The sequence below is a fragment of the Myodes glareolus genome, chromosome 10 (genome assembly GCF_982192425.1).
Source record: "Myodes glareolus chromosome 10, mMyoGla1.1, whole genome shotgun sequence".
Taxonomy (NCBI): Eukaryota; Metazoa; Chordata; class Mammalia; order Rodentia; family Cricetidae; genus Myodes; species Myodes glareolus.
The window spans coordinates 5,670,097-5,740,660 of record NC_142035.1 but is presented as its reverse complement, the minus strand read 5'-3'; the positions used below and the strand labels follow the sequence as shown (position 1 = coordinate 5,740,660).

Genomic DNA, 70,564 nt, shown 5'->3' with positions numbered 1-70,564 from the left:
CCCTCATGCTGGGTGACACAGACGGGGTCGCTGGGGCTTACTGGCTGCAAGGCTGGCTCCAGGTTCTGTGTGGCACCTCTCTGGGGGGAGTAAGGTTGGGAGTGACAGAACAGGACACCTGCTGTCCTTCTCTGATTCTGAGTAGACTTCAGTAAACACACACACACACACACACACACGCACAGAGAGAGAGAGAGAGAGAGAGAGAGAGAGAGAGAGAGAGAGAGAGGAAGCCAGCGAGTGCACAAGGATCCCATCTTTTCATGGCAGCTATTTGAGAGAGAGAATGGCAGTTCCCCTCCCACCCCGTCCTGCTGAGAGCGAGGGAGGGGGGAGCTGGATTGTTCTCTCTCACACACAGAAGGAAAACAAAGGGATTCCAGGTGAGGTGTGCTCCAGGCTTCTGAGAAGAGCCAGGCCTGAGGCCCTGTACTCCTTCCTCACTTTCTTCCCTGTCTTGGACACAACAGGTGCCCCAGCCAGACCCCTCCTCTTACCTCTCTGAGTACAGGCTATCTGCCGCAGCATGGTGTTCCCATGCCCGATCTGGATGGCTTCTGACTCAGAGATGGAGATATGGTTGTTGGCTCCTTGTTGGCAGATCATGTTGATGGGATTCTGCTGGTAAATGATCGCAGCGCGCTCTTGTCTCATTCCAGAATCAACTAGAGAATGATATTCCATTGAGTTCCTTTGTTTCAAGGATATAGGGGCTCTTGTATCAACAGCACTAACCTTCGAGTCCAGACCCCATCCTGGGGGCCCAAGAAAGAGGGTGCAACGTAAGACTCAGGAGCTACCTGGAGCTGGCCACAGCCTTCCTTCCCTGTGCTTGATGGACACCGTGGTACCTCAGACGGACCCTCTCCTGAAATCGCTGAAACTGGTGCCTTACCTGTGTGTCCTAGCCACAGTGGCTCACTGGGAGGACGATGGATACTCCCATTCTCTCCCTGTCCTGCCCCTGCTACCAGAGCCCTCCAGAGCCCTCGGTGCTGAGCCCCAGGCTCCACTCAATTCAGCAATGGCCGGAAGCGGCCTCATGTGACTTGTTGGGTTCTGGTGACATTATTAAAGACTTAGATATGTCCCTGTGTTTAAAATCCGGCTGCCACCTATGCTTCACTCTTCTTCCAATAGCTGAGAACCAGATAAGAGAGAGAGACAGGCCCACACCAGTCAAGCCCAGCCAGAGTCCAGTTCTGTGTGCTCCGCATGTCTGCTCAGGTGGGAGGATTGTGAGCCTCTCCGAATTCCTCCCTTCATAAATGAAAGTAGCCAAGCATGGTGACAGACACCTGTAACCCCAGCACTTGGGAGATGGAAGCAGGAAGGTCAGGAGCTCAAGGGCATTTCAGGTGCACGGAATTGTCTCATCAAAGAAAGAAAAAAAATAAACTATATTCTCTATCCATGTTTATGTAAAGACAAGCACACTTGGGACATTTTAGATATGCATTTCTTCATCTGGCTTTAAAAGACATTTTGCCATTTAATCCCAGAATTTGGTAAGCATACCTCTGTGGGTCTGAGGCCAGCTTAGTCTACATGGTGAGTTCCAGGATAGCCTGGGTTACATAGTAAGACTATCTTCTCAAGAAAAAAAAAACATTTAAAAAGAACATTCTGGGGGTCCCTGAGAGCAGTAGGGCTCAGAATCATCACCACTCTACCTACGGAAGGGTTGCTGGGGGCCTCCAGGCTTCCACCAGCCCAGCCCAGCCCAGTTCAGCCCAGCCCAGCAAACACTAACCACTTTATTCACTTAGTTATCAATTGGGTTTTGTATGGTTTTATTCTTATTTATTTATTGTAGCTCAGACTAGCCTTGAACTCATAACTCTCTTCCCTCTGCCTCCTTAGTGCTGGGCTAAGAGCCATGCATTGTCATACCTGGGTGAAGAGCCCACAGAGAGTCGTTCCCAAATCCAGGCTGACCCTGTGTCCCTCCCTCTAGACTTTCTGCATCTGCACCCTTCAGAACCCCGCAGAGCCATCTCCACTGAACTCCAGGCTCCTATCCCCTCAGCAGTGACTAGAAGAAACCTCATATGTTTTGGGTCCCGTTGACTTTATTAACCAGGTGTCCCCGTGCTTTAAATCCAGGTGCCATCCTCGCTGTCACTCTTCCCCCAGTAGCCGGAAGCCCTATGGGTACCGGGAGTGAGGCAGGCAGGCCTACGCCTGCCAAGGCCAACAGCTGGGTGGCCTTCCCTCCTTAAGCCTGCAACCATCTCTGCCTCCTGAAACACCTCCCAAAAGAGTATCAATAAAATCTGACCCTAAGGGAGAGATTGCCAAGTGGTTAGAGCATTGGCTGCTCTCCCAGAGGGTGCAGCACTCCGTACCCACATGGCAGCTCACAACCATCTGCCACTCCAAATCCAGCCAGGAGATCCAGTTTCCTCTTCTGGCCTCTGCAGGCACTTCATGCATGTGGTGAGTATACGTACATGCAGGCAAACACTCATAACACGTAAAATAAAAGACATACATCTAAAAGCAAAACGAAACAATCTGACCCTAAACCATCTAATCCTTACCCTTGACATTTTCAACCTGACCCCAGATGATCCGGTCTTGATCCTTAACCTTTCTGACCTGAACTTTGAACTCTCCAACCTGTCCCTAGACCATCCACCCGTGACCCCTGACCCCCCCCAACCAAGTTTGACCTCTTATACCTAGCCGTTGACCTTTCTGACTGGAGTCATAGATCATCCATGCCTGCCCGTTATAGCTCAGAAGGTGCCTGCTTCTCATCTTGTACAGGTCTGGGTTCACCTCTTTGGCCGTATTCATGCCCAGAGCCTTGGCGATATGCAGGGCCCTGCAAGGTCCATTGGCCTCCAGGAATCTGAAGATTCTATCCTCTGCAAAGGTAATAGGCAGGCGTTAGTAGGGCGAGGGCCCTGGGCTTGCAAGGGTCCACCACCCGTTGGCTGTAGTCTGGGACACGTATGAAGCCCAGGGGCATAGTCCTGTTTTGTCAGAGGCACATGGTGATACAGTGGTCATCTGGAGACCAGATACGTGAATGAGGCTCTCACCCTAGTGGCTGGCTCAGGCATATCAGCACCTGGAGGAGAAACCACTTCTTGGCCATTTAGAGCCTTTGGCTTCTAACAGTGAGTCTGGCCTCTGAGATGCTTGTGGAGCCGCTGTGGTGGATGTGACCCCAAATTCCCCTTGTGCCCCTTAGAATGGTTTGGGGAGGCCTATGGTGTACACTGAGCTGAAGGCCAGGACTCTCTGGAGCTGTGCCTACATCTTGGGGCTGGACGACGAAAGATGTGTCCATTGGGGGCAGGAGACACTCTGCTCCACTGAGTCCCGGGAATACTTCCACCGGAAAACTAGGGGACAGTACTTTAGGGGTCCCAGGGTTGCCCGTCTGCTTGGGTCACAGCCGCTGGCTGCCGAAGGGTGGGGTCTTGAGGCTGCTTCCTTTTGTCTCCAGCTGTGGGAGTTACTGAAGGCAAGGTGGCCTTGGGTACAGTATCAGCATTTGGAACTGTGGGCCCTCTGCTCAGTGACTGTCAAAGTCACCCGAGGACTCTGAGTGAATCCCTACCTCCCTACTCACTGTCGCTGTGACTTTTGCCTGGACTGTGTCTTTACTGTCTCTGCTGTCTATTGTACACCTACTGTGTGCAGGCCCTAGGCTCTGCATTAGCTCCACTGACCAGAAGGAATCAAGAGACAGAGGAGGGCAGAGCTCAGATTTGAAACCAAGCCTGAACCTGAACTTGCCCATTGCCAAGATGGCTCTTGAGGGTGTCCACTCTGCCCCTAAATGACAGATTACCGAGGCTTGGCTGAGCGGTGGGGTCCTCGGGGACTGCGGGAACCTCATCTGCAGAAGCGCTCCCACCTAAGCACCAGGTTGCAGCAGCTGTGGAGGATACTTTGCCCTCCTTCTTCAGGCGGTAAAGGATCGAGTTGAGTATTTTCTTGGGCGCTTGGCACTTCTTTACCAGCTGGCCAATCTTCACAGAGCCACCAACTTCACTTAGTACTTCTAGGATCCTTTGCTCCAGATTGTCTCAGGAAGGAACAGAGAGAAGAGCTGAGGGAAGCCCGGTCCCCATGGGAGGCTAGCATCTAAGCTCCAGAGGAAGGAATATCTGAGAGCCCAGAGCAGAGGAGGCACCCATGACCTGAGCCAAGCAGACAGCATTGAGGACATCACTCAGATGCAAGCGTGTTAGTCAGAGTGGGCCCTAGCCCCACAGCTGGATGGTCGGATGATCATAGGGTAGAGGTGGTGCAGGTTTTCCTGTGTGCTGGTGTGGTACCCCCGGAGGGAAGGAACCCTCAGCTCCGGATGATGGAGCAAGAGAGAGAGGTCTGGAGCCAAGCCTGGCCCAGAAGCCCCTCCATGGTGTCTAATGCCTGTCCCAGATTGCCTAGAGAGCCCCTTTCTCTCCAGTTTAGTACCCACATAGATGATATGGGAATTCCCAGGCCAGGAGCCCAGTAGACATGAGAAACGGGTCTCCCTTCCCATGCCTGGTGGATCAGGAGCCCTGAAAATCTAAATCCAGCTCAGATATCAACCACTTTCTTTTTTCTCCCCGACCCCAGCCTCAATGCCATCTTCCTGATGGCATTATTAATCTCCCAGGTGACCACCAACTCCAGAAGGGTTCCCTCCAGTACCCTCTACCTAACCTCCTCTGCTAGCCTCCTCCGTGTTAGCCACCTCTGTGCCCCACCCCGAGGGCTACCCAAGTTCCTCATGTTCCTCTGGCCCCTTCTGTTTGCCTGCTTACCCATGTGCCTGCTTTTACCTTTCTTTTTCCCTCTTGAGACAAGGTCTACCCTAAAATTTCAGGCTGGCCTGGAACTCACAGCAATCCTCCTGCCTCAGCTGCCTCCCCCTCCAACCCTGATGAGATTATTGGGCTGAGCTTCCACTCCTAGCTTGACTTTGCCTTGTCTTGGCAAAACCTTTTCTCTGCTGGGGCCTGTGCCCTGCAGTGGGCTCTCCTGCCTTCCTCTCACCACTGGCCCCTAAGGGCATGCAGGCAGAGCTTTTTCCAAAGAGCAAGCTGGAAGGACTGGGTGGAGCTGACTGGCTGGCAAGGATAGCATTAGGAAGTCACAGGCTCCAGGTAAGAGTAAGTTCCTGGTCTTCTCTGCCTGGCCCTGATTCTGCCACCTGGCCCAGTCTCTCCCATAACAACTTTGAGCATAGTGTGAGGGATTGAAAGAGGTAATTTTGGGGTCTGGAGAGATGGCTCAGGGTTTAAAGAGCACTGACTGCTCTTCCAGAGGTTCTGAGTTCAATTCTCAGCAACCACATGGTGATTCACAACCACCTAGATGAGATCTGGTGGTGTTCTCTTCTGGAATGCAGGCAGAACACTGTATATATAGTAAATAAACAAATTTTTAAAAAGGTTTAAAAACAATGAAGAAAAGTAGCAAAGTAAATCCTGTCCACAGTCTCACAGCCTTGCCTCGCACAGTCCTGCACCATAGCCTGGTCTAGCACAGCCCCATAGCCTGGTCTAGCACAGCCCCATAGCCTGGTCTAGCACAGCCCCATAGCCTGGTCTAGCACAGCCCCATAGCCTGGTCTAGCACAGCCCCATAGCCTGGTCTAGCACAGCCCCATAGCCTGGTCTAGCATAGCCCCATAGCCTGGTCTAGCACAGCCCTGCACCCAGGAGAAGAGCATGAACACAGAATCAATGCCAAATCTTATCAAAATGAAGTCCCCTCTCACAGCTCAGAGCCTGAGGCCTGTCACAGGCCTTAGTGACCTCATCTATGAGGTGAGAGCGTCCACTTTTGCCTAAGGGCTGTTATGAACCAGGTCAAGGGCCAAAGCATAAGATAAAGGATCTGGGACACAGGATCCCTGAGGCAAGCTGGCTCCCTGTGATGCCCCTCTTCCTGCGCTCTGATGTCCTCAGAGGACTGCTGCTGTCTGGGCCAAGGAAAGAACTAGAAGGAGTCATAGAAACCCCACCCAGGGCCACCGCGGCTGGTGGGAAGAAAGATGCCTGGCTTACCTCCTGTGCTCAGGTTAGCAGCAGCTTCTGCCATGATCACAGCAACCTCAGGGCACCTTTAGGGTTGGGGTGACCGGCTCCCGTACTGTGGCCAAGTCTGTGACGGAGTTCACAGGAGAAGAATGGCTTCTCAGACCTGCAGGACACCGTCTGTTTCCACCCCGGAAACAAGTACCCATCTGGCTCCATCCACCCAGCTTTCTGAAGAAAGAGAAAATGAAACTTTGGTGTGGCTCTCGAAAGTCATGTCGAAATCAGGGTGGATGAGCAAGTTGAAGCTGAACTGTGTGACATGGGAGAGAGGAGCCTTGGCCTCTGGGGTGGGAACTGCCCACCTAGGCCCTCTGGGAGCCCCGTAAGGATGAGGATGGTGACCCAGGAAAAGGCGCCGACTGTAAGTCGCCTACTTACCCACAGGGCAGGGCTAGTAATACCTACCCACACACTGTCTAGAAAGAGCCCCTCACTTTTATAACTTCTCAGAGAGGTTAGTGATCTTCGAACAGCCCAGACGTCACGGTTCCAATTACAGACGAAGAGATCGAACTAACAGAGACGGCCTCATGCTCACAACTCAACCAACAATATCCCTGCATTTGGGTCCCAGCTGCAGGTGGGGGCTGGGGTGCACAGGGCAGGACAAGAGCAATAAATAGAGACCAGAAGGAGGTATGGGTGTGCCTACAAAATGTTTGCAAAGCAAGCAGCAGGTGGCAAGTCCCCAGCCAGCCTCGCTGAACGGATGGAGCCTGAAAGTCACTGGACAGGGCAGGACCAGGCCACTTCCACACAGCCAATTCCATGGGCCTGCGCCTGGGGAAACTTTAAAATTTCCAAGTATTTTTATGACTTCCAGGGGAAAACCAGAGCCTTCGGAAGCTGCCAAGGAAAACAGCAAACTGTGCTGCCCGTTGCGGGCCCAAAATAAATTGGTCTCCTTTTTAACCGCTCTCAGCTGAGCCCGTTCAGGGACTTTTTTCAGGCTCCCGAGAGGGGCTATTCGGAGACCGGCCACCAGGTGGCGCTACGCACAAACTGGCTCTTGCCTGGGGGTCTCGCTTGGTCCCTGGACAAAGTGACTCTGGGCTTCAGGACTTGCCTGTCCTGCTGGCCTCTTTCGTCAGCATGCTTTATTTCCCTACCCTCCTCTCCTTACGTTAGCTGTCCTAAAAGGAGTCGGAGTCTAATGGTTCTCAAGCTTCCTACGGCTGGTACCCTATAATACAGTTCCTCATGCTGTGGTGACCCCAACCATAAAATTATTTTCATTGTTACTGCATAACTGTAATTCCGCTACTGTTATGAATTATAATATAAATATCTGTGTTTTCTACTGGTCTTAGGCAACCTTGTGAGAGGGTCAGTCTACCCCAAGGAGTCGTAACCCACATGTTGAGAAATGTTGGCCTAGCTGGTTTTTTGTCCAGCCCTAGGAGTCAGTTTTCCACTGGGCCTCATTCTCTCAGCTCTGCCCTTGTTTGGTGATGGACTCTGCGTGCTGACACCCCATCATGTAGCAGGCCCGGCAGGGACTTAGGGTTACCTGTTTCGTCCAGGACTCATATATGCTGACAACGTGTGGATGGCCCCTTCCCATCTCTGAGGTCCCCATCGTGAAGCCCCACCATGCCTCATTTGGTTTCTCTGACACGTTGCTGGGGAACAGCAGCAGTTCCACAGTGGGGTAGGGTGGGGGCCCAGGAAGAGGATGGGCGAGGAGTGGGCTCGCCTCCTTCCAAAGCTGGCTGGAGCGGGGACCTGCTCCTCTGTGGCTGTGGGAAGCTGAGCCCGTTTCCTCAACTAGAAAAACAGATAACGAGAAAGAAAAGGCATTCTAACCCACACCCTGCATGTGCTCGCAAAATTCGCATGGGTAGAGATTATATCTGGTGCCTCTCCACAGCTGGACTGCAGGCTCCAGACTAGGCAAACGCTCTCGCACCGGAAACAGGGGCGGATGAAGCTTAGGTTCTCAAGTACCCGGCCTTCCTGGCTTCCACCAAGTTAGAACCCGACCCTGGGGCTCTGCCGTGAACATCCAGCATTCGCTGCTCTTTTCTCCTTTTCATTTTTGAGATGGGGACCCACTCTGTAGTCAAACCTGGCTTCGAATTCCTGATTCTTCTATGGTCACCTCTCGGGTCTCAAGACTGAATCATAATGCCTACTGGGTGTTCTTCTCCTTTCTCCTCCTCCTTCTTCTTTTGTTTTATCTATCTATCTATCTATTTATCTATTTATCTATCTATCTATCTACCTACCTACATTTGTCTGTCTGTCTGTCTGTCTATCTATCTATCTATCTACCTACACCTATCTATCTATCTACCTACATCTATCTATCTGTCTGTCTGTCTGTCTGTCTGTCTATCTATCTATCGAGACAGGGTTTCTCTGTGCAGCTCTGGCTGTCCTGGAACTTGTTCTGTAGACCAGGCTTGCCTTGAATTCAGAGATCCACCTGCCTCTGTCTCCCAAGAGCTGGGACTAAAGGTGTGTGCAGCTACCGCCTGGCCAAAATTCTTACTTCTAAAGGTCTGGATTATTTTATATGCTTCCTCTTTGTTTAAGAAAACTTTCAAGCTAATTTTCAATACTGGAGTTACCCTTAGCTTCCAAAGCAGTAGACTAGGCAGATGCACCTTTCTTTCTCATGCATGGAACAGGTGGCAGGAACCCCAGATTTGGTGCAATCACCCAGCTTCTTTTCAAACTGTTGCTCCGTCATTTGTAGCCTGTGTGCCTGGGCTTGCCTTGTTTCAGAAGGGTTGCTGGAGTTCTGCCTATCACACATGCATTCCTTCTCACAGGAAGGAGTAAAGGATAGGTATCCTTGGCAGCTTCAGCTGTCAGCTGAATACAGAGTTCTCTGAGGGAGCATCCATTGGGGAATTGCCCAGATCTGATTCCTGATGATTGATGTGGGAGGACCCAGACCGCTGTGGGAGGCGTCATTCCCAGGCTGCCTGTCCTGGGCTGTCTATGAGAAGCTGATTGAGCATGAGCCAGGAAGCAGCACCCTCTCTGGTCTCTGCTCCAGGTTTTCACATCACATCTCTCTGGGATGGACTGGGACTTACACGCTGAAATAAACCTTTCCCTCTCCAGCTGCTTGTTTGTTAGTTTTTAAATATCTATCACAGCAGCAGAGCCAAACAAATGCAGTAGGTAGCCCCTTTTAGAGAACACATCTTGCAGGCCCCACATACTTTCCACTTACATTCTAACCAACAGAACTATGATCCTGACACCCAAGGAATTCTGAGAAAGGTGGTCTGTATTCTGGACCACTCTGTGCCCAGATAAAATTGGGGTCACAGTACTCCAGATCACAATAATATCTATCACAATAGATATCGGTCGGCAGAGACCTGGGTGTCTTTGCCAATTCAAGGCTCTTCCTCAAAGACAGAACAAGGACATGCCCCTTTGTGTCTGCCCTGAGGTCATCCCCTGCCTCACTCAGCAGTGCCCAGCCTCTTTCTCTAGCAGATGCTAAGCTGAGTCCAACGAAGCTGCCTTCGCAGCTCTGTGGACTCAGAGCCTCTGGTGGGGTTCAAGGCCAATGGGGAAGAAAGGAAGGGGCTTCCTCCTCCAGGCTAGAAAGGGCCCTGAGATACAAGGTGACATGCCAAGTTGGTCTCTTTTTTTTCCTGGAGAGCACATTCCTTCCAAATGGCTCCTGTTTTTCTAGAAACTATTAGAACTCTCCGCCCAAAGCTGGGGATAATTACATGTTACTGATCTCAAGTCTTTAGGTTTTGTGATCTCTCTTTTAAAAGAGATATATTTTTACCACATACTGTGTGATATGGCAAACCCATCTCCTTCCTCCCCATAACCAGACTCTGGAAAAGAAGGAAGGCTGTGAGCTAGGTTTGGTTGGAGGTCAGACATGGCTGAGGACAGAGAGCAGACTGCCAGGTGTCTCTGGGCCCTGCCTAGAGCAACGAAAAAAGATCTTTTATGACATGTGGGTTGGGATGACACCCTCTTCAAGTTCCTGGGGGTGCAGCTCCTGCAAGACAGAGCAATCAGTGGGGCCTCAGTGTCCCCCTCTGTCCACTGGAGTCGGGCATGCTTGGGCATCTCCACTTGTTAGCCCTGGGCTCTGAACAAGGCCCTACTCTTTATGGGTCTCGGTTTCCCTTTGACAGTGGGATCCCACAGTTCTTACCCTGGGACTGGTTGCACCAGGAGGTCTCTTCAGGGAGCTAAGGACGTGGTATAGGCCGCTTGCCTTTCTGTCACCGTCCCCAGCTGTCTCTCAGTGGAACAAAGCCCTATTTGTCTGGTCATGTACCAGGTTAGACCGCAAACTGGCTATCTGCCAGTTTAGACACCTGGTTTGTGTCAGCAGTGTGTGACACCTGGGGTTGGAAGGCCAGGCACCCATCCAGCCTTTCAGAGAAGCCATTTCCCAGGGAGTCATACAAGGCTAGAGAAGGCCTCTTCCTCGTGAGCTGGGAATCGGAAAGGGTGGCCTAGCTTGACTGGAGGGATAGCCATCTGCAGGATGTGGGCCAGAGGACAGGGAAGGTGGCCACTGGTCAGCCGTCGTGTCTGAGGAAAGCTTTATTCCTTTCCTCACCGCTGATCAATGTGTTTCAGAATCTCTTTTCCACATTTCCCATACCCAGGCAACTGCCCCGGGCACGATTCAAACCTGACTTTGAATTTTATAGCTGCAACACTGTGTTTTACTTATTTTTATTTTTTGTGTTGTTTTGAGATGAGGTCTCTCTCTCTTCTGGCTTCAGATTTGCAGCAAATCTTCCGCCTCAGCCTTCAGAGCATAGGGATCACAGGGATACACAGCTGGATGTCTCTGAGTACGTGTGTGTGTGTGTGTGTGTGTGTGTGTGTGTGTGTACAGAATATCAGGTGTCTTCTAGAATTCTCCACTTGATTTTTGAGACATGATCTGTCACGGACCGCAAAGCCCACTAATTTGGTCAGACTAGCTGACCAGCAAGCCCCAGGATCTCCAGATTTTGCCAGTCCCAAACACTGGAGCGCTGGAGCTGCAGGTGTGAGTTGCCACACCTGGCTTTTATGTGGGTTCTGGGGATTTGAACTCAGGTCCTTATGCTTGTATGGCAGGCACTTTACTACTGAGTCATCTCCAGGCCCCAGATAGACTGTTTAAAAAAATATTTTATTTTACAGATTATCTGCTCACAAAAAATTCACTTCGTCAAAGGTGGCCATGGTCTCCTCGCCAAGTACCACTCCTGGGAATGCTTACTGGGTGAGACTATTTCACTATAAATTCTCTTCAACTATAGCAAAGTATCATGAAATTTTCATGACAACTAAATGGAACGGTTTATGAATTTGACATGATGCTCGTGTTTCCAGACGGTTAATTAAACATTTACTGTGTTTTTTTTTTCCTCTCCATAGTTTGAGGCCCAAACTCCTCCCTCTCTTTCTCTATTACCGGTGGGTGCCGTAGGCTTGGGGGCACTCAATCCTAAGTCACTAAGTTGGGCACCTACTAGGTACACAACCAGCACTGGCTGTCCTCGGCTGGACTAGCTCCTGGCTCTGCCTTAGTGTTTGTGGCTCTCTGTGAGTGATCCAGAGGCTGAAGGGGCACCTGGTTATGATAGGGTGGCTGACCTGGGGACATTGGGGCGCCATGAGCAGTGGCGGACCAAGTGCTTTAGGTTCCTCCCAGATTCTCTATGAGGAAACTTGCACTGAAGGTGGGCGGCCTCGTGCCCTGGTCCAGCAGTTCTCAAAGAACTGAGACGTTCACACAAGCTTAGGTAGCCCTGAGCAGAGTTCAAACGACAGCCACTCCTGGGGCTTCCACCTCCATATTGACTGACTGATGGCTTTAAAAACCCGGGGCCTTAAAGAGGGTGCCACATAAAAGTAAACCATTTCTGTACTGGGTACTGTATGTGTGGGGGTGACAAAATCCCCTTGCAGTTTTTAGGGGTTCTGTGTGCCCTGCCCCAGCATCCAAGAGCCTTGTGTTGAGCCTAGCAGTCAGAGGTGGGGTACCCATGTGCTACTAGGACTTTGGGGCACTGAGGGCCAGAAGGGCTCTGTGTCAAGCGCTCCTGGGAGCCGCTTACCCTACAGGCCACACTGACATCAGCCTGAGGTTGGGCTTCACCTGCTAACAGCTGCTCTTCCCCGCCACTGGCGTCAGGGGCAACACTAGACCTCTCCCACACAGCCTGCGTCTCAGGCTTTGAGACCTTACCTGAGCTTTTCTCAGGTAGTAAGTGGTCATTTCCCAGGACAGTAGAAATGTTAATTTTTGGACAACTCTTTCAACCCCACCAGTCACCCCCCCCCTTTTACTGGAGCCATTTGTGGGAGCAAGGGTTTCTTCTGCTACCGCCCCCCGCAGCACCACCAGATCTGAAATAGAGACTGAACAAACTGTTAAGGGTCCCCAGCAGCTACTGTGGCCGTCTTCACTCCACATATCCTGGGCTTTGCAGAGGATGGGAGTGGGCGCGGAGAGCTACACGGCCAAACCAAAAATAAATAGATAAATAAATAAAATTAAAAAAGGGAGAAAATTTACTCTCCAAAGAATTGTAAAATTTATTTCGTATTGTGGCTTTTCAGAACGCCATCATTGGCACCAGAGATTACAGATACATAAAGAACAGCTTCTTCAGGCCTGGGTACAGTCTCCTGCAGTGGTGTGCTTGAGGCATGGAGGAGAAATCCCAGGTGTTGACCAGGAACAGAAGGGTGGGTGGGGTGGGGACAGCTGCATTCCAAAGCCAAACAGTAGTGCAGCAGGACAACAGGACAACGTGCCGGGGGAGGGCTGTCAGGGGACATAGGTGGTGTGGCCCACCACACTCTCGTGCAGTGGCATTTCCGGTTCTGAAGTCCAGAGCACAGATAACATTCTCTCACCGTTGCAATAGTCTACAGTTCTGGAAACTGAGGCGCACATGGAAGTCTGTCACGCAGGTCACAGCAAGGACCAACAGAGAAGGGGTCTGGCTTCTGCCCGGCCCTAATTCCTGCTACATGTTGGGTATGGGGTCATGTCTTAACTTTTTGCTGAAACAACAGAGTTCTGTAAAAGCTCCTTTTGTAGCAGGCAAAGTCATGCTGACCAAAGTCCTGCAAAGCTACCCCACAGACCCGGGCCCTGCGAAGCTGTCACACAGGCGTGAGCACTGCCAAGCCATCCTGCAGTCCTGGGCTCTGCAGGGCCAAGGATGGCTGCTCTGGAGCAAACACTTGACATGGGAACCTGGGACAGAAGGAGTTAGAGTTGTCACTTTCTCAGAACCCCTTCTCCTAAGCCACCAGCTCCGTCTCTAACCAGCCACTTCCCAGGACCTGCCTAACTTACCATGGAAGTCCAGCACCTAGAGGAGAGTTCCCAGAGCCCAGGGTCCCACAGACAGCAGCCTGCATGTTAGCTCAGGACACAACGTGTCCTGACTTTGACAAGCCCCTTCCCCTTCAAGCTCCTACAACCCACATCCAAGGGACCCCACTGCTATCAGAGAACCTGCCCCTAGGCCAGATTGGTCCAGCAAGCTTCCCCAACAACCTATACAAAGAAGCACGAACAGTCAGTTTTGCCCCAGGGGACAGTGGGCACATTTTAGCCAAAGCCACATACACAAAGGACGTTCACTTGTCTAGATTTCCCACCTGGACGGAACCACATGCAATATTCCACAAGAAGGCTGGAGGGCCAAGCAGGGCACATCCATGGTGCAGAAGGGACGGGAATGATGGGGACAATTAAGGTCCAGCAGTAGCCCTTGGTGAACTGGCCCTGTGAATGAGACACTGGACAGGAGCGCCCCCACCCTGAGCCCAGAAGGAGGGCACTTCCTCCATAAGGCATCAGACATTATGCAGGGAAACACGGGGACACCTTGGGGAACAGCAAACTCTGGTATCTCTATGTGACATTTCAAAGAATCCTCTTTGAGAGAGGAGCCAATTTTAGGTCAACCCCTCCTGGAGAAGCTGCTCTCAACACTGACAGACATGGGGATTTTCTGTCAGGCAGGTCTGCAGAGTTCCGGGCTCAGGCGGGTACCCTATACTTAAAAAAATGTGTATAAACAGGCATGGTGGTCTGAACTCCAAAAGATTTTCAAGTAATAAAAAGTGCTGTATCTAAGTTATCGGCCCTCATCTCTTGTTCACACCTCTGTGGATGGGAAGGGGTGGTGGGGTCACCCCATGAACTGCAGAGACTCTTGAGGCATGCCTCTGCCCTTGCTGAACCCCAGGGGACCTCACTACACACACCCCATTTTCTCTCGTATTCACGTAGGACCGGACAGCTATTCTTATTGCACCTCATGCACGAATTAAGCTCTGGGAAATGAGACCCCAACCCCACTTAGAAGTGGCAGAGCAGACAAACGCTCCCCTCAGAAACAACCGTTTCCGGGTAGAAGGGAATGGCGCCAGTGAGAGAAGGCAAGGCATTCTAGAGCCTGAGGGATGGGCTGGTGTTGGTGGTGGTCTTTCCTAACCCCTTTGGGCTTCCTGGGGGGACGTGGGCGACTGTCCCTCCCCATCTTGGGTTGACTATTAATTGGCTTCTTGAAGTGAGAAATCAATAAGGTGGAAATAGATTGTCTGAGGTCAAGCAGCTAACACCCTGGGCCTTTCCTACACACCGGCCTTGGAACGCTGGTGCCCAAGCCCCTTCGGCAGGAAGTTAGCCGCTGGATTCCCCTACCCCCACCACCACCCGGTACAAAATGCACGAAGTAGTTCTGGTCTTGGGGCACACCTTACCCCTTCCACTGAACCTTCACAGTTTTTATGTTATAAGAGGAGGAAGAAAAAAAAACTAAGATTCCTTCAGTAACAGTTTATTTTCATATTGGGGAAGGCATCTGAAATCAGGTGCCTCTGTGGGGGCAGTCCTGACTCAGCTGTAACCCAGAGGGACGATGTGGGCCCCCCTTCGGCAGGAATGTGTAACTGCTCACAGCCAATCTGGACAGAAGCATTGCAGGCGCAGGACTCTGGGAAGCCTGCCTTTCTTGCACAGGGGGCCCCTCTGAGACCCGGAGGGGAACCTCCACTGGCTCTGTTCAGACCGAACTCAACATTTCTCCTTCAAGTCTCAACACACTCTAGAAGTTTCCATCAAACAAGCACTGATATATTATATTAAAAAATAGTGCAAAATCTCAACATTTATATAAATAGCTCTAAACCCCTGCTTTGTAGGTTTTTTTTTTCTTTACAAGGTAATACACACTTTCGGAGTTGGCACTCAAAAAAATTGCCATTTTTTTCTCTTCTAGTTCAGAAAACAACTTTTTTTTTAATAGGCCTTTTCTAGTACAAAAATACTCCTGCTCTCCCACATACAGTGTCTCTTATTTTATAGATATTTATATATATAATATTGCAGATCTTAAACAAAGGTTTTGTGCAAATATGTCTTTAAAGTTAAGTGAAACCATCATAAACAAAAAGAAATTAAGCATTCACGCACGGAGCTCAACTAAGAACAATGAGAAGGGCTAGTGGAGGATTTTCTCTTTTGCCTTCAAGACACGGCTCGACAAAGAAACGTGGTAATTTTGTTTTTTGCAAGCTTTCTGAGCTTCTGCATTCAGACCACACAAAACATGTAAATATTTATACACATAGAGGAGAGCTGGCGCATGCCACAAGGCCTGTGTGTCCCCTGCCTTCCTCTCTCTTCTCTCTTAAGTGCAGAGTGTTTTTGCCATTTCGCCTACAGGTGCCCCGGCTCCCACTCTTAGAGGGGGTGACCTTTTTGTTTTTCCTTCTCCTTGTTCTCCAGGGGGGCAATGTGAGGGTGATGGAGCCGGGTTCCCTCTAGCAGGGAGGGCGGCCCGTGACTCTGCTGGTGCTGGAAGGAGGACCCTGGGTAGTGACCGATGACCTCACTGTAGGTGGGGGGCGGCCCCTCCATGCGCCCACCACTGCCGTAGCAGGTAGCGCTGATGCCCGAGTTACTGCTGGGGGGGCAAGGGCCTCCCAGCATGGTGCTGTCCATAAGGTCGCTGTCGAAGATGGTCCGGTTGGGAGGTGCACGCACAGACTCTCGGTTCAGCTCCAGCTGTTGCTCAGGGTCCCGGAGCTGGAGGGTGCAGGGGCCCTGGTAGGGTGGGGGCTCCTCCCCATCAGACAGTGAGATGGTAGGTGGCAGAGCAATCTCCTGCTGCAGGTAGGGGTAGGTGGGCTGGAAACGGCTCCGCTGGACGAAGGGGGGCACAGCCAGGCGGTCAGTGGGTCGAGGAGGGGCATAGACTTGCGGCTGGAAGAGGGAGAGTAAGATCAGGGAGGGAGGCAGACTCAGATTGGATCCCCAGATTCAGAGACTAGGGGCTGTCCCAGGTAAACCCCTGGAAGCCCCTAAAAACAGGGTCAGCTGTAGATGCTGCTGGGGACCCCCCTGGAATCAGGGAGTGTGTGTGTGTGTGTGTGTGTGTGTGTGTGTGTGTGTGATCCTGGACAAGGGCCCAGCCTCTGAGAGCAAGGGGTACCACAGGAGGGAAGGTGGGGCTTGGTCTTACCTCTGACATTCCAGCTGACACCGTACTCTCTGAGGGCCAGAGGCATCCTTCCTGTAGAGTGGGAAAGCGTACAGGGTCAACAGTGGACAGAGCCGTTGACACAAGGTTCCACCCATCCTAGATGCAAACTTTTCATCCTGAAGTCTTGGGCTCACCCGCTTCTCATCCTCTACCCTCCCTACATCTGTGAGGGCAGGGACAAGTCCACCACGGCCTTCTTGGCTTCTCCCACAGCTCCTGCTGCTGCCTGTCAGACTTTCCAAAGCACACACACGATCTTTGAGGTGGCACCCGCTCTCAAAGCCTGCAGGGAGCTTTCTCTGGGCATTAGAGCAAATCTGTAATTGGCTTAGAAGGAAACCCAGCACGGCCTTCCTGCCTGCCTTCTCTTCCAGAACTGCTTGATCCCTACATGATCTTGCCCAAAATGTTTAGGTTCAGCACCTGAACATGTGGATACATACATTTGGCTGGAGAGGTGAGTGTGACAATCACCTGACCCTCAGGGTACAACAGAAAGTGACAGGTGCCACCACTACCCCTCCCCAACTCACAGAAACCAGGTAAGGCATGTCTCAGCATGCTAAGCACATGCTACATGGCCTTTAGATTGTCCACTCCACTGTGGGACTGGTTTCCTGTTGATGTTCAGTGCCCAGGTCTCTGTAGAGCAGGGCTTCTCAACCTGTGGGTCGCAACCCTTTAGGGGGCCACACATTAGACAGCCTACAAATTAGATATTAACATTATGATTCATTCAAAATTACAGTTATGAAGTAGCAATGAAAATAATTTTATGGTTGAGGTCACCACAACACATTAGGAACTGTGTTAAAGGGCCACAGCATTAGGAAGGTTGAGAACCACTGGTCTCGGGTCTCGAACATCTTTATCGATCAACAGACACGGAGTCATTTGTGTGATGACTGTCACTCACGAAGCTCATGTCCTCTGCTGTGGGACATGAGGGAACTGAGCTGCCCTGAGTGTACCTCACTCAGGTTTAACTGTAACTTGCAGCCTGAAGAAAGGACACCTTAATTTCGACTTCACTGAGATAATACACTCGAACACTCAAGGACTACAATCTTGTCAAATACCGGCGACATCCCATCATCACAAACCTGGTGGCGAACACACTCCTCTGTCACTCTAACACTGCTCTGGGCAGCTACTTCCTAGAGTTTGGCGAAGAAGTCTCTCCCTCTAGCTGCAGAGGCTCGCAGTTTATCCAGTGGCCACTAGGCGGGTCCTGGGACCGCACCTGAAGGTCTCTTTCCTATAGAGAATGGCCCTGGCTGCCTTTAAGTTGTACAAGCCAGACCCACAGGAGTCCCTCTCCTCCCAGCTCCCCCCTGCTGCCCTCACCCCACCCACTAGAGCCTCCCTCAGCGCTCCCTCCCACAAGCAGCCCCCCAGTTCACTTGATGGGTATCTCTGCGCTCTGGATGGTGAAGGCCTGAGCCTGCCTCCCAGGCCTGTCTTGCAGATAAAGTCAGGCACACACTTAGGAAGATGGGAGCTGAGATTCTGACAAGTCTCAGAGGCTGCACCCCCAGGGTCCTGCCTCTGCTCTGTCTCTGCCTGCCCCCAACACAAGAGCCTACTCCTTCCTACCCACATCCTCCCCCAAATCTACTGAGATTCTTTTGCGTTTCCTGCAGCTTTCGGGCTGAGCAGTCAGCCCCAGCCACCCCCTGCACGCCAGCAAACCATAGCCCTCACGCGTGTTGCCTTGCCTACAGCATGTGCGATGCATACCTCCCATACCTTCGATCCCAGCTGCCCTGGCTAATTTTTACTGTCAGTCTGGCATGACCTAGAGTCACCCAGAAGAAGAAATCTCGACTGAAAAACTGCCGGAATCAGATTGGCTGATTGCCAGCCGGTGAGATACTGTCTTGTCGGATGACTGAGGAGGAGGGCCCAGCCCACTGTGGGTGACACCACCCTTGGGCACACTAGCCTGAGCTACAGAAGAAAACTAGCTGAGCATGCGCTGGAGAGCGAGGCCGCAAGCAATGCCCCTCCTTGGTTTCTGCTTCGGGTTCCTGCCTGAGTTCCTGTCTGACTTCCCTGAGTGATTGAACTGTGACCTGGAAGTGAAAACTGAAGTAGCCCCCTTCCTCATCTAAAGTTGCCTTGGGTCGCAATGTTTCATCACGGCAACAGAAAAGAAGACCCGAACACTGACCCTTTCTCTTCCTGCACCTTCCCTGCCCACCGTGGCCTGTCTACACGTCTTGCTTTCTCTGCAAAGCAAAGCTGCAGTCTTGCCGGGAGGGGCTACCCTATCCCCCATGCGAGCATCTAGTGTGGTTCACAGCTCATGCTTACGTTACAACCACCAACCACCACTTCGTGCTCCCTAACCCTAGGGCTTCAGGCAGCCACTGCCGGGAGGAAGAGGACAGTCCCAGCCAGCAATGACGATGGTCCTTCCTTGCTCCTGACACTGGCTAGGGTGTGGGCTGCTGTTCTGCGATTACTTCTCAATTGGACTGCCCCTGTCCACCACAGCTTCTCCATAGCCTCTCCTAGGACCTCCGCAGAGCAGGAGTCTGCCCGCCATTTCCGCAAAGGGTCAGAATATCATTTCTGTATGCATGAACTCTCAAAGAGTAACTAAAAACACTGTACCAGAAAAAATAAACTCGGAACAGTTTCTGCTTTGTTAAACCCTAAGAACTCGCAGACACTAACAGGCAGGGTTGTGTGCCAATAAAACTTTACTCACAAATCCAGGCAGACAGTCCTTGGGCCAGGCCAGCTGGTGAGGCCCGATGATGCCTACCTGAGTCCAACTCCAGATTGAGAGCTACTACCTGCCCAGAAAGTCCCTTCAGGCTACCTCTAGGCGGGGATCTGATGTTCCCCTCAGCTCCACAGTGACAACCATTCCCTCCTTGTGGGCAAGTAATTACCATCAAATTCTGCGAAGCAAACCTCTGGCAGGTGGAAAGCTGGGACCCACCCTGACGTGGGCTGAGAAAGACCTGAATCTCTGTTCCCACTCTGGCTGACCCCTGCATTTGGTCTTACTATAGTTTTGCCTTTGGCCCCAGAACACAAACTCTTGGCAGGCTGGGCTCCATGGGGAACAGGAGACCTAGGTCAAGGGTTGATGAGAAGATAAAGCCCGGTTTCATCCTAGGCCCCAGCTGAGCTCCTGGTCTGAGGTTAACCTCATTCACAAACCACGCTCCCCAGGGGAGCCTCCGCTGAGGAGGTGATACCTACAGCCGGGTCCAATGCAACAGGCACAGGCTGTGAGGAGTGGACAGGAAGTCAAAGTAGGGACCGGGTGTCTCAGTGGACACCTGAAGGACGGCTGGTGGGTGCTTACGAGTGGGCGTGTGCTTCTCCCCTGCACCTGACCCTCACGCTGATAGAAACACTAGAGAGCGACTTGGTCAGTGTGGCAGAGCAAGGGCAGGAAGCAGCTGAGGCCTTCAGCCAGGCAGGTCTGGGTCCTGCTGTTCTGCGTCTAGGGAGAGGTGGCCTGCACATAGGCGAGTGTACTGAGTTGTAGGAGGGACCCCCAACTCCAAAGTCACTGTGAAAAGTAGCCATTGCCAGAGACACCCAAGGGGCAAGGCCAGGACGGGCGGGTGAGCCCAGTGTGACACATGAAGCCCAGACAGACAATTATACCTAGGTCTCTCTGGGAGGTCACAAGGCCTGGAGACACCTCAGACTCATTATGTCTGAAAGAGGGAGTCCCAGGGGAACATCACCTTCTGCTCCAGGCCTCCCCTGGGCTCCCTGTTTATGCAGCCAGGTGGCACTGGGGACGAAGTGAAGGAGACGCTCTCCCTGTGGCCCAGTGACCTGGGGGGGGGGGCAATGTCTTGTCTGTCTCAGCAGCTGACCTCAGGTGTCCATGCAGAACAAGCTCCTCTCCCTCTGCCATCTGCTCCCAGTACCCCTCTGTTGTCCATTTCATGCTCTTGGCTAACCACACCCCACAATGGGCTGTGGGGTAGTCACATGACGCTGCCGTAAAAGCTGTCTGGCCTTAGGCAAGTGCTCCACTTCTCTTGAGCCCTAGTTTCTCCTCTGTGAGGGAGTCAGCCCTGGACTTCACTCATGGCTGGTACTACTTGCCAGGCAGATGGCAGAGCCTGTTGCTAGGTGACAGAGATAACAAATGAGCCAGGTGAGCCACGGCAGGGCAGGCAGGATGCCTATACAGCAGGTGCTGTTTTTGCCCTCAGGATGTCTCAGGCCTCTCAGTCAGGAGCTGTCTCTGTCACAGCGCTTGTCCCACGAACTGGTGACGCACTGAAACTGGGCCTGACGTAAGCGGAGATGCCCAAACCTGCCAGCGACGGCCCTGCTGTCTCGGGCGATGGCCAGTTCTGTCTTGGCTTAGCCCTTAGACTCTAGTTACCTCTGCCAGCCTGGGACATCCCCCAAAACTGGGGCACTCTGCCCAGCATGGCTCATCTTGTCCCATCCTCCCAGCACCTGCTGAGCCATCCTGGAGATAGCATATGCATGCTAACTCCCTCCTGCCACTGCCTGCCTGCCCAGAGAGCAGCTCCCTATCCTGCCTGCACTGTGAACCACAAAGGGGCCATGCCTCCCTTCCCCTCACTGTCACTGATGGAGAACACCTGAGGGGCAAGTGTCACCCACAGGAGACGACCAACTCTGGCAGGGGCTCGAGTCCAGTGGGATGCGCTGGGTCCCAGGAAGTCCCTGATGCTCACAGTACTAATGCATCAGTACTAGTGCATAAGCTTGTGCGGCCAGGTCCCCTCAGGTACACTATGACTGTTCTCAATACTGCAGAGGGTGGCTCTAGGATCCCCAGAAGTAGCAAGACCAGTTTTGCTCAAGCGCTTCACGAGTGTGCATGTGTGTGTGTGTACACTTGCTTGCATCTAGACCAAGTAGCCCCTCTGGGTACATGAAGTTACTCTAGTGACTGACTACCCCTGGTAGGATGTAAATAAATGACCTGCAACTAGTTACCCAGTGTCACTCAGGCTAACAAGGGGCCCGGCACACATGGGGGTGTTTGCTTCTTGGGCTCTGAGGATGGCTGAGCTCCAAGACCCTGGACTCTGACCCCAAGGCTAGCTGTACCTCTCAGGAGTGCCATGTCTCCAGCTACAAGACTGGATCAGAGCTGCTCCCTTGCAGCTCTCACCCACAGCGCCCCCCAAAGCCGGAAGTCCCTTATGTGCCGTCCCTGCCTGGGTATGATCTTCTGCCATCCACAGCCCTGGGATGGTCCTGGCTACCTCCTGTGCCAGGGGAGCTTGGGCACACAGGGAACCCTCAGCAGAGAGCTGGCGGGTGAGGAGGTGTCACGTGGATGAGGTAGCCTTCCAGCCAGAGAAGCCTGGTTTACTGTGCCAAGCTTGAATTACCCAGGGTGCCTTTCCTGGCTCATCACACCTGAGGAGCCAGATGAGACTCAGGGCCCCAGGAGAGGCCTCTCGGGTGTCCAGTTGCTTCCATGGCCTCCCAAGGCACTTGGACTCCATGGCACAGTACTGGTGGCTGGCATGTTGACGGAAGGACAGGACTGCCACCTCCTTCTATCTAGGTCACAGCCACAAGACTGGGGGCATCCTTCCCACACCTCTGTCCTGGTGGGCACCCAGTCAAGCACCAGCTGTCCCTCTGCTCTGTCTTCATCTGGCTTCTCAATGGCCTTGGGAGGCCTGACCTGTCCCTATACACCCTAGCTGTGTCCCCTTCGCTGTCTCCCATCTGTCTGCTCCCCACAGCCCTGTCTATAACCATGGACGTTAAGATGCCTTGCAAAGCGGAGCTCCTCAGGGATGCTCTGGGGAGCCCACAGAGTTATACCTGACGCTTCCTGCTACCTCTGGGGACACAGCAGAAGCCTCTCGACTGCCGCAGTCCCCAGGGACCGCTGGGCACTCAGGCTCAGGCACAGCTTCACATCTGCCGCGAAGGTGCACATCCCTTCAGCCCAGACTTTCGGTCACCCTTGGGCCCCAGAGCCTGACGTCGAGCTGGATCCACCTAGCAGTTCCTGTTCTGTGACGGGAGGAGGCCAGGGGTTCCTGAGCCACCCAAGCAGGGTACGGTGGTTGTTTAGTCAAGAGTGCTCAATGCAGCTCAATACCCAGGCTGCAGCCCCCACAGTCACTTACTGAGGACAGTCCGTCGTCTCTCCTCCTGGCCTGGCTGTGCCGGCTGATGAAGGAACGGGCCGAGAGCTTGTAGTGGTTCAGCAGGCATGTGATCACCACCACCATCACCATCATCACCACCACGATGACCACGATCTGCACGAACTCCAGCTCCGCTGTGGGGCAGAGAGATACAGCAGACTTTAGGACCGCACGGCCTCCAAAGGCGCCCATCGAGAACCCAGTTCAGAGACCCTGTCCAGAGAGTGGCCTGGCAGCGACCACGGACATGCATGAAGACACAGTCTCAGTCCTCGGAGATGCCAGGCACGGTCTGGCTCTCAGAAGGGAACTTGTGTTTTAGATCCTCGTAGCCAGGGGATCCTTGATGTGAGGAAGAGGAGGCTCATGAGGGCCAAGGGAATACTGAGTAAAATGTGAACATTGTGTATTGCAAGGGCAATACAGGGCATGCACACACACACAAGGTCAGTCCAATGTAGGGCTCTCCTGCATACTACAGAGCACACACACACACACACACACACACGCACACGCACACACACACAAGGTCAGTCCAGTGCAGGGCTCTCCAGTATGCTAGCAACACTGACATACCAGCAAGCAATGTTTCAACCTTCCTACCCACAAAACAACAGGCCGATGCTCTTATACACCTCAGCCCTCCCTGCCACCAACAGTCCAAAACGCCTGCGTGTCCCAAAATACACAGACTCCTACATGCCGCAACTCCCCCCAACTCCCAATCCTCCTACACCCCCCCACAGCCCAATATTCCAACCCTTCAACATTTCTCCATTTCCCAAACAACAGCCCAGTGTTTCTATGTCAGCACTCTCCCATACTAACACCCAAGCCCTCCAAACACCCCAAAATAAGTCTTATACCCCAAGGTTCTTCATCTCAACTTTCCAACCCTTCTATGCTCTCCCAAACAACAGCCTAGGGTATGTGCATCCTTACACCCCAACACCCCGTGATGGGGTGACATCTCAAACACCCCAGCCCTCCTATACCCCTTAAAACAGCCCACCACTCATGCCCACGCATCTACACAGCCCACCATGCCCACGCATCTACATAGCTCAACATTCCCACATGCACCCCCAACAGCACACCGCAATACTCTGACACTCCAGCAAATACCTCAGTAAGCCAATGGGCCAACCCTGCTTCACACCTCAAAGACACCCCAGGAAACACAAGACAATTCACACACAATACACAACCACACAGATAACCCGTAAGCACACACATCACACAGCCACACAAACGATACCCCATAGTCACACCCACCACACAGGGTCATGGTTAGAGACTCCTAGTGAAGGCCTCAGGCACAGCTCTGATATTTAGGTCCTCATTCGTTTTCCTTCCTGTTTTCGGATTTGGTTTATCTCTCTCCAAAAAGAGGAAAAGCCCTCAGGTACTGGAAAGGGAAGAAGCTTTTTTGACACTGTTTAAGTGGGTGGTTCTGCTGAGTCTAGTGGCCGAGACTCGGCAGCTGGCCGCAGCTGGTGCCAGCAGAGCGCCCCCCACCCCGCCCAGCAACAGGCAGGATGCCAGGAGCACTGCAGGGCACTGGATTTGGCAGACCACAGTCAACCCTAATGGCCTTGCTGGAGGTGAGGGCACAGTGATGAGCCTCCCACCTCCCTCCCCCCCAACGCAAAAGACGGAAGGTACCCCAAGGCAACAAGTTCATTTGCAAGGGTAACTCAGTTCTGTGCTGACCAGAGACAGGAACTGAGGAGGTGAAAGCCACCATATGCCCAAACCTCAAACCCTAGCAGGGTTAACCCTCTCCCATGGCTTCCTCATTACCCTGATCAGGAGAGCAAATAGCACACTCAAGGTGGGCACTTTACTGTGAATGGATAGATGCTCACAGGCTCTCTCAGTCTCCCACTGTCCCAGGCTATCCCCTCAGTCCCAGACAGTTCCCAGAACACCTGTTCCCCACACCGTACAGCTGCTCACCAGACCCTCAGGCCCGCCACACCACGGTCACTGTGTGTGCTACGACAATCATCCAGGCAGGACCCACTCCACTACTGACAGTGTGAAGCTGAGGCTGGCCTTCCCCTGATGTTAAGCCTTTTCTCAGGCCCCATGGAAGGGCAGGACCTTAAGCTGAAACACAGAGCCATGACGGAGAAGATCACAATTCCAAGTGGCCACAGCTGGGACTCCAACCCAAGCTGGTTCAGCTAGAGCTTCTGAACTAGGCACATTCTCACCTCACCCTGGAGGAGCCAGGTGGGGGTACGGCGGAGAGGGTGGACTACAAGGGTTCTGTTGGGGTTCATCCATTCCTCAAATAGAGACCCCTTCTAGTGATCCCTACAGAGCCCGAATATGGCCATGGTAAAAGAGACCAGGTCACTGCAGGAGAGGCGGGGCCAGGGCTGAGCAGCTAGGCCTGAATGTGCTGGGCACTCAGGTCTGGCTGAACCCAGGATAAAGCCGTGCATTCAAGGGACACAGGGCCTGCTTTGTGCAACACCCACACTCCCCCAAAAGGCCCTCAACCCCTCCCCCTCAACTCTGTGCACTCCTCACCCTGGCCTGAGACACCCCTTCTGGCTGTCTCTGGGGCTTCTGCCCACATCAGGCCAAAAGGGAGCAGAGTCTGGAGATGTAGGCAGCCTTTGTTCCTGTCCTCTGGCAGCCTGAGGAACTGGACAGGCTACTACACTCCTCCTGGGGTGGTCTGGGGTCCTGGGAAGACTGGTGGGACAGGAGCTGAGGCAGCAGGGCTGGCAGAAGCTGACAGGATGTGGAGACAATGAACAAGGCCCCTGCAGAACCAGCTGGGTTTGACAAATCTGGGTTCCTGTGTTCAGAAAGTGGGAGAATTGCTCCCCAAAGTGAGGGGGCCCTCTGTGCACACACATGTGACCACCTGGTTCCACAACTACCGACTTTAAGCAAGACCCAGACCCAGAAAACTCACATAAGCCAGGAGGAAGAAACATGAATCCAAAACAAGAATCCAAGTCCATGGGGAAGTCTATAGCAAGGGCTTGTGTTAGATGTGGCTGGCCACTGGGCAGGACAGGAAAAGCCCTCAGCACGGCAGGGTGCCCGACACCCTCCGAAGCGAAGTAGGGTGTTGGTTTAGGAAGAGAGAAGAGTCCTGATACTCAGGACACAGGCAGACACAACTGGGGAGAGGACAGCTTCCTCAGCAATTCACAAGGACCCGGTATAACCGGAAGCATCCCTGGCAAGGCCAGACAGACAAGCAAAACCACAACGTCCGGAACACAAAAGTGCAGTGCTGAGAACGCACTCTCTAGATTAAAAGTGAAGTAAAACCAGGCATGGTCGCTCACGTTGAGAGGTCGCTCCAGTACTTGAGAGGGTGAGGCAGGAGGATTGACACCAGGTCAAGAGCAGCCTCGTCTACACTATGAGCTCCAGGCCTGCCTGGTGCACAGGCTTAGCAATAAATAAGAAAAGGAAACCAATGACATCCTAGCACGGCTATCAAACTTTTAGGCCAGAGTGGAAAGGGAATCATTCTGTGTGGAAGAAGGAAGACCTCCACAGCTGGTCCCTGATGCTGATAAGGCTAGCCTTGGCTACAGGAGAACCTGCCTCAAAAGGAGACAAACCAGGCATAGTGGTACATCCTTTTAATCCCAGCATGGGCCAGAGCTTGCTTATGTGCCAAGGAAGCTGCACGTCAGCTACGGCTGGTTAAGGTAAAGGTGGCATCCTTTCTGATAACATTTTTGTGCCTACTCTAGACGGCTAGATGGCAGACTATATGTACGATATGGAGAAGGAACTGGGTTTGAATTCCAGCCTACAGCTCCTTCCCAATGCGAACTGGGGGTGGGGAGCAAATGGGCCCAACCACCTGGTCTCAAGGTGGATGCGCTGCCCCCAGCCTTCCAGTTGAGAGTGGAGCACCATGGGGGTTGGGCAGATCCCTCTGGCTCCTGCTAGCCTTGGTAGGTTTTTCTAGACCAGATGCTCTCCGCAAGCCTGTCCCTGCAAGCGTCTACCTCAGGGGAGGGCAGCAGCCTCCTTCCTAGTTAACCAGCAGCCGGCCCTGTCTGGCCTCCAGGCCGCACACACGGAGGAATTAGGAATTGGCACCGTCTGAAATTTATGAAAATCTAATCTCCGCCTAGTGGAGACCCGGCGGGCGGCCTCATTGTCATTCCGAGGAGCCCCAGTCGTTGGGGTTCCGGCCACTCCATCAACATCCCTCCCCCACTGCCTGTTGTATTTGAATATGAACTGGCTCTCCCATGTCCTTGAATTCAAGTAAAATCAGACCAAACGTCAAAGGAATAGCTTTGCCATCTCTCCGGAGCCGTTTCAAACCCCCCCCCCACCCGCCCCAAAGGTGCGCTTATTTCTTAGTGTAAGAACTTTTTGTGACTTTTTTTTTTTTAATTGCTTTTCCTCTGAAAGATTGGGGAGTGGGCATCAGGTTGTATTGCATTTTCTGGTTGTCAGGACAGACTGCCAGGCTCTGCCAGGTACCTAGCTCTGGCCAAGTGATCTTGGCAAGGCGACACCCCCCAAACCCCTGCGATTTCAATCACTGCCACATGGAGAGCAAAAGGAAAAGACACATCTGGAGGGTTAGGAGGGCCTTTCATTCTTGGTAGCCCTTTTGGCTGTTGTTTTGTTTTTCTCCCTTCTAAGGCAGGGTCTCACTATGAAGCTCTGGCTGTCCTGGAACTTACTATGTAGTTCAGGTTGGCTTCCAAACTCAGAGAGATCTACCTGCCTCTTCTTCCCAAGTGCTGGGGTTAAGAGCCTGCATCACATACCTGAGTTGTTTTGAGACAGGTTCTTAGGTAGCCAAGGCTAGCCTCTGACTCGATACACAGCCAAGGATATTTTTGACCTTCTGATCCCTGCCCTCTACCTATCACTGAGGTTACAGACACCAAACCAGACATAAGAAATGAGCACCACACTCCAAAATCCTGGGTTTAGCAATCCTGAGGGATGATGTTCAAACTCTCTGCTATCCATGTCTCCTGATGCCCTGCTCTAGGACTCTCTCCTTTGACACCTGTTTTCTGTTGCTAGGCAGCAGCCACCATATCTCCATCAGGACCCTTGCTTCTAGGAATTGGTGCCGGAGAATTGTCTGTATTCTGTCAATCATATTTTAAATAAACGCTGATTGGTCAGGCAAGAAGTATAGGCGGGTCAACCAGACAAGAAGTAGAGGTGGGGCGAGGAGAACAGGAGTATTCTTGGAAGAAGGAAGCCCAATCCCCCCACTCCTGTCCAGACACTGAAGAAGCAGGATGTGACCTGCCCCGCTGAGAAAGGTACTGAGCCATGTGGCTAACATAGATAAGAATTATGGGTTAATATAAGCCACAAGAGCTAATAAGTAGCCTGAGCTAATGGGCCAATCAGTTTATAAGTAATGTAGACTCTCTGTGTGATTTTCTTTGGGGCTTGCCGGCTGTGGGGAACTGGGCAGGACATAAACCCCAACAAGCAGGCCCCTTCACATTACAAGGAATGATTTTTTTTTTTTTAAAACACTCACAAGCTTGTTCCCACGAGTACTCTGGTTTTTGGCCAAAGGCCAGCACCTCAGGGAGGTGTCCCCAGGGCACACTACCTGAAACAGTTCTTTCCACCCAAACCCAAGGACCCCATCCCTCTGGTTTGTTTTTCTCTGTAGCATTCACCTGGAATTTTCTATATGACCCAATAGTTCACGCCTTGCCCCCTTCTAGAATACTGGTCTGAGCTTATTTGTTCTCTGTGGTGTTCACAATATATAGAAGAGTGTACATAACACACGTGTTCAATCAATGCACACATGTTCCCTCCTGAGAAAGGGTTGGCAGAAGAGGTTGAAACCACCAGGGAGCCAGATGACCATCCCCCAAAAGCAGCCGAGGCAACATGAGAAGCATTGTCCATGGGGCCAGGGACACTGACCAGAGGTCACTGAAGAGGTTGAGCCCACTTTAGCTTTAAAAGTCAAGGGCTGGGAGACAGCTCATTGGTCAAGCCGAGAACCAGAGTCCAACCTGTGAAAAGCCAGGCACAACACCACACCTGAAATCCCAGCACTGATCCTTACTGCTCACTACCAGCTAGCCCTGTGTCACTAAGAAGCCCGGGTCCCAGTGAGAGGCCCTGCCTCAAAAACCTCCCAAGAAACAATCCCAGAGGTTGGGTGACCTTTGGCCTCTATACCCGAGCTAGCACCCCTAATTGTATGCACAATGTATTCTGTTAAAAATAAAGGTAAAAGTCTCCTACACAGATAGACACCACTTTGAGGGGACACAGGGATCAGCAGGTACACATAAAATAACCATTATGGGGACCCAGAGCACACCCTGACCCCCGCCCTGCAAAGGGGGACGTCCCTGAAAAATATCTGTAACCTGATAAGCCTCTCCACCCACACAGCAATCCAAATCAGACCAAATCAAACCGAATTAGAAAAACCCCATGTTTAATGGGTAAAAAGCTCCCAGATGATCCCATCCACCCCCATCCCCGGCCCAGAGAGAAGGGGAAGAGAGACCAAAAAACCATGTGTCTGTTTTCTGGGGCCCAGCTTAAATACCCTGTGGAAGTGGGATTGAGGTGGAGCTTCCACCAGGACATCCCGGACCCTTTGGGTATGTGGATGCCAGGGGCTGGGTTGGAGCTTCCCCCAGAAGAGTCCCCTCCATGGAAACACTTCTGCAAATGACAGCGATGAACACATTCAGTTACATTTATAGTAAAAAGACAGAGAGGAAAATTAAGAAACACGTCCATTTCCAAAGTAACCGAACTTCATCTCTCTGCTGAAACTGTCACTCATGTGTGACAAGGACTGTTGAGGGGCAATGTCTGGGATTGAAGGTGAGACAGGTTGGCTGCGGCACCTGTGCACACCCTCAGCAAGGCAGGAAGGGGCATCGGGCACCCCCAGGTTCTCAAAGGTGCACTCAAGTCAGCTCATCATGTCCCTTAGGTCTCCCCTCTTTATCTGGACACATCACATCACATCACCCACCCTGTGATAGCCAATGGTCCATGGCCTAGCCCCAAAACACACACACACACACACACACACACACACACACACACACACACACACACACACACCTTCCATCCATGTCTTCCACCCATCCCCATCCACCCACTCACCCATGTTTACATCTGTCTGTCCATCATCCACTCATCCATCTACCCAGGCTCTCATCCACTCTTCATTCACCTTTTCCTTGCTAGAATCAAGACTGGCATTTTGGGCCCTAAGAAGCTCTACTCCCAGACCGTGATACCTACACATCCCTGTACCTTCTCGACAGGCTCAGTCCGCTCCTCAACTCCTAGACTGTGATTGGGGAGCCCTGGGCTACCCCTCGTCTAGGCAGGAATCTCAAAATGGTCAGGCACACCTCCACCCGGCATCCCTTCAGCCAGAGCTCAGCAGGGAGTGGACAGCAAAAGCTCCACAGGGGTTTGCTACTGAAAGAGGGAACACACCAACAGGCACTTGAGAGTCACAGAGTAGAGGCTCGGCCAGCTCTACACTGCCAGTCTGGTTTGCTTGCTTCTCTTCTGACTTGCAAAGGACGGCCTGGTAGAGGTGGGCTGTCATCTTCCTCAGTGGCAGACGACGCGGTCCAGGTTCCCCACTAACTGCAGAGGAACACAGACCCAAACACAGGCCTCGGCTAAGGTGCGGAGGCACGCAGGAGGCAGCCACGCAGGAGGCAGCCACGCAGAAGGCCAGCGGTGAGCACTGAGTGAGATCTTATGTGCATGTAAGGAACGGGCCTGTGAAGTAGGGAGTCCCAGGAAGGTGACAGGCCTGTCTAATCACTTGAGAGCCTGGTGATTAAATGCTGCTTCAAAGGGGGAAGGCAAAGCCGCACCTTTTGTCTTCCCCGCTATTACCCAAATGGAAAGGAGTAATGGGCTTTTTTCTATTGTCACCGGCATCGAGCGTCTTTAAACACCTGCTGTCAGCACAGCGTCAATCCTGTTCCTGAGTTATTGGCAGGGCAGAGAGAATTCATAGTGAGAGAGTGCCTTCATCCCCATGACTGGGCTGTACCCAAAAGATATTTAAAATAAGTCAGGTGAACCCGGTTCGTTGGGCAAAGGCGGCAGTCTGATGACCACACTCTGGCATCAACTGTTAACATCAAGATTGCTCACAACCTTTCAGCCCCGCAATCCCAACTTCCACAATGGCATCTGACAGAATTAACAGGAGTCCCCTGCTGAGAGCATATGTGTGTGTGTGTGGGTGGGGGGGGGGGGTCACACTGTGACAGAACTAACAGGAGTCACTTGCTGATTGCATATGTGAGTGTGTGAGTTGTGTGTTGGGGGTCACACTGCATGGAGTATTTCTGAAGTGGACACCTAGATGTCATCCCAATGTCACCGAACAAACCTGGTAGACACCATTATTACAGGATTCCATGGCGCTAGTCGAAAGATGGTATCTGTCTGTCTGAGGGTCACTCAGTAAGATGTCTGGGGCTTGACAGTCCCCACTGTGGGGGATGCTCTGTATATTTAGGGTGCTGAGCAGGGTTCCTGGACTTTGTCCACCCATTAGATGCTACAGGCCCTATCACCTTCCTGATGACATCTACATGTGGTTCCAGATGCTTTCTGATGTGCCCTGGGCACAGGTCATTCTAGCTGAGACAGGCTCACAAGACTGCCAAGGGAAGGAGGCAGTTACGGTTGGACAGGAAGAAAGGGACACATGATGGAGACCCATTTTACAGAAAAATAAAAAAGATTAAAAACCGAATTAAGAATGGTAGCTTCTACAAGAGCAAGACTGTGTTTTCATCTTCTGTATTTCTCCATTTTTTGCATTAGTTTGTGTTGTGTGCACATGCATGCAGGTAACCTTGGAATCTAGAGGTGCTGGATTCCCCGGAACTGGAATTACAGGCAGTTGTGAGCCACCTGACACAGTAATTGGGAATCAAACTTGGGTCCACTGAAACACCAGAGTCCACTTTTAACCACTAAGCCATCTTCAAGTCTCGTGTCTGTCTTTTTTGATGTGGGCTTAGGAGACTGAATTCACGTTCTCATACATCCCTTTGGGCAGCTTTTAAGGTCCTTTTAGAGAAGCATTCACAATTTGATTTATTTTATCTTTCAAGACAGGGTCTCACTATGTAGATCAGGCTGACCTCAAACTTACAGAGATCCACCTGCCTCCCAAGTGCTAGAATTGAAGACCGTGCACCGTGTCCATCAATATTAATCATTTTAAGACATCTTAATGGCTTTACTCAAAAGATCCTTTGTAAGTAGCCCATGTCTGTCTGTGGATGTCAGTTTCTGAGCTTTGGCCAACAGCAGGACGCACGATGCCCTCGCCCTGGGAGGTGCCTGTGTTCCCTGGAAACCAACATATATTTTTCTCAATTACTGATCTTCAAGGGCCTGGCATTTCCCGACATACATTGGGACTTCAGCATCCAGGAGAAAAGGAAGTGAGCCAGAGCTCTGTTTCCAAGGCTTTGGAACAAGAGGCTCAGTTCTAAAGTCGGGGCACAAGGCAATATGTATTGAACCCCTTCTCAATGGCTCCTCATTCAGTCCCAGGGGCCTCACTGAGGCCTGCTGAGTGCAGAGGAGCCAAGGATCAGCTGGGAGGAGTTTCAGCTCTCACCCAGGAGAGGCCTGACCTCTCAGGACCAGGGAGGGGCCGCTATTTTGGGTCCTGCCTCTGTCCCAACCTTCAGATCTCTCCGGTGGCCAAGTGCTTGATACTGCGATTGACAGGCTCCTTCTCTGTCATAGGATTCCCCAAGCACCCTCTCCATAAGGTGCGGTGATAATGGGATCAACAACTGTATATCAAGTGTGATGTTGCTGTGCTTGCAGGGGACCCAAGTTCAGTCCCCAGAACCCACTTGGGACGGTTCACAACCACCTGTATCTCCAGCTCCAGGGGGACTGGACATCCTCTCTGACCTCCTATGGTACTCACACACATATACAGACACACACACACAGACAGATAAACTTCTTTAAGTGCAAGGATGGAGTTCTACATGTCACTATATATAAGATCAGCTGCTCAATGAGGGCTACTGGGAAGCAGGCCTAACACACCTACCTGCCCAGTGTCAGCCCCTGAGGTCCACCAGTTATCACTTACAGCCTCCTGATGGCTTCACACCTCTCCTGCAGCCTGGGTCATCCTTTCCCTGCTGACTGGCTCATCCTGTTCTGGCAGCAACTTCCTTGTTTTTTGTTTTCGTTTCCCCTGGCAACTTTAAACTCTTCCGTGAAGGGCTTAATTTTGTGACCACCACCTGTTCCATCTGCTTGGACTTCTAAGAAAATGGTTAAGCCAGAAGTGACAGCCCCTTGGCCTGTCTGGTGGCCTCTGTTCGTGGTGCCATTCTGTCAGCATGGAATCTGGTACAGCAGGCACCCACAATTGGCAGGAGCCTGGCAAGCCCGAAACATGCTAAGAGAACGTCTCATTGCCCCTCAAGACCCAGCACTGGCTGCCCCAAGAGCCACTTCCTACAACCATTATGGCACAAAACCAGACCACGGCAAGGAGTCTCCTGGAGTCCCCGTTACCAGTCTCTCCTCCGTGTTGGAGGCTATAGTAATGCTCGAAGGTCAAGGTCAAGGCAAGCATGACCAGTCTAGTAGCAAGGACCTGCCACCTAGGAGACCTGCAGGGACTCACAGGCTGCACCTGCGTTCACTTGGTGAGACCCCGAGGACCTCACCTTCAAGGGCCTGTTCTCAAGTTTTCACCCTTGAACCCTTTTAAAGAGAAAATTGTATGACATTTCATTAATTTAGTGGGGGTGGCAGGGTGCATGTGGGGAGGCCAGAGGACAACTTGCAGGAGCTGGTTCTCTCCTCCCACTGTGTGGGTCCCAGGGATTTAATTCAGTTCATGTCAGGCTTGGTAGCAAGTACCTTTACCTGCTGAACCATCTCACCCACCCTGGAAGCTTCCTTTGTACGTTAGAGAATATTAGGAATCTCTGGGCACATAGGGATATAAAGCAAGTGTATGAGTCAAACATTTAAAAATCATTCTTTGGCATATGTACAATTTTGCTATCAATCAAGTATGAAAGCAATTTGCATATTAATGAGATAGGCATGTTTATTTATTTTATGTAAAGAATTAAATCCTGGGTGAATATCTGGTCCTGGAGGATGGAGCATCCTTCTGGAGGTGACTGACGTTTTGGTTTTTGTAACAGTGAACACTGAGAAGATAGGAGTGTATGACTATGTACTATATAACAGTAGGCAAATATTTGGAACCATTGTTGAAATTATTGAAAAGCCTGTCCTAATTCCAAATCAAAATTCATTAAATGACTTTTTTTTCCTTTTAAGAGAAACTTGGGGTCTGAAAAGTGGGCTCCAAGGTTAAGAAGACTGTTTGTTGTTCTTCCAGAGGGCTGGTTCCTAACACTGGTATCAGGTGAATCAAAACTGTCTGTAACTCCAATTCCAGAGGATGCGACATTATCTTTTGCTCTATACACACACACACACACACACACACACACACACACACAGAGAGAGAGAGAGAGAGAGAGAGAGAGAACACATACACACAGACAAAACACTCATACATATAAAATAAAAATAAATATTTAAAATCGTAATACAAACCAATGCAAAGATATACTAATTTGATAAATGCTGAGGAGCGATGGTAAGGAAATATTGGGAGTCTTTGTCTCCCATAACTAAGCTATCCTGTTTGAATGAGAACAGAAAACAATGTGTTCAGCAAAACACTGCAACTCATGACACATGATACTTGCAGATCTGAACTGAGGCATCTGCAGGCAGTGTCCACTGGCAACGTGGGGCACGAGGGCATGCCCTGTGCAAAGTGAGTCCAGGCCACGGAGAGACCGAGTGGAGCAACACGGAGGAGCACTGTGACACCCGAGAGTCACTGCGCTGACCGTTTCTGTGCATTCAGAAACCCGTTCCCGTTGCCAGATTTTTCACAACCCCCAAATCCAGTTACGCGGCCTCACATGGAGTGATGACCCACAGTTTATGAAGCTGTGGCTTCCCAACCTCCAGTTCCCACGACCAAATAGTGCTCCCTTCATCCAGTTGGTGTGAGAATCCCACAGGAAAACCGACTTCAGGCTGCCTGGCTCACAAGAAACCTACAAGACACAGTTTACTGCTGGAAAAGGAGACCACGTAACATCATGCAACCCTCTGTCTCCTCAACATTTGCACACTGGGGTCCACCCCCCCCCAGGTGTACTTGGAGGTGGGGCTACAGTGTTCCGAAGGATGGGACCCTGATCCCAGGGAGCTCAGGGCTCCTCTCCCTGCCTCTTCTCGTCTGTACAAGTAGGAAATCAATCCTCGTCTGGACCCGAATGTGCCAGTTGTTAGCACCTCTGTTCTGAAGACCTCGAGAAGATCCTTGTCTGTTGTCTGAGTCACACAGTCCCCAACGTATTGGTCTAGTGGCCTGAGGTGACCGGTGCACTGTGTAGACAGAAATACGGCTGCTGGCTGGGCTGTGGACGCAGGAGTCCCTTCATCAAGAGGTAGACAGACACAAGCCAGGGGCACGCACCTCCCAGGGACAGGGCACACCAGCAACCCGCTTCAGTCTGCTTGGACAGATGCAGAGAACTATCTTACAAGAAAGACATCCTCCTGTTGACAGGTCTGTCACCTGAGTAGCGCTAACCTGCTGCCAGGCCCAGGCTCCAGGGCACAGGGACTCGAGTCCCACAGCCCAGCTGGGTTCACTTGTGCTTAGATTCATTTGGCACACAGTCCGTGATCTACAATCTCCTACATCTACTGACAACATTAAGAGTGTAACAGGCAAGTAGAGGGTCACCGTCATTTCACACGATTGTCCCTTCAGTGCTTCAGGCTGAGACTTCAACTTCTGGTTACTTCATGTTAGGGAGAAAGAGTCTGAGACTTGCCGGATGGTGGGGGCGCACACCTGTAATCCCAGGTAGATCTCTGAGTTCAAGGCCAGCCTAGTCTGCAAAGTGAGTTCCAGGACAGCCAGAGCTGTTACATAGAGAAACCCTGTCTTGAAAAACAAAAACAAACAAACAAACAAGTCTAAGACTTAAGAGAGGCTTGTCCCCGGGTCACACGGTTTAAAGGGGACACGGGGGCTTGGTGGTGCAGTCACATGATCTGTAAGTGGGCATGTGACTGGTGAGACGAGGCATTTGGCCAGCTGCCCCACAGTGATATTCTCAGGCCAGCCTCGACTCCAGCTTTTCCCCACCTTCAGTCTCCAGAAGCAGCAGCAGCAGGAGGTCAGTGGCCCCAGTCTCTGGATGAACACTGTACTAGGTGACTCACGTCCTCAGGATAACCTGCCGCCCCAGGCTGCACCTGGCTCATCCCCCAGTGCAGGACTCAGAACCCGAGGAAGTGTCTGGGGCAAAGGTTAGCCCTTTCTCTCTGTCTGACAGTTTTGACGCGGGGCGGGGGGGTCCCCTGAAACAGCGTAGGCTCTATGCTGGCTAACCATCAAGGAGGACTGGTGCCTACAGGAAGAGGTGTGGCTAGGTTGGTGGGCTCCGAGATGCCAGCCACAGAGCACACGGAAGGGTTTCCAGAATCTATGAGTTCGTCCCTCCCAGAGCCGCTCTGTCAGCTTAGGTCGGTCTGGGGTATAAACTTGTGGGGCCCTCCCCCACGCCTCCGACTGTCTGTGTCTCTTCCTGTTCCTTTCCAGGAAACTTGCAAAGCCGACCCCAAGAAGGAAGCACACAGTCTCCCAGCTGCCTGCAACTTGGGGCCTCTTACAGCCCCAGCTGCTGTTTCCTTTCCACACAGCTCCACAAGCAGGACGTTCCCGTCCCAGGAAGGGCAAGGCTCTGCCTAGTGTCTCCAAGGAAAGGGGGAAGCTGCAGAGATGCCTCCCTCTGCTATGGAGTGGGGGCAGTGAGCAGTGTGGGCAGGTGGCACACCTCTGGGTACCACACAGGTACCACCCACTCTAGGGACTGTGTATCAACCTCCTGAGTGGCTTGTGGAGTCCCCAAGCTACGACTCATTGCCCAGCCATCCCAACACCAGCTGATACACAGCCGGAAAACGGGCTTCAGCATTAGGTAACAGCCAGGAGCTTGACTGACCAGGCAGGGACATGAGTGGCAAAGACGTTCGCTACATGTTTATTGATGACCTGTGGTGGCTGGTACAGGACAGGCAAACTCAGTTTACAGGACAATGGCCGGAATGGACAGCAAGTAAGAAACAGTCGACAGAAACCATCTCAGGACTAACCCACAAGGGCTCAGCAATCGTGGAGGTGGCCTCGCCTGATCTCAGGATTCAGAGCCGTGGGTCCAACCACAAGGAGATTCCACCATACACCCCAAACCCCATCATGGCTTCCTGCTCCATTCCAAAGATGGGTGCCAGGGGCTGGGATGAGGCCCCCAAATAGAGTATTTCAGACTCTTTGTATAAAGGGGTGTTAGGGAGCTGGGCTGTGGCGACCTTGCGGATCCCCTCTCACGTTGTCTTTGTCCTCCTTTCTCTGCCACCCCCACTTGCTCCCGTTCCCTCCCCCAACTATTCCTACTCCGGCAACTATGGCGACTTTTAATAACCGTGCGTGGGATGGCTGATGACTGCCCACTGCACATTAAAACCCTGGAAGATGCCCCCTCCATCATGGCACCTCTCAGTTTCTTTACTGCTCACACCTTCCAGCCCTGCTGGCCCGGTTGTTGCCCCTACCCCAGAACCTTTGTTTGTGGTTTTGCCTGCTAAGAGCACCCTCATTGAGTCTGTCGGCCCAGCTACACCCTCAATCCCCACCTCTCTCAGTCAATGGGAAGCCTGCTTTGGTTAGAAGGACTCTGCAATGTCTGTTCTGGGGTTTCTCCGTTATCTATCGGCCCCACTTCCTGGTCCACAGCTGAACCTCTTGGCTTCCTGGAAGACTGTTAAATAGCCGGAGAGTAGCCAGCACTGGGGGAGCTTCATAGGCAACAGCTCACCTGACGGCCATAATTACTTTTATCCCTCTGCCTGCCTGGTTCCTGGTGTCCGTGTACCGCCTGCCAGGAGTCACTTCGAGAGAGCCCCAATCCGTCTCACCTGCATTGCACCCATGGAGCTGAGCCCCAAAAGCTTCAGAGTGATTTTGACATTAAGGGCTCCACCGCCAAAGTCCCTACACCAGGAGCCCAAAAGGGCACAGTGCTAAGGTGGGGGATAGGAGAGGGGGTGTTAGCGAGAAGTTAAAGGTCTTTCAAAAGCACTAATCACCAACCAGAGCAGAGGCTTCCATTCACCCCAAGCCCCAAGGAAGCTTTCTCCACAGCCAACAGTCGGAAGCAAGCTAGGCACCTTCTGCAGTGAAGGGTCAGATAAGCGCCCTGCAGTCACACCCTGGAATACTACTCAGCAATTAAAAGGAACCAGCTGCAGCTTCGCCTGGCAACCCGGGTAAGCCTCCAGGGAATTACGCGGAGTGAGAAAAGCAATCTCCGAGAGCTATACACCGTATGATCCCATTTATGTAACATCCTTGAAATGACAAAATTATAGAGCCGGGGAGCAGATTAGATGCTGGGAGGCGAGGAGGAGGCGTGTGTGGCTATAAAGGGAAGGACGCACAGTCTCCGGGACGGGACTGTTGTGGGGCTCAACAGCGGCGGTGACACAAATCTGCACGAGATTAAAGGACACAGAGGTCTCGCGACCACACAGCTCAAAGGACAGTTGCTCAGCGCAGAGCTGGAATGGTGGACACCCGGCCTCGCTGCTGTGGCCACAGAAGGTGCTGGAAGCTGGGTGAGAGGGCCACTGCCATCTCAAATTAAGATTCTGACACCCCCACACACAACTGAATGGTCTGGGAAGGCACCATTCTTCACGTCACTAGGACCACCCTGCAGAGGGTATCCCCAGCAACCATCGTTAGGGCCCAACCCAGCCAACCCCAGGATGGCAGTGTGCTATACAGTGTGGGCTATAAAGCACAAATGCCAAATGGAAGCCCCCTCCCCTCTTTGTCCCATCTCCTTCTCATCCCCTTCCCAGCCCAGCCTCTCCCTCACTCCATCCTAGCCTTCCCCCCTCTTCTTCCCAGCCTCCCCCTGCTCCCCTCCCAGAACCTGCCATCTGGCTACTGCAGGCAACCACATGGAACCAGCCCTCGGCTGTCATCCTTCAACTTGAAGTCTGGCTCCCAGGTTTAAGGATTTAATTCTAAACACACCATTTAAAATTGAGAGACGTAGAGAGAAAATTCTAAGTCCCCTGGAGGTGGTGGCTCCTGTTGTCTTTCCCATGAGAAAAGTCCCTTCAGCCTCATCTCTAAAGGTCTACAAGAGCCAGCAGTGATGGCTGGCGGTGTGGGGGGGGGGGGGGTGGCACGGGGGATGACAACACTGAGGGTTTCCTTCCCTCAGCATTGCACCCTGCATGCCATCAAATACTCAGAGTGCCCGAGCGAAGCATCCATCCATCAGCCACAAAAGCAGTTCAGGTGTGTCCAGTGCCGCGAACTCTAAGTTGCAACAGTTACATGACTGAGGAGCAAAGCCAAGTGACACTATAAACTGTCAGTGTAACCCCAGCACAAGCAAAGCTCCCTGAGTAACTCAACCTTGCACCCTCCAGGGACAGATCCTCCTCCAGCTTCCAAGTTCGCTCTCGGGGCAAGCTCGGACTGTGAGCACCGGGGAGAAAGCCTGGGCCAGCGGTGGTGACCAGGGACGGCCGCTCTGAGCTGCTGAAAGAGGAGGGCAAATGGGGACCAGAACGAACTCAGGACTGGAAGTGCAGACATCCTGAGGCAGGAACTCAGGAAAAGAAAGCCCTTGCTCCTGGGGCATGGGACAAGACAGCTGCTTAGGGGCGGGGCAGGAGGCAGGAGGGCTTCCTGGTGGGGAGTGGTGGCGTCCTGTATGTAGTCAGTGCACAGACAGCTGAGCTGGGAGAAGATTTACGTGCAATGTGAGCTGGAGTCTAGCTTACAGATTGGTCCTGCTGGAAGTCTTACACCCAAAGTCAAACCCACCCCTCAAGTGTCCACTGCGGCCTGCCTGGATAGCTCAAATGTAAGAGAAAATGCTGTGGCCAGCTGGCATTAGGGAGTCCTTCGGTGATCCCGCGAAAAACACCCCTCCTCTATGCCCGAGGTCTCTGGGGTCAGAGGAACCAGCAGAGGCCAGAGAAGGAAAGGAGCTGTTCAGAGGAGTCAGCTCAGCAAGCAGAGCTGGTGCCTAGATACGGGATGCCCACGCTGGCAGCCTCACTAGCACACAGTTCAGAGCTTGGCTTATACCAGGGAACCCAGGCGGGGCTTCTGCTCATCAGACACACCAGTGCAATGTGCTGCATCCAACAGGCTCTCTGGACAATGCCTCCCTTTGACCTGTGCTGGACAGGCAGGGACAGGTAGGCTAAACACTCCACTGGCACCCAGGGTGGAAGCTGGCCGGTCCCTCTCCAGGGTGACACAGCCAGCTGAATCTTGGACGCAATCACCACAAAAGTATTAGGAGATGCCCCTTCCTTTTGGCATCTCACCCTGTGGGAGACAATCTTCCCACTCCAACTGCTACCCCCATATTGCCCAGCCCCTACCCACAACTACCCTACATGATTATATGACCCCCAACATTAAGCCACCCGAGACTTCTCTGCCTTCCCTTTACCTCCAGATCTTTAGCTGCCCAGGGACAAGGGCTCCTTCACCCACCTCCAGCCCCTTCATCAGCACACACAGGGGCTCGTTTATTTGACGAGGAAATGTGCGATGGCCCAGTCTCTCAAAGCCGCCCTGCTTTCCTTTCTTTGGCACCAGACACACACGGACAGGTATGGCCAGGCTGATGCAGAGTCTCCGGTGTTTAAAGATAATGCTTGGCACAGGGTCTGAGCACTCGGGCAGGAGGCCAGCATGGCCGTCAGACCACTGTGGGACCTGAGGCAGGCCACCCTGGCTGTCTTCACAGGAGGTGGGACGTGCCAGTCGAGTTCCCTTCCAATCTCAACCTCTGTGGGCTGGGGGGGGGGGGGGTTCCGCCCTGCATCTGTCCAGATGTCAGGGGTCTGATGCTAGCTAAATTGTCCCCCCCAAGTTCAGCTTTCAGCTGACACCCCACAACCCAGAAAACAAAAGGATGGATAGATGTGTCCCCATGTTGAGATGCCCCTGAAGCAGCCTTCACCCCCACCCAGAGTCCAGGGGCCCACACCAACAGAAAGCAGCCCATCCCAGAGGGAAAGTTCAATGGAGCTATAAATACTTCAGCTAAAGGCTGCTGGGGAGCCGGGCTTTCTGCTTGAGCAGGCCCCGCTGAAAAGGAAGGCGGCTCGCCAGATTTGTTCCGAATTATGAAAATAGATGTTGTCTCCCCGCCACATCTGTTTTGCCTGACACATGAGCAGCAATTCGCCTCCTAAATACAGCAGTGCCCAGAGCCAGCTTCAAACTTGGTTTCTCAACTACAGAGAAGAAAGGGGGGGGGGGAGGGAGAGGGGAGTCATCCCAGACTTTGCTCAACTCCTCTCCTGGGGTGTCTCTGTGCTGGGGTGGCCTTCAGCTCTCCTTAAGCGAGGTGAGGCAAGACTGCTCATGTTCGACGGAGCAGGGGTCCCTTGCCAGTTAGGAAGAAGTCACTAGACACGATTATTATCAGGTGCAAATAAATAAAGTTCCTCCGGCTGACCGACTCCACCTGAGGGTGCACAATTTTTAATTATTTTTACAGTTGATTTATTTTATTGGGGGTGAGGGAGTTGCCAGGGCACATGCGCAAGCAGAGGTCAGAGGACAACATTGTAGGGATCCTCTTCGTTTGCCACGTGTACCCCGAGAATCAAACTCGGGTTGTCAGGTTTGGCAGCTGGACCGTCTCACCCACCTGAGGGTGCGTTTTTGATATGGTGAACAAGGCCAATTTAGGGAGAGGAACGGGCATATTATCCCACGCCGGCTGGGTGACTGGTCACCATCAGCCTAATCCACCAGTCACGCCAGGACAGACCCCCTTACGGCACAGCAGTGGCTGCCAGTGGAGCACCCAGAACTCTGTGGGTGGCCCAGCCTCTTAAAGCACATGCCCAAGGGGATCCTGGGGGGCAGGGACAGAAGTGTGGGCACACACATGTCCTACAGACTAGCAGGTGCTGTCTGTCCGTCCTGGGCTTTGTTCCTTGAGTCTCTGCCCCTCAAAATACTTGCTTTGAGAGTTTTAACCTTAAAGATATTATAGGGACCAGGAGAAAAACCTCAGTGACATCTCAGCTTAATTACAGCAAACTGCTCACCCATCCTCTGTGCTGCCCAAGAATCTATTGGTCTCTGGGCTGTGTGTGGGGGGGAGGATAAGGAAGGAGAGAGGAGGAAGAAGGACCTCAGCTTGGGAGCACACTGCTACGACAAATTGGCTGGAGCTGCCCTCACTCCCCCAAGTCACACCCAGAGCTGTGCAGGGAGCAGCTGCCTCCTACTCCCTGGGTGCTGAGGTGCATAGTAAGCTTCAGGCCCAGTGAGACCACCTCCTTCATGTGGCAGAAAGAAGTTCAGGTCCAGGGGTCCCTGGAACCATGAGGCGGAGACATCCTTCCCACCTTCTGTGTCCCCAACTGTGTAAAAAAACCAGAGGGAAAATTCACGCTGCAGGAGGAGGATGGGAATTTACGCACACGGCAGGGAGGACGGTTTGGAGAGTGGAGCAAGGGTCTGGCAGGAGCTGGACAGGACAAGGCAGGCCTCTATCTTTAGCCTTCGCTCTAAAAGAGGCTTGCGGGGCCAGCTACAACCCCAGCCCTGGGCCTAGACAGACGGCAGGACCTCAGCTCCACTGGGCTCCCAAGTAGATGGAGAGTAGGGCAGGGAGAGGTTGGAAGGCTCTCCTCTTCTGCAGGAGGAACTGGGGAGAAGGCTGTGAGGGGGGTGCAAAGCTCGCTGCTGTGGTGCTGAGGACTTGACTGGGGCCTGGGCTTCTGTGGCAATGGGAGGCTGGGGGACCCAGAGCCTCTCCACCAAAGCACTCACCCCTTTTAATCCCTGGCAACAATGACCCAGTCGCTATGGCAATGAGGCTAATTAATGACTTTATTTGGCAGAACAAAGCTTCAGGCCCACTTAAATAACCCCAATATTTACTTCCTTATGAAATCACTTTCTGTGTCTGCATAAGGAAGAAAGGAGGGGGGAAAAGGAAGAGAACAGGAGAAAGGCAAAAAGAATCGCTCAGACAAGCTGCAGAAGAGAATGTGGGCCCTGCTCGCCCTTAGAAAGGAGAACACTCAGAACGTCCTAGCATGCCTCCTCCCCACCCTCATCCCCTGCTCCCGGGTATAAACTGGCACGGGTCAAGTAGCTGTGTTATAAACGCCAAGACCCTGCCAGCAGGCAAAGTGCCTTCATGTAAGGGATAAGAGGAGAACATTCCGAGGCGGGGCAGGCAGTCCACCGGGAAGCGTGGCGTCTGCAACCTTCCACTTAGTGTGGGCAGAGGGAAAAGTCATTTCCCCCGAGAACATGCATCTGCGGGACGTCTAGACAGTCATAAAGAGGACAATTACACAAGAAAGACGCTGTACAGCGCAGTCCCTTGGCCCTCGCCAGGGCACCGTTGCACCCGGAGCTAACTGGCCAAGCAGGCAGAAAAAAAAAACCCAACTGACTGAAACAAGAAAGGCCGGTGTGGGCCGGCGAAGGCCGAGCCCACAATGCTTCATGATTCAGTGTTCTGAAATCCCACTTGAAATAAGCCGGTAAATGAACCCAGCCAGGTCTCTCCCCTCACACAGACCAAATATTCTGCCGGCGTGCAGTCTAGACACACAACAAAAGACTTTTTACAGCTTGCAGAGACGCGCTGACAAAGTAGCCATTTACAGACCCCGGTGGCTTTCCCTGGCTACAATTTGTCAGATGGACTTAAATGAAAATGCTAAGTTATGGGTCTGGTTTGGGTCTGCTGATGGGTGGGGGGGGGGGGTGGGCTGGAGGAAAAAAATCACCTGACTGCTGCTTTCTGGACTGTTCTCCTGGCAAGACTCTGCTATCCAGCTGTGCTGACAGGGCTCTCCTACCTAGGAGCCACAGGTCGGAGGTGGTGGTGCCTACTTAGAAGTGGGTATCAGGCCAAGGTTCTCTTGGCATGCATAGGGGAGTGCATATAAGACCGGGGGAGGGGGGATGAGAGGGAACTCTGGGGTGCACCTTCCATTCTGCATTTTGTAGATGGGGTCCTTCCTTCTTCTATTGTCTGTAGGCACTCGAAAGAGTTGTCCTTTGTTCCCCATAAGGAGGTAGCTCTGGTGTGTCCTCGGGGCAGACTTATGGTGACCCTTAAAGCCCCTCTACTCGCTCACACTAGGTTCAAAGGGAGTTAGAACCATACCCTGGAGGAACTGGGCTCCCGCACAGGCCACACCCAGATACCACCACCACTTCCTAGTAACAACCAGGGACAGGGTCCCCACATAGGGGCCTCGAATTTCTTTCCTTTGAGGTTGGTTGTGGCTCTCTGGCCAAGACTCGTGGCTGCCAGGTACCCAAAGAGGGTCATTCCCTCCTGTAGCCTCCTTTGCCACATGTGAGCCATATGGAGTCCACAGTAAGAGGCCTCTGGGCCTTGAATGCTCTGTGCCCTGCCCTCCTGACTCCTGAATGTTGGCATACAGACATGGGCCATGTACACAGATCAAAGCCCCACTCCACGACTCACAGGCTGTGGTCCACATCCTGTTACCTCTGAGGCTCAGTTTCCCCAACTGTGAGCTCAGTTCCAACCACCAGACAGCTGTCACAACAGCTGCCCTCATACGGCCAGCTCCACGTGAAACGGCCTTCCTTGTAGAACCGGGCACATAGCCCTCTGGGGTCACATGTAAAGTAAGTGACAGCCTCAGTCCCCAGAAGAGGAGGCAGGGAGGAGGGCAACCCAACATGTTGAGTGTGAGGCTGGTCAAGGTGAGGGAAGAGCTGGGCACAGTTAGTGCCTCGAGAACTTCCCGGCCCTCAGGCACAGGATCCGGAGAGGCTACACCAAGCCACCAGTAAAGGAAGCCATGCCAGTCCTAAGGACCCTCAGGGAACCGCTTCCGGGCAGGCCCCTAGAAGGAGAGCCACAGCCACAGCCTCCATGTTCTGGGACAGAGCCTTGAGTGCTTTTCTGGTTTTTGTTTGTTTGTGTGTTTTGTGGGTGTTCCATGCTCTCTCTCTCTCTCTCTCTCTCTCTGTCTCTCTCATTTTTGTTTTTTAAGACAGAGTTTCTCTATGCAGCAGCCCTGGCTATCCTGGAACTCGCTTTGTAAACCAGGTTAGCCTTGACCTCGGAGATTCACCAGCCTCTGCCTCCAGAGTGCTGCGACTGAAGGTCTATGCCACCATGCCCAGCTATCACACTCTTATTTTTAATGATTGCTCCTCATATGTTCTTCCTGAATCCACAACCATGGTCCTGCTGTCTGAGGAAAGCACCCAGGCTTCTCTAGACAGATATGCAGGTTCCCAGAGCATCCCGTGGAAGGGGCACAGAGGGGCCCTGGGACAGCAGCCAGTTTTGTTTAGGGACTGAGCAGGAGTGGATCCTTTCTTATCATGACTGAACTTGCCCCAGGCTGTCCAGTGATGGAGAGATAGCTTCCACAGCCTGCTACTGAGCAGTTGAGGCCCAAAGCCAGAGCAAAGGGGACTTGCCCAGAGTGCCCCAGGAAGACGATAAAGAACTCACTCAACTTTTACATCTATGAGTCCCTGCTACACACACCCCTTGTCTAGTCACCCAGGCAGACAAAACTAATCAACTACCACACCTTTCTCAAACAACCCAGCCCTGGCTTCAGAAGCTTCCCCTCAGCCAATATCCAGGAAAGCTCTTGGCCAATCAGGCAAATAAAACCTGTCTGGCAGGGTTATCCTCCAACACGGGGTCTCCAGCCTGAAGGGAAATGATGAATTCTTCAGGAGACTAGGAAAAACCCGGAGGGTCGTGTTCAGGATCCATTTCGGGAGCAAGTGAAGCAGTCGGTTCCAGGAGCCATCTACAAACCCCACAACACCCTATCAAGCAGGACCTCGATGGTCTGATGTCTCCCTACGTCTTGCGCTCGGTGAAAGACCAGTCTCTCACTTCACACCTACCCAGGCTCGGGGTCTCATCCACGAACACTAAGGATGTTTCTGTGGGTGGCCAAGGTCTGTCTCTGTAGCCTCTGCCTTCACTATGACCTCAAACTTGCCCTTGAACCTGCTCCAGTGGCCCATCACCAGCGCCCTGGAGCTTGGGGGATGACCCCTCTTTGCTCCTTGCTCCTTTGCTATCAACCGGCAGCTGCTACCCTCCTCTGCTTCGAACCCCACAACTTCTCTAATACTTGAGGCTCCCCAAGTACTCGAAGTCCTGTTCCTCTTTGTCCCCCACGGGCTTGGGAGCTCTGGAAAGCCGAGACAAACCTTCCACCCCAATGTTAGCAGCGGCTCCTACGACACTGGCTGACGAGGTGATGAACCCTGCAACTCTCCAGCCCTGGGGACGTCTCCTGGGCACAGAAGAGCTGCAAACGGGCAGGTGTCTAGAGAAGACAGGTGACCAACGACTTCACATAGTAGGTGCCATGGCTCAGCTGAGTTTCCCCACCCTCTGCCTCCAGGTGGCCCCTTCACTTCTGGGAGTTGCTCTTAGGGCAGCTGGCCATGGTGCCCGGGCCTCAGAACCGATCTGAGGGCTGCCGATCTTCCTCACCCAGCAGGTGTCTTCACCACCTTCCAGCCCAGCTCAGACCAATCAGTTTCACGTCTGGCCTCTTTTAATTATGATGGTGTCACGCTGGGGATGAGGCCTCTGTGCCTGGACTTCATTAAATGCCAATTCCGAGGATGACCGGAGGAGAGCCTGTGTACATGTGTCAGTGATGGCAGAGGGTGCGGAAGGGGTTGTCGGACTGCAGGAAGTTCCGCTGGGTGCCCAGGTCCTACCGTTCACTGAGTGCCACGAACACCGGCCACACATTGCTGCTTCTGAAAAAGAAGTCTATGGATAATAGAGCGCGGTGTTCCTAGCAAGGCAACTGAGGCTCAGGGCAGTAAGGACCCTGATATAGAATTAGAGCTGGGTGGTCTGCCTCTCCCTGGCCAGCTGCAGCTCTCACGTGGTACATGCTAGACCTTCTTGTCACCAACGGGTACGGTGACTCGGCCACGCTGTGGTTCCAATCTCACTAGGGACTTTTTCCACTTGTCTCTCTCTTGCCAAGGCCCCAGACATCCTGGCCTCCCCTGACTGTGCAAAGGCAGGCACAGAGTGCCCGGGGTTCCTCTGGCACAGCCCTGGCCCGACACTGCCTTTGGGCCTTTGTCTCCGCTGGCAGCCTGCCCCAGACTTATTGGCACAGGCCGTGGGGTTTTATTTAGCCAGTGTCAGCTAAGTAGTGCTGGGCACACAAACCCAGTGAGTGTCAGCTGGACTGGGCTGCACGGGGCGTCTCTGGGGGGAGTGGCCTGGGTTTTGATGGTGGGCTGGTTGCATGCTGGGCTACCACCTCCTTTGAAGCTGGCTTCTCTGGCCCACTACCCATCCCCTTCTTGTCTCAGCCTAAATCCCACTTGGGCTCGCCCCCAAACCCTGACCCTTCAGAACTAAAGGAAGCAAAGACATCTAGACTGCCAATCTCAGTGTGAGACAAGGCTTTGTGTGGTGGGGACTGGGCCTGTTCTCCCCAGGGAGAAATGCTGGTTGGGAGCTTTGCATTATGGAGAGGACTGGACCACTTCTGGAACACCACACACAGTCTGTCCCTTCCAGGGCAGTGACGCAGCCTTAACCCAGTACAAGGGCTCAAACCTGGTTGGATCTTTGTGAACTTGTGAGCCTGGGATCCTCTGCCTGTCACGGGTCAGTCCTTGTAACAGTTCCCACACTCTCTTAAACAGTCACACTAAAAGCCAGTCAGGCGCAGCCAGGCAGCTGTGACAGACCAGACCGAGGGTCTTCCTGACCAGTCAGGGAAGGAGCCTCAGGCTGGTTCCTACTGACCCTTCTCTGGACCTTGGGAATCCTGACCTCGGGAGTCAGGCTACGATCACACGGTGTTCTCAATTGCACTACAAGCATTTTGTTTAGGATGAAGGCCTACCCAGATGGCCTGGCTCTGCTGCAGAAAGGGCTTCTGGGGGTGATGACCACACTGCCCAGCAACAGCTAACTAAGGTCTCCCCAGCTGCTCTAAACCTGAGACTCACCCCTTCCTCAGGAACCCAAGCCTGGACACTTGCATTACCCCGTGCACCAGAGAAGGAGGCTGAGACCCAGGCCCGCCTCATCTCACTCTGCTTCCAAGCTAGGGGCTCCCGCATGAGACACCCCTGGCCCAACCAACCCAGCAGACAATGGAGTCACAGACGTCCCCAGAGAACTTCCAACCACATACATCTAACGGAGCAGTAGTGTCTGACATACTGACAACATGGTGGGGACTTGTCTTTACCCCACTAAGAAATGGCCACGGTGGGGGTCTGGAGAGATGGCTCAAGGGTTTAAGGTTGGTCCTAAGTTCAATTCCCAGCATGCACATGGTGGCTCACAACCATCTGTAATGGGATCTGATGCCTTCTGTTTGATATCTTCTTCCACCATTCAGGCATACATGTAAATATTACACTCACATACTATAAAATACATAAAGAAAGAGCCATAGGGGGAAGATAGGCCTGTGCCCATTCCTTGTGCCATCCCTCCCCCAACTTCCAAGGGTCATTTAAACCCCGTGGTCACTCACTCATCCCTGTGGCAACTCAAGAGGCAGCCTATTTCCCCAGGGCTGCCCACGTGACTCACTCTCTGAGGCAGCTCACGTGGAAGCCCGTTTCCCTGTGGCCAACCACTCTCCACAGTGGCTCACGTGGCCGTCTGCTCCCAATAACAACTGAGTGACAGCCTGTTTCCCCATGGCCACCTCACTCCCACGGCTATCCACTCCCTGTGACCACACAAGGGCAGTGCACACTCCACGGTCCCTCACTCTCCTGGCTCCTCCCATGATCCCCAATCCCCAAGGCATGCCCTCCCCCAGCCCCCGGGCAGTCACACCTGAGAATATCAGAACAGTCCCAGCTCCACTTGACAAAGACAGGGACACTTTGACTTTTGTCCTTATCGTTCACCGAATTCTTTGAATGTGGAGTTAAAGAAGGAGCATTCTGTTGTCTTTACAGCAGTCGGAAGAATCAGGCTATTGTCATTAGGGGTGGAGGGACACACTAGCCAGCTCTGTCTGGAGTCTGTCTTACTTGGACACACTGTGCCCATGTTCACAAAACAAGTGTTTTGGATTCTTTTTTTCAAACCCCTCTAGGTGACTTGATGTGCATTTCAGGAGGGAGAAGAGTTTGAGCACACACTAAGATTCAGGAAACCCGAGCTCGATGCCCAGCAGAGATATAACCCAAGGCAGTGAGTGCTGAATGTCTGTTCGGGGGACAGTGACACAGTCTTACAGACACCAACTGTGGTGATAGTCTGTTTGAGCGCTAACAAACAAAGCTTGCCTGAAGATCAGAAGGCAGAGCTAGCCACTAGTTAACCATAGTGGTCTGGAGGTCTGTACAGACAGGAAGTGATAGGGCTGGGCGGAGAGAGGGATATAAGGCGGGAGGAGACAGGAACTCAGCCCTTTCTAGGCTGAGGAGTTAGCAAGGGAAGAGCTGGCTGCAGCTTGCTCCTTCGTCTCTCTGATCTTTCAGCATGGACCCCGATTCTGGCTCTGGGTTTCTATTATGAAGACCAGTTAGAACTCGTGTAACAGCACACACACATTTTCAAATATTTTCCATTTTCATGAACACCTGGAGCCAACTGAGCATCAGGTATTATGTGCAACTGGGGAGTCCACCGCTCTGCCCTATCCTAGGACACACTCAGACACGGGGTGCGAATCTGGCTTTGAGGCTCATTCGTGACCGAGACACCAGCTGACTCTGGCTTCACTGCCAGTAGAGTGGGCCTGCAGCCCTGTGGCTCCTCCCTAGAACCCCTAACCTAAGAGAAGGGCGGCTGAAGCGATGGCCACGTCTGAGCTAAGAACCACCACGCTTCCCAAACAGTGGCACACCCCAAGATCGAGACTCTGGTTTAGGACACCCGTGGTAAGTGGGAGGCATCTACAAAGAGACAGACCCAGGGCCCAGCCCTCCTTGCAGGATCCTGAGAGCTGGGGTGCACACTCACAGGTCTCCTCGTTGGCTTCCTGGCACTGTGTGTACTTACAGAACCCGAGGTCTAGCGCACAGTGGGTGTTCAGTAACTGAAACACAGTTCAAGCACACAGGGGCACAGGATGGGAGGGTAGACTGCGCATAAAGAGAGTCACAGCTGGCATGAGCCCTCCCCTCCTGGGGCCCTCCCTCAGCACATCCAGAGTTCCTGAAGGGGGCTCCATGACTGTGCTGTCTGCTGCCTCTTGTGCCCCGTCCCTTGATGATGCAAGCTCCTCCCCCTGGGCGTAGAGTGGGGTTGGGTCTTATACTCAAAGGTGGTCTCTACCCTTTGTGGAAAACTGAGCAAGTGTCTCCTGCTATTCCCTCTGTCCCCGTGGAGAAAAAACCCTACCCACCAGCACGCAGGCAGGAGCCAGCCATTTGGTCCACTTGAAGCTTAAGATCATGGAGGCTCAGAGACACCTCACTAACCCCACGGCTTGGGTGCCAGCATCACCCACCTCATATAACTGCGAACAAATGAGGACAAAGGAATCCTGACATGAGTAGGCCTCCAACCTCATGAAGCCTGCTTCTCCCCAGGAAGAACTCCTACTCACGCCTTTGAACCCTCTCTAGCATCTCCCTTAGAAACTTCCTAACGTTCCCCACTGAAGTTAGAGCTCTCTCAAACATTCTCCATTTCTCCTTCAGTCCAATCCACAGCTTAAAAACAAACAAACAAACAAACAAAAAACCAGACTCATTTCTGACACATTTCTGACACATACCCTTTATCTAACCCTCACAGGACTCGGACGAGAATTGTCCCATTTTAGAGACAAGGATGCTGGTTCTGAAGGTCATTCTCTTTGGGTGGGGACACTCAAGCCCTGACCTCCAACAATGGCCCAACGGTGTGCCCCTATCTTAGATCTCAATTGCTCCCTAGGGGCTTGGTGGGCATGCCTGCCCATGCCTGCCAAGGACTTCAGGTGGGCATGCCTGCCCATGCCTGCCAAGGACTTCAGCAGGGGGTGCCTGGCTGTTGAGAGCAGCAGGGTCTCATTAACTCACCCGTGCCTGGGACCCCTGCACCTGGTCTCCTTCAGAGAGCACCGGCGTCCCTTCAAAGGGACCAGACCACACAAGGCCTGTGGCAGGGGTATGGACTTAGAGAAGAAAAGAAGCGCCTGTTCTGGAACCCTGGCTCAGCGCCTCTGTCAAGCAGCAGGTTCTAGAACAGAGCCAGTCTGGAGCCTGGGTCCTTACACCTAGCTCCCATCCCAGCACTCCTGGTCAGAGAGTAGAAGACAACCCTGTGTCCTCATCTCTAAGATGTCCTGAGCCACCATTTCTATCCCAGACCAACACTGACAGCTAACATCAATTCAAACTGGAACGGTTCACTGACCAAGCACATAACACACTCTTGCAAATACAAGAGGGTGCTAGGGCCGGCCCGTGGGGACCCTGCCACCTACCAGGCACAAGGCCTAACCTAAGAATCTCCCGAGCATCAGTGTCCTCCCAGGTAGGAGAGCACCCCTGAATACATGATGCTCAGTTGTGTCTCGGGAATGCGCGGGTTGCCTTAACTGCTGCTGGATTTCAAAGCTTATGGTGACCAGGTATTCAGCAGCACAGGCTCCAAGATCACCATCTTCCTCTAAGTCATTAAACACAACTGCAATCAGAATGCACAAGACAAAAATCAAAGCACAGAGCAGTATCACAATCCCCAGACAAGCCCTGAGCAGCACACCCAGGATGCCCGCCCCACTGGGTCTGGGAGCAAGCCAGGGGCCCTTAGCCAACATCTGCCTATCCGAAGTCGGCCCCACGCCTGCCAGATCCAGGCGTGTTGGCATTCCAGTCAGCCAGCCTCAGTGCCCCCGTGGGCTGCAATAAAAATTCCTAGACAGGTAGTCAGGTCGGAGGCCAGTGCAGGATGAGCAGGGAGGTGGAGAAGTGCGGGAACTCCCTCCTTAGCCCGCAAGGGCTGGGGTGCCTGTTGTCTGCCTGGGTGCTCTCCTGGACTGGAGTGCAGGATCCGAGGCCTGGCTGGGCCGGCCTGTCATGCTGTCCCCACAGAAAGGGGGGCTGAAGAGCGGGACCAGGCAGACCTCTGCTTCACTTCTTCCCAATGGGCCTCCCTTGCTTGAGGCTAGCCAGCCAGTCACACTTGCCAACCATGAAGCCACTCAGACTCTAGCACAATGGACATGAGATTTTTTTTTCCTACTCCAGAGAGAGGAACACCACCTGGGACCTTACACAGCCCCATTTCCGGGATGTTACGGTAAGGCCACATGGTAGGGTCCCTGGATCCTATGGGTACAGTAAAAGCCTGCTGTTGTATCCTGAGATTAAAGTGACCCCAAGCACCTGTAGGAATTACCTGTGCTGTCCCTCTGCAGGTGAGGGAAGTTCCACACCATCCACATCTGCCCCCTGCCTCCAGCCCCCTGCCCCATGTAGGGCTCTGACCTGGGCCACTAAACTCCCTCCTTTATGGTGCACAGATGCCAACCACAGCCATTTCCCCAGGATCTGACCTGGTGACCCTGACTTTCACATGGCTGGGTGACCTGACTAGAGAAGGTCAAATAGCAAAGGTTCCTTTTTAAGGGGAGCTCTGCTTCTCCAAGTGCGGTGTTTTCAGAGGGGGTCTACCTATGTAGCCCCAATTGGCCTTGAACCACGGAGACCTGTCTGCCTCTGCCTCCCACGTGTTAGGCTTCATGTGGGTGCTTCTAAAAGACCAGGCAGGGGAGGGGGGGGCCTGGCATCCTGGACACGACTCCCAATGTCACTCACAGCCTTCCCAATGTTTGTCATTTCCAAATATCCTACGAAAGGAATTAAAATTGCTTATTATTTCCCAACTCGAAAAAAACCAATTTGCGTTTACTTGGTTGTTTTGCTTTGCTTTGAGACAGGGTCTCACATAGCCCAAGCTGGCCTCAAATCCCCTATGTAGCAGAGGATGACCTTGAACTCCTGATCGATCCTTCTGCCCCTCCTGTGCTAGGATATGAGGTGCGCCACTACACCACGCCCAGTTTACCCAGGGCTTCGAGCATGCGAGGCAAGCTCCAGCTCCAGCCCATAATTAGATTCTTTTTCCCAGTGCTCTACCAACTAGCTTCACGCCCAGCTACCCAACTCCTTTTTACTCTTTAGTTTTCCTTAAACATGGAGCCTCACGAAGCCAGCACTGTGTGGGCCATGTTTCCTTGCCCACACCTAACAAGCAGAACCCTGAGCATGGGCCTGTTAAACGTAGACAATATCATCGGAAAGCATCTCTGGGGGACCAGGCTATCCTCTCTCTAAAGGCCTCTGGGGACTTTCTCAGTAGGGCAGATACCTCAAAGTTTCTGGAGCCAGCCCAGCCAATCGGCAGCCTCCCGCCCTTCTCCCCTGAGCCTCAGTCTGCCCACTTGTAAAATGGATTTAGGGGTCCCAAAGGGTAGCATGTAACACTGCACCTCGCATCCATCGGGGCAAGCTACATGCTGTCTACACAGTCCTGCAGATGGTGGGACAAACGACCTTCACAACCATTTCACAGGTGATGAGCTGAGATCTGAGAGCCACACCACGGTGACACTGCCTTTTCCTCCTCAGAGAAGAGCCGGAGTAGAAAGTTGGAAGGTGAATCTTAGTCTGTCAGAATCACTTCTCCGAGTTCCTTGGACAGCCACGCCCCAGCCCAACCCCCACAGATAGCTAGCTCCATCCTGTGGTCTAGGCTGTCTGGGAGCACAGCGGCTTCTGAGTTCACCACCTCTGAGTAACCGCTTCCTTAAGACATGACTCACACCTGTCTGGGGTCACCCACATCCTCACTCCCTGCAGAGGTATGCAGGCCAGGTGAGGCGGGCGCGCAGGCAGAGGTGCTTCAGGCTGCTGCTAGTGGCTTTCGGAGTCCCACAGTCCCAGAGGCGCCAAATCTACAGAGACTACAAGGCTCTGCCCTGTGAGTCCCCCGGGCTGAGATGGAGATGAAGGCCTTGGCCTCAGGCATGGGGCTCAGAGGCAGGCTGCAAAGTGTCTCTCATTGGGAATTCTACTGAGCTCATTCCCTAGGGCCCAGTCTGGCCCTTGCAGCCCTTCTGCCCTGTCCAAAGTGGCTGCTCTCCGGGTCACCCATACTGCGACATCATGGTCTCAAAGTCACGAGGCTGAGTGAGAGGGCTGAGGAGTGGGACCCACAGGCCTCTGAGGATAGGTGCAGAGGGACGTCGGGATGGGGACCTGGACAGAGACAAAACCTGAAGAAGAGAATGTTCTGAAGTCTATACTTCCTGCCCTGAGTCATCACAGCAGGGGCTCAGGTTGAACTCTGCCCCCCACCCCCATCCCAAGATTAGTCTGCAGAGGAGGCTAGAGCCTTCGTGTACTGAGTGAGAAGGAAGCTAAGTGTGGGGGGAGGCGGGTATGGGAGAGAGGGAAAACACAGACTTGGGTGGACTCGGGTCCTGCTTCTGCCACAGCTCTGAACTTTCAGGGTGGCTAGCCAGCACCCTGCCTGCCGCTCCTCTCTGCTTTGTCCCTAGCACCCTGTGGGTCACCGTGACCCCTGTCCTCCAGTTACAACCCAACACTGGACAGTTCCTGTTCTCTCCTGTTCCCAGCCACAGGGATCACTGCCCGCTGGCTCAGGGACCCTTCCAAGGGAAGGGCGTGGCGGAAGGGAGGGGGCGGGGAGCTTTCCCAGACAGCCAAAAGGGTCACACACATACCCAGCTGGAAAAGTCTGAGAGGGTAAAGGGAGAGAGAGGCCTCAAATCAACCACACCCCTGACACCGCGACAGGTGGCTCTAAAACCTTGGCTCTGCCTGGGCAAGCCAAGCCCAGCTTCGGGAACCCTCAGCCCGGGTTCAAATCTGCCTTGCAACTTTGTGCTGAGTGATCCCTGGCAAGCGACTTGGCTCCTCCTCCTCGTGTGCACCGAGGTTGCCATGAGGATTAATGAGGTGGGGCGTGCCAAGTGCTGAGAGCATCTGCCACGGCTAGGGTTTAAAAAGCCACCGCTCGCCGTGGGGGGAGTGCCTAGAACAACCTCCACGCAGACAGAGCTGTGAGAAGCCAGGGTTGTTTCCTGAATCCTGACGTTGTCTTCCAGGGTCTCCCCTTTCTCGCTGTTATTTCTGAAGTCCCCCCACCCCCACCGCCAAGCATCTGAATCTATCCCAGAGCAAAGCCCTAAAGCGTCTCTCTGGACTGTAAAGGGTAGAACTCGACATCTGTGCAAGAAGCAGATGAAACAGAAGCCTCTGTGCGGACTCTGGCGAGGGACGCTGGCTTTCAAGAAAGGCAAACAAAGTGTTATCGGGCAATTGTTGCGCTCAGTGGTGTCTTACTCCACGTCTCTCACGTACAGCAGGGGTCTGGAAAACCAGAGAGCTGAAAGTAGGGCTAGGTCAACTGCAGGGAGGGGTTCGGGATCCGGCAAAGGACAGCCTATGAGTTGTTAAGCAGCAACATTGGCAAGGAGAGGCCGGTTGAAGGGCCTGGTGGCTTCAAGAGGGAGCAATCCCTCGCCCGGCCAGGACTCTGCAGCCTCCAAGGCTGTGCACTCTGGAATGTCAGTGACATCACTGCTCAAACACACTCAAGAGCACACCCGGACAACCACTTGGGTAAGGATCTCAGCCCAGCAAGAAGACGCGACGATTGATTAGCAATGTCTGCCAGGAGCAGCAAGTGGAGTACTTAATAGAATGGCAGGTACTAGACAGTCCCGATCTATACTTTGAAAGAGTCACAAAGCAGGCCAATAAAGTCACCAGCAAGTCTCGCACTACCAGGTCAAGAACAGAACAGACAAACAGAACAGAGCCTGCTGATGTGCTCTGTGCCTGGCCTGGGCCGAGAGCTGCAGACTTGAGAATACCAGAGTCAGGAATACATACTGCACAGAGTGGGCGACCCAGTGGGAAATCATCAGAATTCAGGAGAGGGAATCAGCCAGGAAAGAAATCACATAGGGAGAGAAATACTCAGGTAATTATCAACTCTTGGATCCGAACTTATACTTGGAGCCCCGATTCGGGGCCATGGGAAGCTGGCTGTATAATTACACCTCTGAGCCACGTGGCAAACAGCTCTAATTATCTCCTAGATGGGACCAAAGTGACCATTTTAATCTAGAGCCCAAAGCAACTAGTAAAATTAGGCAGCAATCGCGCGGCAAGCAAGTTCACATGCCTGACAGCTGTGTGAGGACCGGCCACAGCAGACATCTAATAATTATCGTCAGAGAAGCGGGGCAGGCAGGGTAGTGACTTCTTCCACAGACCGTGCCGAGCGCCAGATCCATACTCAAGAACACATATAGTGGGTCTCCACCGTCCTCACAAAGACGATGGCCATGTTCAAGGCCCGGTTTCCGACACCCCTCGTCTTCTCCTAATCCCATAAATAGATTACAGAAACAGCTCCCTCCTATGGCCGTGACCCCAGGGCCACCGAGCTTGGCCCAGCATGAATCACCCGTAGCTCACCGTGACTGCACTCCCAAGTGACCGAACGATAAGGAGGAGGCGCAGACACCAATAAATGAATCACGCCTTCCACAAGACCAAACCTTTGGCTTTTGCAGACACCAATTACAAAGTAGAAAGAAAAGAACAAAGAAATTACTCAGGGTGTTTGCGCAAAGTTGATTCATAGGTTCACAGAATTATTACCGGCTAAATTGTTTGTGGAAAGGCAATTAGAGCCATGACCAGACGAAGCTCACCAACCAGGGAGCCGGGGACTTGCAAAATGGGAACGCATGTGCGCATTCCTGGGGGCTTCCAGGTTTGGGGAGCCCCCTCCCTTTTCACCATCTGACCTTGAGTTCTGTAGGTGAGCAGACAGCCACCTGGAGTGTGGAGGAGCTCCGATACAGTGTCTGAGCAAGTCCAGACATACTGGAAAAACTCAGACTGCCTGCCCTTCTTTGGTTGGAAGGCTAAGCATGCAGCCACCAAACCCTAACACGCCATCTCAGCCACCACCCACAGGAGGAGGCTTAGATCAAAGGTTCGCTCCCTATTGTGGAGTCTGTCCTAAATTAGAAAAGGGGTCTCCCCGAGAGTCAACCCACGGGATGGGGTTGGAACTGCACAAAAAAGCTTTTGCAGTCTGAGGACTTGCGGTCCCCTGGTGGGGGGTCTGATTTGAGAGAATTATTGTACCACCTACCTCTCTCCTGCTCCCAGGCAGAGTCCCACCGGGCACTGACACTGGCACCCCACTACCACTCACCGAGCCCTCACTTCTCGCTGAGAGCTTAACTTCTCTAATCGCTCAGCACAGGAACCAGGCAGCTCGCCCAACAGCAGGAGCTCCACACAGCAAGGCAAGAGGGCTGTACCAAAGACCTCCTGGCTGGAGACTGCAGGAGAGCTCGGTCCTGTGGGACACTGTGGCCTGGATGGCTTTGAGGGACCAGAAGCAAGTGAGCACAGCGTACTCCTCCTGAAGCCTAGGCTTGGGGTGTGTGTGTGTGTGTGTGTGTGTGTGTGTGACCAGGTAGCCAGAACCACAGGGACTGGAAGACCTCTCGGGAAGGACAGGTTGTCTTGCCCAAATTTGCTAAACAACAACAACAACAAAAAGAATGGCTGTGGCTTTCCACTGCTCTTCTGCCTAGGACAGCCTGGAAACCGGCTTTAACCACCCAAAGCTTAAGGCGATTCGAGCCAAAGCAAAGGATTTTATAGAATGCTCCCCCCCCCATGGGGAATTTAAACACACAACATTACATGTTTACATATATTCATCATAATGTGTTTGGGGCTATGTTACAGACAGAAGGTATGTCATCGTGAGTGCCGGTCAGATGGTTCAGCTGGTTAAGGTGCTGCTTGCCACCAAGCCTTAATGCCCCGAGTTCAATCCCTCGGGACCACAGGGTACAGGTGAGAACAGACTTCCCCATGTGTGTCCTTGGATTTTCACACGTGTGCACCTGTACAGTGTTGAACCCAGACACCCACGCAAACCCGTGTCTGGATCATCACTTCTATCGTGAACTCTCAAAGGCAAGGATGAACACCTTAGCTCCTGGATCCTTTGGGGACCAACAGAACTCTAGCAGCCCCGATAAATGAGAAACTATTGGTAGCAGGAGAGGAGACAGCGGCCACAGGCAGACCCTGGCATGTCCCTTTACAGAACACTGCCCCCATGTTCCTGTCAGCCATGGGAAAACTGGTGGCCAGCACAAACCCACACGCTCTCCCTCCCGCTGGTTAGCTGCCTGTTTGTTGCTCGGCTCTGTACCAGTATCGATCACGAGTCCTACCTGCTCAGCTGGGGCTAAGTATGGCCTACTGCTACCACAGTATGTGTATTAGGGACGGGCAAGATGCAGCAGTTTCTCCAAACCCCAGACACGTGACTCTCCAGATCTGTGCTGCACCTGTCCATCCCTGGGGGAATCCAGTGCTACCACTAAGGGGAGGAAGGGGGTCAGATGCTGACAGTTCCTCCAGTGACTGAGGAACCGGAAGAGTCTTGTTTCCCTCTGTGAGAAACAGGTACCTATGAGAACGCAAAGGCTGATGGGACAGGACTATCAACTCAGGAGGCTAAGGCAGAAAGATGATAAGTTCAAAGCAGGTCTAGGCTACAAGGCTGTCTTGGGCAACTCAGTGAGATACTGTCTCAAAAACAATTCCTTTTTTTAAAGGGCTGGGGTGGTAGTGTTTGGGATCACCCTTGAGTAAGTCACAACAGCCCAAAACTTTCCTCAAACTCTCAGGGATCCAATGACCTCTGCCTCCTGAGTGCTGGGATTAAAGTTGTAAGCTGCCAGGCCCAGCTCCAAAACTTAAGTCCAGCCACGCTATGTAGGAACCAACTCCACCCTCAAGGCCCTAGCAGGTCAGCGGCTCTCCAGGTCCTCTCCCAGCATCTTCGTGCAGGAGATGGTATTGTATTTCTGTCGTTCTGAAACCTTAATAGGACTGCAGCAACAGGGTTGGTTAAGCCCAGGTTGGGACTCATCTGGGTTGTGGTGGGGAGGCTCGCCTGCTGATTTTCTGCACCTTGAATCGGCTTTGAAATCACTTGAGTTGGTGGGTAGGTAGAAGGCACAGCTTCCCAAAGACTAGGAACTTCTGAGCATTAGGAATAATCTGTGCTGGGGAGCACAAAGTGGGCGTCATGCCTCGCTCCATTTTACAGAGGGCTAAGTAGAGACACAGGAAGGATCTCTCTCACATTTGCCTCAGAACTAAAGTTCTTCAACGCCTGTGCCATGACCACATCCTGATCTGCTTGGAATATTCTAGAAGCCTGCTTATTCAAACAGGCAGGAATGAACGCTGCAGCTCCTACAAACTTCAGGGACCAACACAGGCTCTCCTGGCCCCAGTAGGAAACAGTGTCTACTTGGGGTGATGGGTGTCATGAACAGACCCCAGTATCTGCCATTCCAAGACTGTCACCCTGCACATCCTCCTACCCTGCCCACTTCCCGGCCTAACCAATGCTCCTGAGGCACCAGGAGGAGCCTCAGGTTGGGGGAGCATTACAACCAACAGACACAGACCACAGCCTCTCTGAGATTGGTGACTGGCAACATAGACACCAAATGACTGCTGCACAAACATCAAGGGACCACAAGGTCAGGTGTGAAGTGTAGCGAATCAGGTCGGTACAATAAATAACCAGGCCAGCTCAAGAATAACAATTATATTTTAATGATTAAAAGGGGAAAACCTCAGGCTATAAGAGTAGGAGGTCCGACTTCCTATCTGTCCGGCGGGCACCGCGCAGAGAGAGAGCGCACACCTGGGTCTTCCCAGTTTTTCTTTTTGGGGTCCAGGTCGCCACGCATTAATTAGATATGATTGGTTGACAGAGTTTCCCCATCAGTGAAGATTCAAAGAGAGGGGACCTGGAGCCCAGTGAGGGCTTTCCCAATTTCCTCAGCCCCGGGATCCGGCTCATGCCTTCCTGTCGGGATCATCTATGGACTATTCAGTCTATTGTGCCGTTCCCAACTGTCACCTCACCTGAATGACACAGGGCACAAGTGAGCGGCAAATGCTATTAAATGCCAGAAGGCATTCTGTGCTCTGTGATGTCCCCAATAATGTCAGGACTTGGTCCCTCTGGGGACATCCGTCAGTCCTGTGTCAAACTCAGCGGTAACACGCTGGTGCTGGTGTCCCAGCAAAGACTCTAGCTCCCCACACAGCCCAAGGGGCAAACTCATTTCCAGGGACGTTGAGGCCTGGCCAAGGGGAATGGCCCTAGCAGCTCACAGTGGCAGCCGATTGACCGACACACAAACAACAGGGGCTTGCAATCTTCCGGCTAACGAACCCCTACGACGGGGAATCTTGCAAAGAGCACTGAGTTTGATGTGGGAAGCGGAATATGTGTAGTGAACATCGGGGGGGGGGGGGGGGCCTGGTGTGGAAGCTCAGCTGAGCATCAGAGCCTGGTTGTGTGACCTCTCCTCTCAGATCTCAGATCCCGTTTTTCTACCTGCAGGTTGGTGGTAAGAATAGCTCTCTCACGGGGTTGTTTGTAAGACTGAGGGAGGGAAAAAATCGTCACTAGTACCTGGCACGCAAAAAAATCTCTCCCAGATCCAACCAGCGAAAGGAAGTAAACATCTACCAGTCACCCTGGGAACAGAGGGAAGCCATTCTGCAGCTCCCAGAAAGCTGACGCCCCAAACTTTTGCAGGCTCCACCACCCCCACCCCCGCCCATGGTGCTGAAGCCATGCTATGAGCCAAGCCGCCCTGGGAATTTTCCTTAGTCTGGTGACAGTGGCTTCTGCCAGTGACTGACAAGACCCTGGCAAGACCCCCACCCCACCCCCACTCAAGGTGTCAGGGTTTGGCTTTGTGGCGTCATCGGATGGGGAAACGAGGCTGTCAGCGCTCTGGGTTGCCATGGCTTCCTGGAGGGGCGCAGCCCACTTTGGGAAGAAGGCAGGGAGAACTAGAACAGAGGCCCCTATTCCTCACACTGAAGAGCAGGCCTTTGAAACTGACGCTAAGCGCGGACCCTAACTTCCCAAACTGTGGGCCTCTGACCTACCCCTAGACACCAGTCTTATGAACTGGACCCAGTGGGTATCTGGATGTCACAGGGTAGTGTTGATTTCAGGGCTCAACTTTGTGCCTTCCCACTGCCTCTGCCCCAGCACTGGGCCCCAAAGCTGCCGGGATTAAGAGACCCCTGCTGGCAAGTCCTGAGACACTGTCTGGGCCTCCTGCGCCAGGGCAGGCGTGCTGGGGTTCCCGCCAGCTCTGCGGAGGGCCTGGCAAAGACAGGATAGTGACAGCAATATTCAATTACCCACATTCAAGGTCAGTATCCCAGGTGGGCCTGTGGATTCCAACATTCCCAGCTGGTCTGGGAAGGGAGAAACCTGCCCTTGGCAGATGCTTTCGAATCAGGCAGAGGGCCAGGTTGTGACCATCAGAGGACAGGGCAAAATAGTCACAGCTAATCGGAGCCCACCACCACCCCTACCTCAGAAGAGGCCACCGTGCCAGACAAGGACCTCCAGATCCTTGCCCCATTCCAGTACAGAGGGGTGGTGTGACCCATTGAGATGGGACACATGGCAACAGCTGGGCTTCTCTGTCCCTCTGGTCCTTGGCCACTCTGCAGGAGAGGCCACTCAATGGTAGACTATGTCTGTGGGGGAGTTTTGTAGGTTTTCTTGGCGAGAGAAGAAAAAAAAAATAAAATAAAAGTTGCCGGCATTTAGAACCCAGGAGCAGTGGAGGCTGTGGTTTGTCTTTGTCTAGCAAGGTCGTGGGTTCCACCCTCAGCCCAGAAAAGAGTCAACTCCTCAATCCATCTAGAAGTTTGACACCGACAATTCACCGCCCAGGCCCTCTGTAATCAAAAGGTCTGGTCTTCATGGACATGCGCACGGGGTAATGGTGGGCTTAGAGGAAGGGGAAGCCTTCCTGTTAGTTAATTATGTATTTATTCTGTTGTGCTAGAGATGGAACCCAGAGCCCCTCACAAAGCAGACCAGTGCTCTTACCACTGAGCTACACTTCCAACCCACGGAGGCCCACGGAGGTTGGAGTGCAGCACAGGGTGACGGTGGCGATAGCACTATCCAGGGATGGGGGGGCGTGGCAGCTTCTGCAGGGTTCCCTGGGACAGACTGGGAGCAGACTTGCAGACACACAGCTCTATAAGCGTGGGGGCCGTGCCTGTGTTGTGCTGACTTTCAGAAAGCAAACTGGAGGTTTTGACCCCCTGCTCTCAGTTTGGGCATCTTCAAAGAAGCTGATGTTGTGTGGGGAGTGGAGAGTGGAAGGGACCTCAGCCTCCTAGACCTACCTGTGGACGGTGGCACCCCAAGAGAGAAGGCCACAACAATCGGCAGTCTGCTTTGACATTATTTCCTTAATTTTAAATAATCAGTTGCCTGAGCCCCCTAGTCAGGGCTCTGGGATGGTCAGCCTCAGCCCTTCCCTCCCCCGAAGCCCCTGGCTGCTGTCAACTCTTTGCTGTCTCCCTAACAGGGAGGGAAGGCAGCAAGGGGCAGGAGCGGCGTGTGAGCCGTGCTCACGTGTGAGATCATCCCCAGCAGTGTACGAACGGTTATTTTGCACCTTGACAAGACATTGGTCTGGCCCAGTCACAACATGCTGCTCCCTTGCTGCCTAATGACCTAAAACCCAGACAGCAGGAAACCTGTGGGTCACAAGTCCCAGCGCAGAAGCCCACGAGAGAAGCAGTTGCTGTCCCATGTGCACCATTCACCCTGGACCCAGAAACACCCTCCTGCCCTGACGCCAGAGTCTTCACCAAACACAGGATTAAGCCATCTCCTTCCCCTGTGGGATACACACAATGCACGCCCCATAAAGCTGAGCAGATGAGTGAAGGGGCAGGTGTCAACTTCAAGGACAAATGGCTGATTTCTGGAAGGTCCCTCTCCAGCACTCAAGTGTCTCTGCTGAAGCCAGAAGCAGTTCCCAGCAGGGCATTTGCAGACGGCTGGAGACCATGTGTCACAACTAGGAGAGAGAGAGGTACTGGCATCTGGTGGGCAGAGGCCACCTGCACGGGCCAGTCAACTCCCTCCCTGCAGAGTTATCTGGTCCAGTCTGGAGGCTGAGTCACCCCAGATTCAAACGGTGTTAAATATGAATGGTGTGCACCAGACAAGCCAACAGAGGGACAACTGGATGTTCTGAGTGGCTAAGGGTTCAGGATGGTGTGTGGGTAGGGGATGGAGGTGAGTACACGTTTATGTGAGAACATTCAGGTAAACGGGCGCATGCCTATGGAGGCCAGAGAATAATGCCCAGTGTTGGTCCTCAAGCGCTGTTCACCTCACGTAAAAAATGTTTTCAGACATTTATGTATTTATTTCGAATGTGAGCGTGCCCGTGCATTTGTGTGTACAGGCTCATGTGTGTGGGTGTCTAAGTACACATATAACTTTGGGGTCCTGGACTTGAACTCAGATCATCTGTCTTGGTAGCAGTTGCCCTTACCTAATGAGCCATACTGCAGACCCCTACCTTATGTTTTGAGACGGGGTGACTCACTGGCCTGGACTACTGTGCTAGACTGGCTGGTCAGCAAACACTCGGGCCTCCGCCTCCCCAGCACTGTGTGCGTCGCCAACCTTAGGTGTGCCCTGGAAACCACTGTAACCACTGAGCTATCTTTCCAGCCCTGAAATGGTTTGAATTAGGGCTGGGGAAAGGAAGGGATAAGGACCCTGACCGGACAGTGGTATTAACAACTGAGCTGCTCCTGCATAGGACCCAGCTAAAACGAAAGCCAACCAGCCAGGACTGGGGGACCCCAGCACCCAGTCAGTCCAGGAAGTACTCTTGGAGTATACTGATCTGCTCTGCAAGTCACAGGGAAAGCAAGTTCAAAGTCAGGGGTTCCACTCTGAGATACGGCAACTTTGGAGAGAGGCGGAAAGTACAGAGGAAAATGTGTATGCGGGGCAAGGAGTGGGCTTCTCAAAGCTGTGGGCTCAGGTTGGTTCCCAAAGAACTGTTGCAGGTGGGTCTGCTCCGCCACCAAATTCAGGGAGCAGCACATGGGGTCCAAGAGAAATGACTACGATCAAGGACTGGGATGGATTGGGGTCCTTAAGTCATGCGTCCTACCTCTGTTTCTCTCATCTCTCTTTACCTGAACACAAGGACTCCGAGCTCACTCAGCCCCTCCCAGGTCTGAAACACTGGAGGCCAGAAGAGCACACAGGAGGATGGGCCAGGAAGGGGGCTGGGGAGAAGCCCCAGCACTCAAGTTAAAGTCTGCAGCTTAGGCTTCAGAGGTAGGGTGCACTCTTCCAATGAGAAAACTGGGGCTCAGAAAGGCTTAAGAGTCTCTTTTGGACGAGAGTCCTTGCAAGGAGGAACTTCCATCCTGCTAGAGAAAACAGCCTTCCCGGTCCTGCCTGGTAAGAGCTTCCAGGAAACACCAGGCCTTAGGGCTTCCTCAAACCAGACTTTTATTAAAGCGAGCCCCTCCCTGTTTCACTCTCTCTTTTAGTAAGAAGTAGACTATGCGGACACAATGTGGGGACAATCCTGAACCAACCTGGGTGGGTGGTGGGGGATTTCCAGACATTAACCCTATAGGTGGGGGAGAACACGGGGTATCATCAAGTTTCAAGCCATCTTGGGCTCAATCAAGACATTACTTCAGGACAAGTATGAGTCCATTCTCGCCTTTCAGCATGTGAGTTCCAGGGACTGAACACGGGTTGTCAGACTAGACAGCATTCTGCTCACACTAGGATTGATTCAATGAAGGAACAAGATTAAGAATGATGTGTTTTGTTGGTTTTTCAAAATCTAGGAATACAGAAAAGACCATAGTGTCCCACTGTGCCTAGACTTTGGAATGTGGTGTCTCGTGAAGTGGATCCCTCACTTCTGTGGGAGGAGAGAAAGAAGGCAAATCCACGGAGCTGCAGTTGGCCTCTCCCCAGACATGTGTGGACTTATTTTTAATAATGTCCCGGTGAATTTCATGTACCTGCCGAGATCCCACGGGCTCCTGGGAAGCAATAGGGTTTGACGTCAAGAGAAGACCGCAAACACTGACTCTTGGCAGGTTCTCTGGACACCTCCAGACTTGGGGTAGCACAAGGCTGCTGGAGAGAAGTGGGGTAAAGACAGACCAGAGCTTTTGATTCCAGGCTGGGAGATGGTGAGTCAGGGGTGGTATGAGGACCCAAGCCTGCTTCCCCTGCCCAGGTGGGGCTGGTCGTAGGTTATTTTTACCTCTTGTGCTTTACTGTACATTCCGGGGGTTAGGGTGGGGGTGCACAAACTATAGCAGCTGCCTGCGAAACCAGCTCATGAGTCACCTAGCGACTGCCCTGTTCTGTAGCAGTTGCCCCTGGGTTCCGCTAGAGGAAGGATGTCTGGGTTAGGGAAAGGCTCGGTGCCCTTTTGCCTGAAATGCTTTGGGGTAAGACTGGGAAACTAAACAGAGAGACAAAAGGTGCCCCCCAAAAAGCGAGTTAGGGGAAGGGTACAGATTAGAAGGCAGATGGCAGCGGGTGAAGTCTCAATTCTTTAACCAACTCAACAGCCACCTGGGTGGGTCACAGAAGGAAGTAGATGCTTCCTAATCTCAACTTCTGGTGTTTCAGGATGTTGACAACGGCCGGAGGTTCAAGCAAGGCACTCACCACCCTGGGTCTACCACCTTCAAGAAGATCCCAACACAAACAGTCCCAAAACTTTGACTCATTTGTAACCACCATCCCAGCCAGAGTAAGCCAAGCAGTCCAGACAGAGGCTATTTATAGGAGTCCGGGACAGACATTCACAATGACACACACTGGGGATCCGCGGTGGGCTAGACGCACCAGCTCCAAGTCTTGAATTCAGACACCTGGACACAAACGGTCCGAAGATCTGTCTGGATTCGGACCATACTGATCCCAGCCATACGCGCACACCAAATCAGACACCCAGTGATGCAGGGGCACTTAGACTCACACACCGGCACAAATCGCGACTCAAATCCACAGACATCCAGAGACGCGCCGAGACTCAGACAGACAGCCCAGCGCACGGAAACCCGGGACACATCACCACGACCACTCCAGACACACACCAGGAACCCCAGACACCTCCCGGGCCAGACAGTGTTTCCCCCGCCCGCTCCCCCCGCCCAAAGTTGATAAAGAGCCTAATTGCTCCATCGCCTCGGCCCCTGGGGAAAACGGAATGGAAACTTCCCCGGCACGGCCCGCCTGGCCCTCCCGCGCGGCGCTACGTCCCCGCCGAGCCCCGGGTCCGAGTCGGGCCGGGCGGGGCGCGCGCGGCGGGGACCGTGCCAGGCTCGCAGCGCCGCGGGACAAAGCCAGGCCGGCCGCCAGCTGCCGCCAGCCTCCGGGAGGGCGCGCCCCGGGCGCGGCGGGCGCAGCCGGGGAACCTGGGTGAGGCAGGCGCGCGGCTCCCGAGACCCCACGCGATCGCGACGTCCCGGGCCGGGGATCCCACGAGGCTGTCCCGGGGGGAAAGGGCTCACTCACTGATCTCCATGCTGGGGAACAAAGAGCGCTGGCAGTTGCACGCGCAGGAGACATTGGGCTGCCCGGCGGCGGCGGCGGCGGCGGCGGTGCCGTTGACCCCCATCAAGCGATCACGGGCGGCGCGGGGCGCGAGGCGCGGGGCGCGGGGGCGGCTCCGGCCGGCGCGCGGGGCTCGGGCCCCGCATACAGCGCGTGGCGCGGCGTGGGCTTGGGGCGCCGCCGAGGTCCCCGGGGCGAGCTGGGTCCCCCGGCCGCCGAGCGGGAATCCCGGGGCGGCGGGCCGTGGCCGCGGGCGGCGTGCGGGGCACGGGCGGGCGGCCGGGGCGCGGAGCCGCCGGGCTCAGCCTGCGCGCCGGCCGATCCGCAGCCGAGCGCCGCCGCCCGCTCCTCATTCAAGTCCAAGGAGATCGGGTTGCGCCGCGCGCCCGCGGTCGGAGGCAGGCAGACGGTCTGACGTCAGCGCTAGACGGGGCTGCCGGTTCCCACCGCGCGGGGGCCGCGGAGGGGGCGCGCGCTGCGCCAATCCCCGCCGACGGCCCCCGCACCCTCCTCGGCCCGGGGGGCGGGCCCGCCGCGCACGGGGCGGGCTCTTAAAGGGCCCGAGCCCCGTACCCGCGTAGACCCGGCGCCCGCGCTGCATAGACCCGGCGCCCTCGGGAGTCCCCAACCGGTCAGGTCCCCGAGGGTTCCCAGGTCTGCGGCGGCCGCAACCCAGAACAAGACTCAAGACAAGAAGTTAAAGTATTCTCCCCCCCCCCGCCCAACTCCTGTTCCTGGGGTCCTCCACCTAGGCTTTTGGGAGGCTCCCGAGAACTATGAGGTTTCTGGGGCGCCTTGGGGGGTCCAATGCATGGAAATAAGAGCCTAATGAGCCCCAGGATAAAGACCACCCGTAGTCAGATTTCTCGGGAGATTCTGCGGGCACAGGAGGCTCGAGATCCCTCCCGCCTCCCCTCTACCCCCCTTCCCCGCGCCCCAGCACTTTAACTGGGTTTTGGATAGATTGGGGCTACTATAGACACGCCCCGGATTGCGCCCTCAGGCCCTACTCTTGTAAATTAGTGCCCCGGATAAGGAGGTGTGTGGGGGGGGGGTTGGGGGTCACTGTTCTGGGGCACCCAAGAGGTACACACCCTCTATCTGCCACCCCAAGCTTTCCCCCATCGGCTGGCTGGGCTCAGAGTGTAAAAGGGGGTCACAGGAGTGTGCTTTTTGTTCATTAAGTCTTAATTAATTACTCGAGAGCTACGGGAACCCATTCTCTGGCTACAAAGATATTAAACTATTACGTAAGAGGCCTCCTATCCCTAGCGCAACTCCAGCCTCAAAAGTGAAGTGTGCCTCTTTGACCCCTTCCTAACTTACACTAGCCCTATGGTGCACCTACTGTGTGCCAGACAGTAATGTCACACTGTAGCAACTTGGGGAGGCAAAATATTATTTGATTTGGGTCCATTTTACAGTCAGGGAAAGTGGTCAGCGAAGCTCAGGCTGAGTAGGGCGCAAGCAGGAAGTTGGAACCTGACTTCTGCCCAAGCTAGGGGTGAGGGGTACCTGTTCCGGTACCCCTCTGCAAGCTGTGATCCTTTGTCTTGGGGGGGAGCTTTCACAAGTTCTTGTTATTTTATTTTTAATAGACTGGATGGAGGAGGAGAAGGTGGAGCTGAGAGAATAGTCTAGAGTTTGCAGAGCTTCCCAGGAAGTGGGTTCCCCTCCCTACCTTTAGGGACTTTCCTGGAGGATTCACCCTGGAGCCCCATCCTGCCCCAGGGAGATTCCAAGATGCTCCAGCCCATTTGTTTGAAAGAGCAGCTCAATCTTGGTATGTATATATGTATGAATTTTTGTTTATATATGTCTGTGCACTACGACGTCCCGTGGTGGACTGATTGATCCCCTGGAACTGGAGTTACAGATGGTTGTGAGCCACCATGTGAGTGCTGGGAACTAAACCCAGGTCCTCTGGACGGATTGCTCCAGCTACAAGCAACTCAGTCTTAAAGGCACAGTCATTTCTGGGCAGGGGCCAAGACCTCACCACTGCCCCAGCACCAGTAATTTCCCCAGCAGGTCTCTGGCATGGGAAGGTCTGGCTGAAATCTGACCCCTGTAAATTGAAGGGAAGTTCTCATGAATCTTGTCTGGGAGAGTACTGAGAAGGTAGACTGGGTGGTGAGCTCACCCCAGGCCTGCTCACTTCGACTGTCAGAACTGAATAAGTCCCAGTTGCACTAAGAACAAATTGAAAGTAACACTCAAGACAATTTTTCCCCCCCACAAAAAACATTGGGCCATGACCCAGACTGGGACAGGGTGTTCACTTACTTCTTATTCTAACACAGGTAGGGGCCAACCATGCAGTCTTTCGAAATTGGCTAGTTTTAAAAGAATCTTGGCAAAGAAAAAGAAGAGGGGTCAGCCAGTTCTAAGAAACACAAAAGGTGGGAGATTTACATAAAATTTTTATAAATTGGAAGGATTAAAAGATTTGAATTCCTTTGCATAAAAGTCTCTACAAGTTGTGTATGTGTGTGTGTGGGGGGGTGTTGTGGAATATCAGCCATTGGCAGGCTACCTTTTATAGGAGCAAAAGGTGTTCTTTGTAAGGTCAGTCAGACTGCTAACTACACCCTCCTTCAGTAATTCAATCAACAAACAACAAGCGCCACCAGAGCTTGGGACCTTGGCCAAGAATTTCAGCAAGAGACCTTCTGCAGCTGGAGTTGTAGGTTGCTGTAAGCTGGTTGGTGGGTGCTGGGAACCGAGCTCAGATGTAGACAAGCAGTGCGGGCTGCAAACCACTGAGCCAGCTCTCCAGTCACACGTGAAGGCTGAATGGCAGCGGGTAAAAACAACCAATTCAGTGAATCGAAAAGCAACCAGACTTTCCACTGCTCTTGCCGCTCCTCGTTTCCTCTGTGGTGACAGCTATGCCCACCATTTACTGGGCACTGCCGTGTGGCCCTGCTGTGTTGACCCATCAGGTGAGACTGGTTGGCTTCAAGGTGTCTGGCCCTACCCGGGAGGCTTAAAGCTGAGTGTCCAGAACGATTGTTAGAACAGACACTCGAAGATTGAGTGGACATGGCTGTGTGACCTCAATTGAGTCCCTTCAACTCTCCGACTGTGGTTTCCTCCTCTGCAAAATGGGGCAGCTGATAGCACCAGAATGTGGCCAGATCATCATGGGCAAGGAAGGCGTTCAGAGTCTTGAGAGGGTGTGGGTAGGGGTTGGGGTTAGAGGCCTGACAATTATTACCCCTTGAATCCTCTGGGCACCCCTCAGGGAGAGAGGAGACGTTCAATTCCTTTTTACAGGCCCGCAGACTGATGGCCCCTGGCTAAGGCGGACAAACTTCTCTAAAAGCAGCGTTGACTGCACCAGCAGCATTTGTGGCGGCCTTTGGGTGTGAGGGCTGCTGGAGAAAATCTAGGACAGGCGATTAAGTCTGTATTTCAGGTAAAGTGTGTGTGGTACGAATATAATCCCACAACGTATATTGAGACATACCTACATTAAAGTGTGGGTCTCGGCCAGAGGTCACAGTTACCTGGATGTCTGTGGTTTTTATTGGCTGACCCAGGTGTCCCTAAATGTGCTGAGAATTTGTCTGTGAGAGGAAGAACTAGCTGTCAAGGTGGGCCATTCTGCCCAGAGGGAATGGGGCAGGGTCGAGGTAGTGCTGAGTGGAGGGGGGACACTCTTTCTGCCAAGAGTGATGTGTTCCTCCCTACCAAGCTGAGGGAGACCCCCCCACACACACATCAGCTCTGGCTTCTTTCCCTTTTTCGGGTACCTGGGGTTGATTCTAAAGCCTTTCCATGCTAAGCAGGTGTGATACCTGAGCCACATCCATACCCATCTTTCTGTTTGAGTGATTGAGTCGTGGTCTAAGTTGTCCTGGCTGGCATTGAATTTGCAGTCCTCCTGCCTCAGACTCCTGTCCACCATGCCTGACTTGTTTGTTTCTTCGTCAGGCAAATAACTGGCCGCCTGCTCTGTGCCGGGCTCTGTGCGGCCCACTGGCTTAGAGCTAAAAAGCCAGACAAGCTGGAACCTCAGGCACAGGAGCTAAGCTGGAGCCAAAGCCCCAAGAAGAGTCTTATGTGTGGGAAGGTGGGAACTGCTCTGTCCTGGGACTTGGCCCTTCTGAGCTGAATATTCTTGGAGGTGACAGACCAGA

At 53.2% G+C, this 70,564-nt stretch overlaps 2 protein-coding genes across 2 annotated transcripts; both read right to left on the bottom strand.

Moving 5' to 3' along the window:
• Nucleotides 1–671: 671 nt before the first annotated feature.
• Nucleotides 672–6,655, bottom strand: LOC125404959 (Z-DNA-binding protein 1). The gene is given in 6 exon segments (XM_085696949.2): nt 672–1,509; nt 1,512–1,586; nt 2,685–2,873; nt 3,809–4,045; nt 6,024–6,224; nt 6,462–6,655. Coding segments are annotated over 5 exon segments (552 nt in total). The 5' UTR covers nt 6,058–6,224; nt 6,462–6,655; the 3' UTR covers nt 672–1,492.
• An 8,189-nt stretch (nt 6,656–14,844) lies between these two features.
• Pmepa1 (prostate transmembrane protein, androgen induced 1) lies at nt 14,845–66,788 on the bottom strand. The gene is made up of 4 exons (XM_085696947.2): nt 66,381–66,788; nt 22,684–22,838; nt 16,547–16,597; nt 14,845–16,287 (listed from the first exon to the last, which is right to left on the bottom strand). Exons 1-4 carry the CDS (start codon nt 66,481–66,483, stop codon nt 15,766–15,768), a joined length of 831 nt encoding a protein of 276 aa, XP_085553073.1. The 5' UTR covers nt 66,484–66,788; the 3' UTR covers nt 14,845–15,765.
• Between the last annotated feature and the right edge of the window lie 3,776 nt (nt 66,789–70,564).

Bases quoted from the DNA above. Each gene is read 5' to 3' on its own strand.
- Pmepa1 (XM_085696947.2), bottom strand. From the start codon at position 66,483: ATGGGGGTCAACGGCACCGCCGCCGCCGCCGCCGCCGCCGGGCAGCCC. The intron at 16,598-22,683 runs GTAAGTGACTGT...CCCACTCTACAG, and splicing joins GAGACGACGGACTGTCCTCA to GAAGGATGCCTCTGGCCCTC. The intron at 16,288-16,546 runs GTAAGACCAAGC...TCCCTCTTCCAG, and splicing joins TGTCAGCTGGAATGTCAGAG to CCGCAAGTCTATGCCCCTCC.